Here is a 72,089-nt window from a genome sequence, read left to right as displayed (position 1 = left end):
GCAAGTATACAAGAAAATTGCTATAAAATACACACGCGCTGGTATCTGGTTCCAGAGAGGTTGCATCGGATGTAACCTTCGGTTTCAGACAGGTGTTGGCGCCTTTGCGGGGCCAAGGGAACTTTCTTGCACATCTGGTGGAAATGCCCGGTCATTCAAACTTTCTGAAACCTCACTTTGGCTATAGCTCGTAAAGCAACAGGTATTAAAGTTACTAAGAAGCCAGCTCAGATTTTATTAAACCAACCCATCTCTGATATAAGTAAAGCTGATAACTGCTCAATCGCACACATCTATCAAGCTTTCAAATTACTCATAGCAAGAGCTTGGAAACAACCCACTGCACCATCTAAAGCAGAGCTGCTTAACCGCATTTGGTTTATTTCTTACATGTAACACATTTCTGCCCTGCTGAACGATACTTTACCGAAATATAGGGAAGTATGGACACCCTGGTTTAACTGGCAACAGTCTTCTATCCCGGGAAATTCCTGACTTGTACACCTAACAGATTAAAAAACTACTATTTAAAAAAAAAAACAATCAGACTCTAGCTAACATTTATTTAGTACATTTTACAAAATGATAGCAAGAATCTGATTGGTTGCTATAGGCAACATCTCCACTTTTCAAACTAGCCGGAAAACTCTCAGCTTGATACATTTACCCCCAGGTCTCTTCATACCCGCAAAAATCTTAACTCTATTATTTTCAACAGTTTTCCACCTCTCTCCAACACCTTCTCTTCCCAATCTCTACATTCTCCTCTCCTGATATCGCAGTACCTAATTTTAAAGTACTAATAATTACTGCCCGGTGGCCACCGTTAGTAGTACTGTATATCAAGATTTTATCCACTTGTTGGGTAGAACGTTCAGATCACACAAGATGATATCACTATTTTTTTATTTTCTTTTTCCTGAGCACCCTTTTATACCAGTTGTTTTTTTTTTACCAAAAATTCACAAGTCACTCACTAATCTACCAGGGAGACCCATTATTTCTGGTATTGGTTCCTTAACTTCCAATCTGTCTTTTTATGTTTATCACTTTTTACAACATCATGTTGTAACACATGTACGTGATACTATTTATTTACTTTTACTTTACTATTTTAATTTCTAAAACTTTGAGAACAGTTAAGGTTTTAGAACTAATAACAGAAATAAATGGGTTTCTTTAGGAAGACATTCTTCCACTGGACCATGAAGGTGCCGTTCCTATCAAAAGAAAAATTATTTTGATATCAGTCAGGTCCCAGGTATACTAACAACTATTCACAACCTAAACAAAACTGATTTCATTATGATACAAATCAAGACTTTGAAAGAGAGCATCAATACACCAATTATATGGGATACAAGAGAGCCTATGAATATCATAGACTCACTGCAATTAAGTCTAGATTTAGACAGCGAAAAATAAGTAGAAACTATCAGAGAAATGATTTGCCTGGATTATGTTTTTAGTATCCAGACATCAAAATCAAAAGCAGATACTCTCTCCTGACAAATATGGTGGAAGTAGCCTTAAACTTAAAAATAAAAAGAGAAATCATAGAAGAAGGGGAAATAGGGGAAGAAGAACACCCACCTAAAACAAGAGATACGTTGTGATATTCAATTTAAATACTCTACAAATTTGCAATACACATTAAAAACTCCTGAATAAAGGACTTTCTTTTCCACCATCAAATACAATTATAATAGAATGATGTGACTCTCAGAAACAATAGAATGTAATGGGGTAATACAATACTGAATACAAAGTGAAATAAACATACCACAGTTATACACATAAAATTAAAGAAAAACTCTACTTTTAACCCAACCTTTATGTAGGAAATGTTAATGATTCATTTAAAAAATTGGTCCAGTTTTATTTGGAAGCGATATATGAGAAACCTGAAATGAAAAGGAACACTTTTGAGGAAAAAAATGTAAAGGATCTAATGGAGAACCCTGAGATCCTGATTTAACAAGCTGACAAAGAGGGGCACAGTAATCATGAATATTGCATATTATTTGAAGGAGGCTTATAGACTCTTATCAGATGATCAATGGTATAAGATTTTAAACTTTGATCCCACTGCCCCTTTTAAAAACTAGTATTGAGGGAGGTGAGTCTTGGCAGCCATTGAGGACAGCAGCAAGGTTTGTGACCTCCATTCTCTCATTAAACAGACTCCTCTCTGTTCTAAAAGTGTCCACAGAAGTTGCCTAAATGCACAGGAAGTCAGTAGTATCTGTTGCTTCCCCTACAACACCCATGAACACCTTGTTCCATGAAAAGCTGTGACGAGGCTTGGATCAGCCTTCGGGCTACAAGACAGCTACAGCATCACAGCATTGAGACAGCAGAAGCCTCACACAGAAAGATCCCCTAAAAGCCATGTGTTAAATAAAAGCTCCAGTATCAGTGGGGCTGTCGGACATTGACTGTAGAGTTGCACTAAGCCCAGACATGGCACTAGCACAAAAGGGATTGGTGCGTGTACAATCATCTCAAAACTTTCCCTGTAGCAGCGCTCCCTCGCCTAAGATTTGGTGGCCAAGACCCTTCACTCAATCAGAAGAAGCAGAAATGGAAGCCAAGATAGAACAAAGAAATAAACTAGCTGCGCACAACAGAATGGCAGCCTATGTTAATACCTATAAGGAATCCACCAAATTATCCTCCTATTTCAATACACAAATAACCAAAGGTATTACAAATGGCGCTAATCTGTACTCATAAAAATGAACAGAATCCAAGTAGAAATTAGTCCACGTTAATGATGTACATCATAAAGTTTATTGGAGCTGTAACATTCGTTTTCCCAAGTAATCGGAAGTAGTTATATTGCTTTTGAAGACAGAAATCCCGAATGATCACATATGTCCTAAAATAAAGAGAAACAATAATGAATGATAAATGTTCTATTTAAATGGATACACCCCGTGACAATACCGTAATCACACACAAAATATGGAAAAAGCGCTAATAACACATACGGACCTTAAAGCCCACAGAAGTGTAACCAAAGGGTTAAAAGCATGAATATAGTGAAAGAAGATTCACACTAATAACCCGCTGAGTCTTATGAATGCACTGTTATGTGCGTATTGTCGCTAACCAATAACGATTGTCGAACCTCGATTTGTGTTTCCAACGCACAAAGATTTATTCGCAAATAGTAGAATAATATGTTCAAGCGAAGTGATAATAAATACAGCCGTTACTTATCGCAGGCGCTCTGGATCCAGTGTGCAGTCATTCAATCCTGAAGTCTGGGGACAAGATGTCTGAACACTAGATGTGAAGCTGCTGCTTATATACACACACAGAAATACAGTTAATACAATGAAGATGGTATAGCTTGCATCTATTGGTCCAGGTCTCAGGAAGGTCCAAGGGTTCGTCAATCATTGGCTAGTTCATCCTAAGGAATCCAAAGGAGGGGGTCACCTCTCCAGGGGGTATGCTCGGCTCTTCCCGCCAAGATTCCTTAGTCTTAAGTAGTTCATAATTCCCGATCATTCATAACTTGTGTATGCACTCTGCGATTCCTTCGCAGAGTGAACCAAACAGTTGGAAATGTAAAGAGGTTTATTATGATACCACTCATGATATGATTCCTTCAACCTGTTTTCCGTGTATTTCACTAATATGCATGTAACTTTAATATAACACATAAATACTACTATATTTCGGCATAACTGACTATGTGTTGCAACTACCATTAATGTGTACTATTTTATAAGTATGTGTGTTTGTGCGAATGTATGGTAAAAGACCAATTACTGTTGCTGCCACGTGTAGTGGATGCGTACGCCCTTTCACGCCGTAGCGTGCCCTTGTACGTCGTAGCGTACCGTACGCATCTTTTCAGACAAAGACAACCAAGTTTGCTCGACTTTAATTGAAATGACTTTATCCAATTTGCTGACTTCGACAGCTCCACCCTTTGATAGTGTAATAAACTATCACCCAATCACCGTTTCAAGTTCAGGATTATATAATACTTCTTCACAGACCATGATCTCGGTATCTGGTACCACCCTTTCAGTCTCTTTCTCAGTGTTACTCCTATGAGACCATTTTCCACACTTCAACACAGTAGGAACACATTTGACAACTAAACCAATTGCTAAGATGACACCCAGTATAAGGAGAAGGAGCTTACCTACACTAGCAACCATTTCCTGTACCCACTCCCCCAGACCGGAGAACCATTTCACAGGGTTCAACCACGAGAACCAACCCGCCACCTTTTCCCCGACCTCATATAACGAAGAATTATGGCTCTTTCGAAATTCCCATTTCAGCTGCAAAATTTCATCCATCTTCCGGTCTATAACCTCTTTAGGGTCATCCGTATTATTAGTGATGTACGTGCAACATTTGACACCGAACTGGGTGGCCAGTGTCACACAGTACCCACCAGTAATAGAGGTGAGATAATTTAGTACCAGTCTATGTTGCACCAACTCCTTCTTGTACGCTTGTAGCTCCCTTCCAGTATACCTGAAAGTGTCATCATACATCTCAGTGATATTATCTATTAATTTAGCTAGGTCTTGGATATATTTAAAGTTTAATGTTCCCCGAGCGGTCCTGGTGAGATCTAGAGCAACCATAACTTGGAAACCAGCAGTTTCACTAATCAATTTTGTAGCTATGGGTTCCTCACCAGGAATAATATTTCTCTTGCCACGGCGTTCATACTGTGTGTGTGTGTATGTATGGTGGTGATGTAGTCTTGTGAATACCAACCATTTCTTCATGAGTAATAGTCATGATTTCCAGAACCAGTTTAGCTAAGAAACACAAGCCTTTGGAACTCAGAGTCACCCAGGAATAAGCTTTCCTTCCACAAACAAAATACACATCATCAGGGAGAACATAAGGAACAGTATGCCCATGAATTATATCACACAGAGTTTTGATAAAACTACCCATGCCTAGTGTCTCCATCTGCTCTAGACACGTGTCGGCATTAATGACATTTTTACATTTATCTGTAGAGACTTTTCCAATGGATACCTTCTTATGTTTGGTTATACGCCCTAATTTGTGACTTCCATCAACATTCCTGCCTATTAGTGACCTTGTGAGTCTCCCTCTAAAATGAGTGTGGCGAGCCATTGTCTGATCTGATGAGTCAGCCTCCCAATTCTCCAGGCGCTTTGCATGAGATATGTTTAGGCACAGCAAAGATCTGCCTATGGAATATTGTCGAAGCGTCAGACTAGGGGACCTAGTGTTATTGTACCTCCCGTCTATGGGCCTCCCACCCCTCAATTCGAGTACTTCGGATATGTTTAGAGTCAATGGCACTAGTCCTATATTATGCTGCCCTTGCGGCACGTGAGAGCACACCAAACACTCGGTCTGGTTTAGCACCTTACCCATCAGGGAGTGATAATCCTCCAAAGGATGCCCGCCTATATTCAGAGTACTGGGGGACTGGCATCGTTGGATGCATCTCTCTTCAACTAGGGAGTCGCAGAACTTGCAGATACAATACTCATCAGACAATAGCCCCTCACACTGCCTCCGAGTTCCTGAGCTAGCAGACCTTTTCATAACCCCTGGACCAAGCTTGATAATGAGCTGCTCTGAGTATTCAAATTACTTTTCCTCTGCCTCCAACTCATCCGTATCACTACCAGAACTCTCCTCCGTCCTCCATCCTCCTTCACAAAAATAGAATGTCCTAAAAAGAATAAAAACAAGGAAAATCCTGGAACAAAAGAAAAACAAAAACCGCCACTTTATCGCTGGAAAGATAGTTCTGGGGCAACGTCTCTGGTTCAGGTGTCTCGACTGCAGGCTTTAGGTCTCCCGGAACAGACTCACAAGTGACAGATCTATGTCGTCGGTCTCAGTTTTATCTTGTACTTTCTCCGGATTATGAAATCTCCTGCAGTGGGTGGAATGGACCCAAGTGTCTCTCTCTCTGCAACCTTCAGTGATGTAGTACTGGTCAGCAGCACTTGGTACGGGCCTTCCCAACGGTCTGTTAAACAACCTGAACGTAAGAAATTGCGGATCATAACATAGTCTCCAGGTTTAACATCATGACAGTTCGTTTCTGGCATACCAGGTGACAGCATTTTTAGTTTTTGTTGTTGTTGCTTTAGCTGTCTACTCATTCTTATAAGATATTGTACAGTCACTTTATTATTACACTTCAAGTCGTCTTGTGGACTCACAATCAAATGAGGTTGTCGTCCGAACAGTATCTCAAAGGGGGACAGATTAAGAGGAGGTCTAGGAGTGGTCCGAATGCTATGGAGGACCAATGGCAAAGCCTCTGGCCATGCCAACCCAGTTTCAGCCATTACCTTACCAAGCTTGTTCTTTATAGTACCATTTACTCTCTCCACCTTACCACTGGCTTGTGGTCGGTACGGGGTGTGAAGTCTGCTACTGATTCCCATGAGTTTACACATATTTTGGAAGATATCACCAGTAAAGTGGGTACCCCTATCACTTTCAATGATTCTAGGGATACCGAACCTACATACAAAGTCTTGAACAATTTTCTTTGCAGTGAACACAGCAGTATTAGTGGCTGCCGGATATGCTTCTACCCACCCGGAAAACACATCAATACACACTAACACATACTTTAGATTCCTGCATGGTGGTAATTGGATATAGTCAATTTGTATTACCTGAAAAGGTCCGTCTGTAGGAGGGATGTGGGATGGCTCAGTTGGAATAGTTTTCCCAACATTTTTCCTCAAACAAGTAAGACATGACATTGCTTTCTTACCAGCCTGAGAGGAAAATCCAGGAGCACACCAGTATGCTCTCACCAGTTTGCACATACCTTCCTTACCCAGGTGAGTCAGGCCATGTGCTGCTTCAGCCAGGCTTGGATAGTACGTTCAGGGAGCTACAGGCTTACCATGTCCATCCCTCCAGAGTCCTGAGGACTCTTGGCCACATCCCTTTGCCTTCCAGACCGCCTTTTCCTGCAGGGAACACAAATCTTGCATTTCAATTAATTTCTGCATGTCTAATGTCTGAAAAACCATCATAGTCTCGGTCGATACAGTCATAGGTTGCCCTGCTGCCCATTTAGCAGCTTCGTCTGCCCTGTTGTTGCCCAATGACACTGGGTCTTCTTCAAAGGTATGGCTTTGCACTTTATGACGGCTACCGTTCTGGGTAACTGTATCGCTGTCAGAAGTCCTTTTATGTGTTGTGAGTGTGCCACTGGCGTACCTGCTGCTGTCGTAAAGTTTCTAAGACGCCAAAGGGCCCCAAGATCGTGCACTACCCCGAAGGCGTACCTAGAGTCAGTATATATATATTGGCTGATTTACCCTCTGCCAATTCACACGCTCTCCTTAGTGCTACTAGTTCCGCCACCTGGGCTGAGTGAGGTGGACCAAGGGGTTCAGCTTCTACCACATCCTGATCGTCTACAACAGCGTAACCAGTACATAGCTCTCCTGTCTCTGCCTGTCTATGACAACTTCCGTCTGTATAAAACGTAAAATCTACATTTTCTAAGGGGGTGTCACGTATGTCGGGCTTTGCAGTAAAGGTCTGATTCAGGTGTTCCATACAGTCATGCGTGTCAGTATTCTTGCCTAACTCATCATCAACCAGGGTCTCCTCACCTCCCACCCTTTGTGTCTCTAGAGACACATACGGAAGGTATGTAGCTGGATTTAAGGTGCTACATCGTTTGATGGTGATGTTTGAGGGTGCCATCAGGGCTAGTTCCCACTTTGTGAATCTAGCTGAAGAAACATGTCTGGTTTGGGCTGAATTTAACAGAGCTGATACAGCATGGGGTGTATAGATAGTTGAATTATGTCCTAATACTACGTCCTCGCTCTTACTTACCAGAAGAGCCGTTGCTGCTACACTTCTGAGACATGTTGGGAGTGATCTTGTCACATTGTCTAATTGTGCACTGTAGTATGCTACCGGTCTGCTAGCGTCACCATGTTTCTGTGCGAGGACACCTGCTGCACAACCATCAGCTTCTGTACAAAATAGCTCAAAAGGCTTTTCATAATCAGGTATTCCCAATGCAGGTGCTCTAGTCAGACTATCTTTAAGATTAAAGAACGCTTGCTCTGACTCTTCTGTGTGTACAACACGTTCTGGTTTTGAGGAAGAGACAAGCTCCTGCAATTGTAATGCCAGAATAGAAAAACCTGGGATCCAGGATCTACAGTATCCACACATCCCCAGGAAAGTACGAATCTGCTTCTGGCTCTGCGGCAGAGTCATGTGTTGTATGGCCTCAATCCTGTCGGTTGTCAGGTGTCTTAGCCCCTTAGTGAGGCAGTGTCCTAAGTATTTGACCTTAGTCTGACATGGCTGTAATTTATCCTTTGACACCTTGTGCCCTGTTTGTGAAAGATGAAGCAACAACAATTTAGTATCATGTAAACATGACGTAAAAGAATCAGAGCACAGCAACAAATCGTCCACATATTGAATTAGAACAGACCCATTGTGGGGTTGAAAGGATTGCAAACAGTCATGTAAGGCTTGGGAGAAAATACTGGGGCTGTCAATGAACCCCTGGGGTAGTCTGGTCCATGTGTATTGCACTCCCCTGTAGGAGAATGCAAAAAGGTATTGGCAGTCAGGGTGAAGAGGGACTGAGAAGAAAGCAGAACATAGATCAATGACAGTAAAATGACTGGCAGACGGTGGAATCTGCATGAGGATGACAGCTGGATTCGGCACTACGGGGAATTGGCTCTCAACAACTTTATTAATTCCCCTTAAGTCCTGGACTAATCTATAGCCCCTCCCCCCACTCTTCTTTACAGGGAAAATGGGACTATTTGCTGTACTGGCTGTACGAATTAAAATCCCTTGTTGTAACAGCCTCTCAATAACAGGATATACCCCTAGTTCCACCTCCGGTTTTAATGAATACTGTGGGATTTTTGGAGCTATCCTACCACTTTTTAGATTGACCATGACAGGGGCTACGTTTGCCATCAGTCCAGTGTCCTGTCCATCTCTGGTCCATAGTGAACCTGGTATTTCCAGCAACATCCCCTGTACTTTAGATGGACTTTGTTCTATAACAGGAGAGTGTAACATTAACCTTTGAGGGGTGTCCAATATACCCTGTACCTCATGTGCGACCTTCTCCGGTATATCTAAGAACACACCATCAGAAGTACAGTATATGACACATCCCATTTTACATAAGAAGTCTCTTCCCAGCAAGTTAGTAGGAGCCGCCGCAGCCAAGAGAAATGAATGCTTGGTATGCAGGGGCCCGATAGTAACTTCAGCGGGTTTAGTTAGTGGATAATGCAACACTTTTCCCGTTACCCCGATGGCTGGAATTGTTTTACTGGTCACCTGTAGATTGAAAGGAGAGGTTATTACAGATCGGGCCGCCCCTGTATCTACAAGAAAAGTTTGTTTCCTACCAGCTATGTCAACTATCATTGTTGGTTCTTCTCTCTGACTCTCAGTTAACCTCACTGGCTGTAGACTACAGGTATGACCTGACCCCTAGCGCTGACTATCATTTTCCCATGCAATATTTGTTGTTATAATATGTGCGGGTAGATGTGAGTCTTCGATTCTATGTGAGTTTTTTCTTGGAGGATATCTATGTGTCCCACCTCTAGGGCTGTATCTGTCTTTTTTACAATCCCTCCTAATGTGTCCTTCTTCATTACAATTGAAACATCTGATCACTCTATGTTTCTTATTATGTGGGTTGTATGCTGGTGGTCGTGTATGCATCCCCTCTAGAGCCTTTATACTCACCGTCATTAACCTATCACCTTTCTCCTCCTTCTGTCTAAAAAGGTTTTTGTCATGCTCCACAGCAGATTACCTGAAAGAATCTACTGTGATGCCTCTCCAATTAGGTAATGTGGTTTGTACTCTGGTTTTTAAATTTTCTCTAAGGCCATTCATTAATACTTCTACAGCTACTTCCCTATGATGTGGGTCCTCCCCTATGTTGGATATCCCAGTAAACCGTGTTATCGCTGCTATAGCTCTAATGAAGTAATCTGCTGCTGTTTCACTATCCTTTTGTTTAATGGTGAAAATCTTACTCCAATTTACTACTACTGGAAAATAGATGGCTAAGTGTTTGACAATTTGTTCTATATTTTTTTGGTTAATCTCATCAGTCAAGGTGTCATCTTCCTCCAACAAACAATCTTCAATAAATTTTTGTATGTCAGTATTGGGAGGAAGACACGCCTTCAACACTACACGCCAATCCTTATTGGTTGGTTCATGGGCATTTCCTAAGTCTTTAACAAATTTCTGACATTTAGCTAACTCCTTTCTAGGATCTGGGAATTCAGTCATAATGGAACGTAATTCTGATCTAGTCCAGGGACAATGCATTGTAACATTTCTTAAAGGAACTACACCATCCTTATCCGGTTTCCCATTGGGAACTGATATTGTGCGGACTGGGTACGCACCCACTGGTTCACTGTCTTGAGGGGACACTACAGGATTTGCTGTTTCAAGATTTAGAACGCTTTCACTCCTAGTGATCACGCTACTCTCACCTATCTCAGCCATTTTCTCATACTTACGCTGAGCCTCTAGTACACTAACAGCATGGGCAATGGCCGAAATCACAGTGGGTTCATCTTCATCTTCTGATACACTTGTCTTAAACTGGCTTAAAACAGGATAAAATTTAGCAATTTTTTCTTTCTGCAGTTTTAATAACGGCTGTACTTACCGCTCCCGCCACAGAAGGTGGCGGGGGCGCGCTTGCGCTGAGTTCACCACGCTTCTCAACGGCCACGTCCGTTGTGTGCGCGCTTTTAGCCACGCCTACTTCCGCTGTGCATTCGCTGCTCTGCCACGTGTTACCTTCCATTTGCCACAATTTTAAAACAATCATTATTTTTATTTCTCTTTTTCGTTGACTTGATCAACCATACTTTATCTTTTACAGTATTTAGTACCTCTGCATTAAAACTCCCTATTGTTGGGAAAGGCCTATCACAATCTTTGGTCATCTTGACCCACGTGTCGCAATACGCAGTTGCGTATGCACCATATTTCTTACACATGAGAAATCTCGCTGAACCAATAGGACCTTCCTTAGGCAGTACACTGACCATCTCTAGCGTATGCTTAGCACCCATGTTGAACAACACCAATCTATGCAGAACGCTTTCAACAATTTGCTACAAACACTCTACCGCTAGAGATCTCTTACTGGCCGTGGACGTATTTGCTCAAGCCGCGTCCACTCGCTTCCTCTTGTACTAAACAAGGACCCCTAACACATACAATATCACTGTGGGACCCAAGGGCTATCAGCTCCTCGATACCCTGGCTAAACCACAAAAATCTGTTGAGTTTATTATAACTGGGAGAACAAAGTCGATACAATCAACCAGCCTTTCCAATATAATTCCTCCTAGCTGCTTCACCAGTTCGCACTAACGGTTGTCGTGCGGTTAGATCGCACTGCCTACCAATACTAGTTATTAGCAAACCTTGCGATCTATTGGTAGCGCTTTTGCGAAAAACCCGGTTTTCGCCTTCGGTATACCTGCCCTGTATACCGGCCTTCAGTTGGGCAACCTGCCTCGTCAAACAGCAACTGAGCACAATAATAGTAAACAGTGTATCTACGTTACAAAATCACACACTATACACCTTTTCTGCGCAGAAAATCAAAAGTTCCCAACAACAGTAATAATGTCTCAGAGGCTTTCACAAGTAATTATACTATGCACATATAATAACTATCAAGACGATTGTTTAACCACGTTGCAAATCTACCGGAAGTTCGCGTACTCACAGCTGGAAATACACATACGCTAAGCAATGCAATACAGTTAAAACGCACAATGACAGTAAAAAGAAACAGTTTTCTCTTTTGTCCCTAGGTTCTAGTTAGCGTGCCCTAGACAATGCAAAGCGGACATTCGGTTTCACAACACAGAGTAAAATTCAGGTTTTGAACACATTGCGTTCTTACCCATATATGACGCGTCTCCACCCTTTGTTGCGGAACCGAAATCCGTTGGTGTTGCGTATCATCGACAACGAAACCTCCAAAGCTCATGAGCCCCCAAATTGTTATGTGCGTATTGTCGCTAACCAATAACGATTGTCGAACCTCGATTTGTGTTTCCAACACACAAAGATTTATTCGCAAATAGTAGAATAATATGTTCAAGCGAAGTGATAATAAATACAGCCGTTACTTATCGCAGGCGCTCTGGATCCAGTGTGCAGTCATTCAATCCTGAAGTCTGGGGACAAGATGTCTGAACACTAGATGTGAAGCTGCTGCTTATATACACACAGAAATACAGTTAATACAATGAAGATGGTATAGCTTGCATCTATTGGTCCAGGTCTCAAGAAGGTCCAAGGGTTTGTCAATCATTGGCTAGTTCATCCTAAGGAATCCAAAGGAGGGGGTCACCTTCGCAGAGTGAACCAAACAGTTGGAAATGTAAAGAGGTTTATTATGATATCACTCATAATATGATTCCTTCAACCTGTTCCGTGTATTTCACTAATATGCATGTATCTTTAATATAACACATAAATACTACTATATTTCGACATAACTGGCTATGTGTTGCAACTACCATTAATGTGTACTATTTTATAAGTATGCGTGTTTGTGCGAATGTAAGGTAAAAGACCAATTACTGTTGCTGCCACGTGTAGTGGATGCGTACGCCCTTTCACGCCGTAGCGTGCCCTTGTACGTCGTAGCGTACCGTACGCATCTTTTTAGACAAAGACAACCAAGTTTGCTCGACTTTAATTGAAATTACTTTATCCAATTTGCTGACTTCGACAGCACTTACACAGAAAATGAGGAACTCAATAAGCACTTCACACATCCGCTATCCCTTGATCCGAATAGCATCAATGTTTCACGCGTGCAACCTCCAATATATGCAAATTCCCGAATATCACTCCAACAGGGGAAGACCAGAGAAAACTATAAACTTCTTCTTTCACTATATTCATGCATTATCTTTAATATACAAAAAGATTTTATACCAGAAAGGATATAAAATCATAAAACAAACATAAAAAATGAAAACAAATCAATCCACAACTGCAGCGTATAACTAGTGGCGGGGCCGCCTACCAGAGTCAAGGAGTTTTTCAGTGTGTAGCATGCCAGAAGTAGCTGTCTCCTTCCGTATTGATGTTCAGTGAATAACAACTCCGTAGGTACCGTCCCGTCCCAGAAATGGAAGCCAGCATGTTAAAGGACCATATACAGGCTACGACAGTGGACCCTTGTCTACAACTCCTACCAGCAAAACTCACATACTTATCTGGGAATCTGGGTCATACCCTCCACTCTCCTCGACTCATCTGCAAATGAGTTTTTATAGAATATAAAAGGGTTAACTAAGAGGTAGAAATATAGTAAAAATAATATAAAAGTCATTTTCACAATAAGGGTAAAGAGAAGGAAAAAAAACAAAAAATGTAACCAGACATTGAATCAGTCCTACTGTTATTGGTGCTCCTCTGCCACCTAGTGTACATTTAAGATGTATAAAACCACCCAGTGGGAGGAATCTTGCTCTGTTCCAGGGCAACCCACTACCATCCTGTCATTATTTAAGAACTAAGGATCTTCTTGTTATCCCAGAGATTTATAAGCAGATTTACAAAGTTGACCAAATTCGCTTTTCAATGCTAACAATCTACCTGACCAAAACACAATCAACCATACAATGAGCATCATCCAAGGCCAAGGTAGGTTCCTTATCTTTGATCATATACCTTTTCACCAGGCGGGAAAAGTGGGTCTTGTAACAAGACCTGTCTTCATCACTACACACGGTCTAAACAAGCAGGAGTGACCATCAAGAAACAAACAGTGATAATCTAACCTTTCAAAACTCAAATTCAGAACCTCATCTCTGACCTCAAGTAGTCATTTGAGACTGAACTACAAGAAGCAATATTGTCAATAAAATTGTATATATCATCACAGGGCCATATGAACAAAACCTAGGGACTTAGGGAGAACGAACAACCTGAGATATCAATATCTGTTTCTTAAGCGCCAAAGACGAAGAACACATAACAGAAACCGCAAACTGCAAGTCTTATGTGAAAATACTAAATTGCAGTTTTTCTAGGTTCTATCCCCAGTAACCATAGCTAAGAGAGTTCAGAGATCAAAGCTTTCTGATAAAGTGTAGACTTCTACAGAAGAGGTCATCCTTTTAAACTCATTGTGGACCTGGAAGATAAAACATACTTAAAGACCCTAGATATGCAAAAGACCTGCTGACTCAACTACATGAACCAATACCCATGCTTCAAAACCTTGTCTCTCTCCAACCTTCTACTTTCTTCAACTCTGTAGCAGCATGAAGTCAGGACATTTATTATACTTCTCACACCAACTGTGCTGCTGTTTTGAGAAATCCTGCTATGTGCCTTGAACTGTTTTGTCAAGATAAATTACTATATTCTGTAAGACTCTATAATACTGTGTGTTTTTGCAGTACAGCCATACATTTTTCAGCATATTGCTCAGGTGTGGAGAGGGACCCACAGAACATTTCTCTACTATACAGTTACACGGTAAGCCTGGCATGGATTTCAAAACCAGTTGACTTATTACAATTTACACAGTTCCTCACATAGAGTTTTTAACTTCAGTTAATGCTTATTGCACTTGTGTAACTCCCCCTCATACCACTTTAAAATGAGGTGTTGCTGATATTCTGTGTTTTTAGGACTCCTCACTGCAGTGCCTCCACCTAAGTCTATTAGCAGCTCTCTGGGAGGATGTAGGTACTTGCGTTACCAGGGGATGACTTGGGAGACCCCCTTAAATCCACACAGACCTCTCAGGAACAACATAACACAGCATATAAATAAAAACAACTGAGATGCGTTTATTAAAGTGTAAAGCAATGGAAGGGTAGGTATCAATTTAACCAGTGGTAAATTGTGATATCATTTGAAATATACAACATATAATTTACAGTTTAATCTCCCATCAAGTAATTAATCACAAGAGAATTGTCACACAGACAATGACTCTTAAACCAACACCTTGTTTATCATGTTACTATCTATGAGGCACCTTTCAGTTCACAGATTGTATGTCCCTACAGTACTACTAATCTGACAATCACACAAACCAAACCCGGTTGCCTGTCAGTAAACACTTTTCACTGTGAAAGAATGGTATTAAATTAGATAGAATTAGATAACTGAGGGCAGGAATTGTCCCAAGGGAATATAAGCGCCCATGTTGTAAAAGATAAAGAAAGATTGAGCCTGGCAAGAGGTAATATTACAGGTTTTTTATGTTACAGTTTACCAGCCATTCAGTAACAGTGTTTGGAGATGGCCTCAACTGGGGAGGGATTAAAAGGATAGGAGTAGTTTAGTTTCACCCTCTTGCCAATGGAAAATTCTAGTAGGTGCCTGCTGAATGTCCTGGTGGTGAATTTAATACCTGTTACTATTGTTGACTGCTTCCTTTCTGTTCATCTTGCTTTTTTCTGTCTTCTGCCCTGCTTCCTCTTTTACTTCTCATTTCTGCCTTTATTTCTCAATTTTCCTTTTCTACTTTCTGTTGCCCTCTTCTGTCCTGCCTGTTTTGCTGTTTTTTCCTTTTGCCCCCTCTTTTTTACATTTTTCTCACCCTTTTACCCTTTTTCCGCTGGCTTCTAGGCCCTCCTCCATCTGCTTGCAGGCAACAAGCATGGTGCATGCGGCATACCTGTCGCACTCCACTTGCCAGAACCTAGTCTGGCTCTGCATCCCCTCCCCTCCCACCTGTTCCCTTTGCCCCCCCCCCTCCTCCTGCAGCAGCTTATTTTAGGCCCAGCACCAGGGATTCTCCTGATGTGCCCCCATGCAGAAGTCTGTTGCTGCGGCTGCCATCTTAGCTGCCCCCCCCTTTCCCCATTGTTTGCCCTTCCCTTTAGTGGGCTCCCCCTCACAGCACTGCAGGGCCTTAATTTTGCCATAACCCATCTGATGATTCCCCTCCCCTCATGCTCTCCTTAGTGGTCAGGTTTTTGGTGGTTTACCTACAGCACTGGTCCCATCTCCTTTCTTTATTCTCAGTCCCCCACTTGGGTTTTCCCAGTTTGGCCAGTTCCTAACTTCTTTGCTTCCCCCCCCCCCCCCCCCCCTGGTCCCAATTTGGCTGCTCTTACTCAACCTGTTGTCCCTGTATATGGAGGTATCTGCTGTTCTCACACTCCGTTCAAGGTCAACCCATCTAATTCCCCCCCTGTGCTATCCTCTTCTGGGGCCCGATTCATCAAAGTTCGCAAACACATACGCATCTGCTAAATGACTCTGCGGATGCGCGAAACAACACTTAAGCTGCGCAAAACGCCACAAACGCTACGCAATCACGGCAGATACGGCTCTCAAAAGTCAACTCAATCTCAAACTCCAACGCAAATAGATTTGAGATGACTGCTGACCACTTGAGAACAAATGGGTGGGAATGGGCGGAGAGTAGGCGCGGACTGGGCGGAGATGAGATAGTACTTGAGTAAAGTAGGCGTTATGCTTTTTCACTTGAGAATAGTAGGCGTTCTCTCTGGCCAGATGAGTGAAACTGACGTCACTCCTGTCTCAAATCTTTAACAAGAGTTAAGGAAGGCCAGGGTCATGTTTAACTTTAATACAGCTAGCTAAAACAACTATTAAACGCCTTTAGGAGCATCTTTTGCGTTTAAAACGCAAAACTAAATATGCACAACATACATACATATCAATACAGACTGCTTTTGCCATTTTTTTTTATAAAAAAAAAATATTTATTGGGATTTTAGATATCTTACAAATGTTCCATTAGTATGTTTTCTAATCAATGCAATTCGCAAGTGCAACATGTTTGATGTTATTTTGGCCCTTTGGCCTCAATCCGGAACTGCCGGAATGCCGGAATTAGTTAGCTGAATAGAGCGCCCTCTGCTGCTTACTGCCTCTTCAGTAAAGAGGACTGGCTTTTATAGGCCTGTTCACTGCTAGCCACATATCTTCTCAGCATTATGGGGAGAATCCAGTTCACAGTGCATTCCACTGCCGGAATGGTTGCCTCAGTGCATTCCACATTCATTCCACTGCCGGAATGGTTGCCTCAGTGCATTCCACATTCATTCCACTGCCGGAATGGTTGCCTCAGTGCATTCCACATTCATTCCACTGCCGGAATGGTTGCCTCAGTGCATTCCACATTTATTCCGGCTGCCAGAATGGTTGCCTCAGTGCATTCCACATTCATTCCGGCTGCCGGAATGGTTGCCTCAGTGCATTCCACATTCATTCCGGCTGCCGGAATGGTTGCCTCAGTGCATTCCACATTCATTCCGGCTGCCGGAATGGTTGCCTCAGTGCATTCCACATTCATTCCGGCTGTCGGAATGGTTGCCTCAGTGCATTCCACATTCATTCCGGCTGCCGGAATGGTTGCCTCAGTGCATTCCACATTCATTCCACTGCCGGAATGGTGTGCACACTGCATGGGTAATAATTTCATTTTATTTAAAATGTTGGGCAAACAATAGACTTTGCCATAAATATTTATTATAAATCTCCTACGATTCTCAACAATTACCAATATTATTAGTCTCAATATGTTACATGCCTGATTTGACAGTTGGTGATGGTGCGTTTGCACTAACAAATAATAATAATAGAAATATAATAACTCTAAACTATATTTTAGCGATTTACACGCATGATTTATGCAAATTTCAAACAAGCGTACTATTACCACAGGGACACTTTTAACAGCAACATGAATAGTGTAAGGATATTAATGATCGCTAAGAGCCGAGAGAACTGGTGAGGACTCAAACCCATGTAGAAAGCTTGCAAGGTGGATTGCCTAACTGCTACACCACTGTACAAGTGGTGATGTCAAGGGAATAGAATACAAATGAAAGATGACCAGCAACTTAGAGCATAAGTTAGTTTCCTTAAAACATGGGGAAAAATGCCTATACTTTGAAACATTATACCCAGAAAGATTTGGTGCATGCAGAGTCAAAATGTATGCATATAGAAATATATCCATGTTGATTAATACAAACCAAAAGTAAAACATTTATTGCTCCCATTTCTAATATTTGATTTGGTGGAGCACTTAGCTTTTTCCACTGTTGCCGGTACAGAATTCCTATGTCTTTGAAATCAAGTCTTTGCCAACAACTGCTTTGCTGTGTTGTAGCTGATAACACTGTTCAACATGACATATAGCCACCTTACACACCAAAACATATACTAAGTCACAGAGTGGAATAAACACCCTCAAACTTGTAAATATACCAAGGTTAGCCACATACACGCATCATTCGGGGTTCAAACTCATTACCTTGTTGTTGCAAGCTCATTTCTTTATTCACTGAGGTATACTTCACATTGCAACACCAACACCAAACTGCACATTAACTATTTTGTACAGCTGAATGGCTGTCTTAGCCCTGATAAATCGGTCATGTTGCAATTAATATGAACAGCATAACGGATAACGTGCTATTAAAATATTAACCCTAGATAAACACACACATAAATTAAAAAGACTGTTTTACTAAAGCAGCAGGAGCTGCAAAAACTTCACCAAAAAGCAAAGAATGAGTGCGTTTGCGAATCTTACGCTAAATACAAGCATTTGCATATAGATTTTGACTTTTAGGAGTATGCTTAATAATGTTGTCTACTAACTCACTTGGTACTTAGGGTTGACCTGGGGCCTTGAACTTCTGCACTTAGTATTGGTGGGTGGAATACCCAACCACTACACTATTGTGCCACATATAAATGTGCCACATATAAATTTACCACATGCAAATGATTCGTACGCCATATAATTGTACTTAAAATTATTTTACCCATACTATTGCCACAACACTAACAGCTTAGCTCATTAATGACATCTGTAATAATCGTTAGAATCTCTACTTACCCTACAGAAAATAAACGTTGCTAACATGTCAGGTCACTTTTACACAAAAACACACTTGGTTAATTAGAACGCACCTGGGTGCTCCTAATGACATGTCCTGCATACTCTACGGCCTACTCACCTGCATTTAATTCACTAATTACAGTGCTACTTAAAAATACCTTGCTTGCACTTCTGTGTTGTTGGGAGGTTCACAGTTCTGGGTAAGTAGGCATTAATGGTGAAATGTTTCATAATCTCTGCTGTTTATTGCTGTACCTTCCTCAACACTCATGTTTATTTATTGTCAAGGTATTGGTGAACTAGAGATAGAAAATGATGCTGAAAGGTCTTAATGCTAGTGGATTTTATGTTGAAGGTTAGTGGGAAAGTCTTTCATTAGCTGCAGAGTTTGAATATTGAGGCAACTGTGTAGACTTGGGATGCGCCTCTGCATAGAGACCTCTCAAATGTGGTGACAGAAATAAATATTATCCATCTATATTTATTTGTTACCTGTTTACCCTCCCCCCACAGATCTTGGTCCTAGATTGTGTTTTTTGGGTGTCTAGAGATTGCTTTTTGACATTCCACATTTGTCTGTGTGTGTGTGGTAAGTAGAAACCAGATATTGTTCATTACATACCCCTTGTTAAAACACTTTGCAGTAAGAATGTCCCATGCTGGTTTTGTTTTGTTTTTTTTTTTTTTTTTTTTTGTTTGTTATAATAAATTTGTTTGGAGTGGTGGTTTTTGGACCCTACCTTAACGACACATTAACACTCTGGGCCTGAGTCATTAAGGAGAGCAAAGCATCAAAAAGAAGTAAATGTTCTAGTGGACAAACCATATTACAATGTAAGGGGTGCACATTTGTTAGTTGGTTTTTTTTAGACATACGATAAATACTGCCTGCTTCTTCATGTAGCACACACTTACTTGTTAGCTTCAGTTTTACCCTGACATTTAAAGATGATCTAGAGCATGTCCTACCCCAACTATAAATCTGTCCCCACATTTAACATTTACCTCCCCCTCCAATGCAACATGGTTTTGCCCAGGTGCAGAGTTACTCCTTTATGCTTTGCTCTCGGGCCTTCTGTATTTAGTGTTTCACTACCTTCACATTCTTACGCCACAACAATTGTAATACAAGTAATGTGAATTTTGAAAGGGTATATGGCGATGTTAAGTATGACGTTTGCAAGCACTTTGGTGGTGGTTCTATATGAATAGATGGTGGTTGACCAAAGAGGTTTATTTTACACTTTTTTTTTTTTTTTTTTTTTTCTCTTTATATCCCACCTTTCACATTACTTCCATCTAGTTAAGGACTGTCCTTTTACACCAAAAAGTGTGACTATGAATTACAACTACTTTGTAAGTATTGGTTGTCATTTGTGGCTAAGTCAGACAATGCCAAGTGTCCATGTTTCACCTAAGTGCTGGTTTGTAATCTTTTCCTTTTGAAACACACCTAGTAGCAAAGGGTATGTGTCCTGTGATTAGTGGACGCCGCCTGGTGTGTAATTATTAGTTTGGTGTACATTGACAATCTCCAATGTGGATTGAGCTTTGTTTAGCAGCCATTAATAGATGTGGCTAGTTTGCATTGGATGCTAATTATACAGTATTATGACTTTGTAACCTTACTATTTAGGCTCTAACGTAGTTTCAGCTCATATAATAGAATGTTTCAATTTCATTTCTTGCAGGTATAGTTGTACTCTTAAATGGTGTTGATCTTGCTTTATTTGTCTTTCCTCTCTTCCTACATAGAAGACAATGCGTATCCCTCCTGCCCTTGGCTCCTCACTCCTATATTTAACCCACACACAGAGCGGGAGGAGGCCTATAACTCGGCTCATAGGGCCACCAGATCGGTCATTGAAAGAGCCTTTGGCATTTTGAAGGCTCGTTTTAGATATCTTGACCGGTCTGATGGCGCCCTCATGTAGGAGCCGAGGAAGGTGTGTAAGATCATTGCTCTGTGTGTGGTGTTTCATAATATTGCCATCAGGAGTGGGACACCAGGGGTCCTGGACGAGGTTGCTGGGGTGGAGGAGGAAGATCTTGGAGACCTCCCTCGTGAAGCAGTGCGTGGATCCAACTTCAGAAGCTATGTTGTGGAGATATATTTTTGAGGTAAATATTTGGGGTTGTGTTTTTTTATATCTTCACATTTCAAAGATCTGTGGTAAAATCATGTGCAAGCTTAGTCAAGGGTAGATTATCTAAGGTATGGTAATTCAAAATGGGAATATGAATAGACATGGCCTGGTGTGATAGTGAAATGTGTAATAGGGGAAAAACCATGGCAACCTGTATTTTACCTTTACAATGTGTGTAGAAAGTATAGCTTCATGCCTCTAAGTTTAGCCTTAATGTGTTTTGCTAAATGCACGTTAATGGGGTAGATTTAATCTACAGCCTAATGTGGCAACATAATTGACGTTTGGTTTTCTTCAGTTTAAACAGTCCAGACTTTGCACACTTGATGCTTGTATTAGCTGAGGCACCAAAGGTGTTAATGGTCTAGTATGTATATGTCCCCTAGTGTCAAAATGGCGTGCCGAAATAGTTCTAGCGAAAATGTACCCTAACTCTGCTCATTTAGCCATGTGAGGTTTATAGTTTATTGATCAGCACATATAGTGTTGAGAAGTGCTCATTTCTCACACTTTATTTGTTTTTCTTATATCTACAGCCTTTAGATTACACTTGGCCTGCAGTGCTGGCCTTTCTGCCATTGCACTTTCCTTTGAAGTTGGTGGATGTTGCCATGGTGAAGGGTGTTGACAAATGTAAGTAGTATAGTGCTATCTGCACTAAAATGTGACTGTCCAGTGAGTGTGCTCCATACAATAATATCGTTACTAAGCCTGCAATGTGTGGTTGCGCAAACAAAACATATGGGCAGATGCTAGCGATGTTGCATATGGGTTTGGGGTTTGTAATTAAGTCAAATAGTGCATTCAGAATCCAAGATATAGTCCAAACACACAAGCCATTATTCTACACTATTGTGTAGAATATTACCGGCTTTTTTACACATGCCAATACAGTGGTCAACCTCTTGATTAACAAGTCATCCACTAGATATCAAAATGCAAGTTATGTGTGAACTAATATTGCCATATTAAATTGCTGATTCTCATTAAACAGGGTGTGTTGCCATGGATTTTGGAGTTGTGCAATTCGTGTCTCACTACATGTTGTTGAATTTCTCCAGAGCTCCAAACCTGCTTATGTCTCTCTCAGTCTGGCCAGATTGTCATCTCTTCATCCAAGGAACTTTGACACACACAGACCATTAAATTGTTTGCTTTGTTTTTGTTAGTACGTTTGGGTACATATATGTAATAAATCTAGCCTATGCTGCAAATGTCTCAGCAATCAGTTGTCATGCCATTTTGTACCATTACTATAGTGCAGTGATTCATCTTGTAATACACATAAATCCATGTGTAGTGCTTTTCAAACTATTGTGGAACAGGTGTTTTTTGAAAATATATTAAATCTGTGTGGTTCTTTTGTCCTTTGCCACAGATACACCATAGCCTACAAACACGCTCAATGGTGTTAGTGTTCAGTTTTTGAAAATGTGCATAGTGTGGAGGTTTGTATGTGTTTGGTTGCTTAGTAGTAAATTGTTTGGACACTTTCAGCTTTTAGAGGGAACATGGGATGTGCCTAGCAATATAGGCATCACATTACAGGTAAATGTATAGAAAGAAAGCAAAAATGTTCGCAGTGTCAGGTCAAACACTACCAACTTTTGGCCCTTGCCCAAACAGGATAACAATCTTCTTATCTAGTGCTAGTGGCACTTTGTTTCAAAGTGGTCCAACACCCACATGCCAGACACAAACCCCACACTAACAATCATGGGGAATGCGTTAGGGCACTAAGCTAGTGGAGTCTTGCTACAAGGCCATAATAACAATATGTGTTAGCCACCTTTGGTTTAGCAAATATTACAGTCTCCACCCTTTTCTTGCTGTTTTTACAATGTTTAATTGGTGGGTTATGTAATACCTCACCTAGTTTGCTAATTGGTTGAGCCACCTATATTTGAACTTACAGCCAACACAGATACTCCACATGAGCACTAGTTACATTAGTCTGATTACACACATTGTTAGGCAGCAGTCACTTGACATGTTTGCTGAACCTGACAATGTAGGTCTCCAATGTTATTGTGGTGTATAAATGTGTAACTGTTTCTCAATACCATTTTCAGGAAGATTGCCCTCTGAAAGTGGAAAGTAGTGACAAATTCACATTCCAGCTTGGTTTCTCTTCAAATCCTATGTGTGTGTGGGGGGAGTAAATTGTGTTAGTTTGCGCCCTAATACCACCCGTGTGTTTAAACATGCTAGTCAATGTTAACACTAATTTTCTGCCCTTTCCTTGGCCAAGGGAAGTACAAATCCTTAATGTACGCATCCTCCCTTTAGGATGATGGGTCCATGTTCAAATTCTTTAACAACACCATCTAATCCAAGAGTGTTGGCCTGAGCACACAGTCATTTGAGGGTTTAATGTCTGGTAGATATTGTTGATGTTTACATTGTTAGGTGAGGCATCCACTTTATTTGGCTTATAGATGGTGAACGTGTGCAATGGGTACCTGTGTCTGTATTGCAAAGAAATCACAACATACCAAACTTCAAATTATAATATGTTGGCTGCTATATAGAGTAATTAGAATCAAAGAGTAAGGTACGATATTCTATTTGCAAAAACATCTTACAATGCGTGATGTAGCATTGCTAAAGTGTCAGCTTCCCTTGAATGTGCTTGCAGCCCTTGCCGGTCCCCAAATACATACATTGCCACTTATGGTGTCACATTTTTGGATAAGCCCTACATATTGAGACCATTTGTCTTCAGTGTGTAAAATTAATTTCCTACTATGTGATAGGCAAACACATTGTGCAATTAAAGTTTACCTTCACACACATCCTGAGAGTTGACACTTTTTCTCAGACAGATACAAAGCTTTACAGATATTAAGTAAGCAAACTCATCATGTACCTAGTGGAGCGGCCTCTCCTGTTCGGGGTGGGCTAGAGCCACTGTCTATGTCGCCCACCCCAACAATCTCCACCAGGGCTATTGCAGCCCTTGCCCGCTCCTCGAGGGGTGTTAAAATAGTACGTAGTGGAGGCCCCCCACCAGTGCCTTGAGTATGCCTGTGCATCTCAACCAGCTTCCCTTTCAGGTGTCCTTTATAGTCTGCCCATCTGTGGAATAGACGAACATTATTGCCTCACATAGTAGCTTCCACTCCAAATGACACAATTTTCCAAAAATACATTGCACGTTTGCTAATCACACCAATTTAACCTACACATACGGTAATACAGATTTTGCACTTTTGAAGCGCGGATAATGTGGGAAACATTACGTCAATGTGACCAAGGCCAATGCTGTTAGTTTCAGGAAACAAAGGGCCTGATCAACAAATGCATTGGAGACACAAGGTAGTTTCACCTCACAGGTGACTAATGCTACTATGTCACAATATCCATATTTATCTATATATATATATATATATATATATATATATATATTTTTACAAATAGACAGTCAGACAAGTTAAATAGGGCTATTATTTTAAAATCGGATTAGTACCTTTTCTGCACTTCAACCTTTGTACGCTCATATGGAGATATTGCATTGATGAGCCGTGTGATTTCTTGCCAATGCATTTGGCGCTCGCGTCCGGTTAGTTGCCGGTTGCCACTGTGGAACCTAGCCAGAACCTCTTCGACCAGCACCTCCAGCTTCTCCTCAATGAAATTGTTTTTACGCCTACTTGGCAGCCCTGGTGCCTGCACATTACTTGGCACAGCATCAGACATATTCCTATTTGAAAGATAAGTCGTGTCTTTATAGGCAATGCACACAGTCAGGTGGTCATACAGAATCTAAGCACATCCACCCCCTACATAAGGTACCATTTCACAAACTTCTAACTATGTCTAAAACACATGCCCCTTATTATAATAAACATTGTGGCTTGTCTATTTAACGAGCATTGAGTTTGGCCACTGCATTTTGACAGACATATTCGTCAAATACTATTGCAACATTCTCCTACTACTTGTCACTTTTCAAACCATAACATTGGTTTACAGGTTAGCAACACACCAAAATGAAGGATATCACTCCGTTGCAAACCCTATATTGTGTAATTAATATTAATATTTGGTTACAAATCAGCCAGCAACACACTTAAGTGTGTACTCCAAATGCAATTTGGGAGGTATGGGCCAAAATAAGTGTATACATTTGGACCCATGTGTCCATCAATGCAATGAGCTAGTTATTAGTGTGTTGAACATGGATAAGGTAAAAGAACTTAGCATACTGTAGGCTACTATTGCATTCTTTCCATGTTAAATGTGAGGGCAAGGACCATTTCTATAGCAGTTTAATTACAGTTCGGCCACACATATTTCTTAGCAAACAGTTTGCTACATTAGGAGATACACCCAATTGAAATATCCTGAAATCTCTGAAAAATGTTCACACTTACTTTTTTCCAAAGGTTAGCACAAAAACCAATAACTATTTTGATAGACAACTGGGTAATGCGTGGTATGGGCTGCAATAAAAAAATAAAATAAATATTTAAAACCAAGGAAAGGTAATGTGGTCAACAATGGTAACCTCCACATTTGATTATGAATAAGGTTAAAAAGAACTTGGCATACTGTAGGCTACTATTGCATTCTGTCCATGTTAAATGTGAGGGCAAGGCCCATTTCTATAGCAGTTTAATTACAGTGTGGCCACACATATTTCTTAGCAGTTTGCTACATTAGGAGATAAACAATTTTTCAAAATTACAATATCTGATTTAGTTTAGTACTTACTTTTTTTTAAATGGTTTATTAGGCAAAGCATCCAAATGTAATCCAAACTTTAATGTGTCCTGTCCTGCCAAAAAAAACTCATGAACAGGCAGTAAGGCAAAGCACAGGTGGGTTTAAATGGAGGTTTGGATTAATAAACCAGGTGTACACTCTTCTTCCTAATTGCAACGCACAGAGTACTCGTCTCATCGTAAGGGGCCGCCATGTTCTTGGTGGGAGAGGCACCTATTACACACGCAGGTGTGTGAAAGATCAGCGTGTGACGTGAGTTACGCCCATACGTGCTCTGAGAACCAATCGGAGCTCAGAATACTGCTGAGTTGGTTTCTGTGAGGAAAAATGAGGGCCAGTATTTTCTCGAGGCGTGAGCTCCGTGTCCTCACAGAGGCCATGGACAACGTGCCCTCAGGGCGATATTTGTCCAATGAGGGTAAACTGCGGGCATATCAAAGGGTCTGCAGACATTTCCGCCTGCGGTATGGGATACGCAGGATGGTCGTCCAGCGGCGCTGGAGCGATCTCCGGCGCCGTCAGCCCAGGCTCCTTGATGACCTCTGGCAGGAGATTGTAAGAAGTGAGTTCTGTATTAATCGCAAAAACCATCACATGTGTACATATATATTTGCTATATGTTTGTGTCACGGGCACTAGGAGTCTTTGCCCAGGATATCACCAGATGATGTTCTTACCAGAGTAATATAGCTGGTACTATGGTCCTCTGGTAGCAGGGTGACAACGGAACAGGAGAATCAGCAGATTGTGAGAGAATGCTCAAGGAAAGTCTATGACTAGCAGCAACTGGTAATGGCTTAGATGTATGTACACGAGGAACCAGATGGACAAGTAAATGTGAGGAGAGTCAGTGGTCTGCGTACAGCAAGTTGTACCACTGCTATAGTGAGGAGGAATGTTCAGGAGTAGAGATGAGGTGGTGAAAGTCAGTGGTCTGCGTATAGCAAGTTGTACCACTGTCTATAGTGAAGGAATGGATTCCAGGTGCAAGTAGGTAACGGGGAAGTCAGTGGTCTGCATACAGCAAGTTGTACCACTGCTATATATATGTGAGGAGGGGCACGAGGAGATGAATGTAATGCAGAGGATACATGGGGCACACGGAACTTGATCCCACGATGATATCCACAATACAATAATAACTGACAAGCGCTGCTTGAAGTATACAAAGTCACTATAGAGATCCAGGTAATAGGAAACAAAGTCAATAGTAACAATAGCTTCAGTAGATAGAAGACTCCGGAGATGAACACAACACAGTCCAGACGGATATGCAATACAATAGCAAAGTCAATGGAAAGTATGCATACCGCGGTTCAGGAGAGCAGACTGTCAAGGAGACGTGCAGGAGGAGAGACCACTGGAGGATGGAAGCGGTAATCAGGTTGGTGCAGCGCACGGAAGGTAGCCGATAATCAACGGAGCAATACTCAGGAAGCAGTAGTAAGTAAAACTGGAAACATGATGAACACGGGAGAGTTGAGGCTGTCTGGTATCCGGCGGTAGTAGCGGAGGCAGCGGAGGGAAGGCACGCTGAACACAGGAGAGTAGAGGCGGTCTGGAATCCGGCAGTAGTAGCGAAGGCAGCGGAGGGGAGACACGCTGAACACAGGAGAGTAGAGACCGTCTGGAATCCGGCAGCAGTAGCAGATAGGAATCAGTGGAGAGCTGACACGATGAACACAGGAGAGTTGAAGTGGTCTGGAAACCACAATCGTAGTAGACAGGAATCAGCTGGAGCTGAATACACGAGGAAACACAGGAACACCTTCAGATGCTCATGGGGAATGAGACTCCAAGATCAGGCAACTAGGTAATGATCACAGGTGGTTTAAATAGGGAGGGTTGCCTGATCATCCAATCAATTAAAAGCAACAGGTACTGAAGGTTTCATAAGGGCTGCACATGCGCAGACCCTCAGGATGGCGGACGGCCACGGTTCCTGAACACAGGAGAAATGGCACTCACAGTCCGGTGAGTGACAGTTTGTAAATATGTTCACCCTAATCACCTGACATGGCCTACATAACAATGTGCAAGCACACTCTAAAGGACATGCCCCTTCCAGTGCACCCAAAATGCTTTGCCTCCTGTATCCTACATTTGTCTGCTGACAATTTAATGACCTAAATGTTTTATTGTGAAAAATCTGACCATTAAGGGTGGGTTTTGGAATCAGCTATTGTAACTCTTGACCCTTGTGCTGTAACTTGCTGGTCTAACCTTAAAAACATTTTGTAGTGGCAGATGTGTTGTCATTATTTGGCAAAGATGTAAAAGCCAGGTTTCAAATTCAAAACACCTTAGTATATAGACTAATTTTTAAAAACTCCCATAAGATGCAAACAGATTACAGAGTGTACTAGATATAGCTAATCAATCATTACTTAACTGCCTATTTAGACTATTTTAGACTGTGAGGTAGTCCCAACAAAGGCTGATTTTCAAAGTATACTCAACATTCTAAGATTTGGAGCTCCATCCACTAATTCTGTGGTCATGTAAAGAGAGAACTAATTGACATGATTACCAGGGCCATGGGAGTTTGCAGACTTAAATTCACCAACATGAAAAAACATACTAGGGGCAAATTTGTACAAAACCAAATTAGGCGGCCAGTAGTATGTTTGGGGAGTGTGTTCGACAACACATGCAAATATGGAGCAAGCCTCTAAACTCCACACATATGAAACAATAATCAGGGAGTTTAACTCATGACCCCAGTGCTGTGAGAGCAAAGTGCTGACCACTAGGTCACTGCGATATTCCACATCTCTATGTAAAATACCAAAAATTGTGCCAGGTCATCATCATTTATTTATATAGTGCCACTAATTCTGCAGCACTGTACAGAGAACTCATTCACATCAGTCCCTGCCCCATTGGAGTTTACAGTCTAAATTTCCTAACACACACTAGGGTCAATTTTGATAGCAGCCAATTAATTAATTTTTGGAGTGTGGGAGGAAACTGGAGCACCTGGAGGAAACCCATGCAAACTATACAAACTCCACACAGATAAGGCCATGGTTGGGAATTGAACTCATGACCCCAGTGCTGTAAGGCAGATGTGCTAACCACTAGACCACTGTGCCGGCCCAACAAGTTGTGTGTAATACTTTGTGCCCATCATGTTTAGCTCCTTGCTTTGGGAGTAGCTAATATTTCTGTCTCCTGCCAATGCAAAGTTGATTAAACATGTATGATCATCAGATTTTCCAAATACTATCAGTTTTTTAAGCTGGTGCTTGTGTTAACATGCCCTTTTTTTAAAAAATCCTTTTTTCAAACAGACCGGGCACGCTGGGAACACCGCCAACGGCGCCGGGCAGTGGTGGAGGCGCAGGCAGCAGAGGAGCCAGTGGAGGAGGAGGAGGAGCAAGAGGAGGCAGTGGCGGCGGTGGTGGTGGAGGAGGAGGTGGTGGAGGCGGAGGAGCAGGAGGAGGTGGTGAAGGCGGAGGAGCAGGAGGAGGTGGTGGAGTCGGAGGCAGAGGAGCAGGAGGAGCAGGAGGAGGTGGTGGAGGCGGAGGAGCAGGAGGAGGTGATGGAGGCGGAGGCTGAGGAGCAGGAGGCCGACCAGCTGCGTCTGCCGGTGGTGATGCTGGAGGAGGAGATTCGGCAGGAGGCAGCATCGGCCAGGCAAGAGCCAGAGGCCTTTGGAGATAGTAAGTATTTGCTATAAGTGCTGGACATAATTGGATAACATTGAGATGTCCATTATCCTTCAAAAAAAAAACCTGCTTTCACACATGTGGATCATAAGTTTAAATGGCAATACACATGTAAATGTCTTTAACCACTCAAACCACAGACAGAGCCATCATAACACATGGCCACGCAGGCCAGGGGCCAACACAAATGTGCCCGATAGCCTTGTGAACGTGTCAGTATATGAATGGTTGTTTTTTTCACTTCAAATGTAAACCAAATTACTGTAACTTCCTGTGAGTGGTTGTGTAGATAATGGGCCACTGTAGTGGTTTGCCTTGGGGCCTATAATGCTGTTAAGACCAGCCTGTCCACAGGCCTCTCCCCGGGAAACACCAGAATGTAGAACATGTATCCAAATGCAACACCAAAGCCTTATTAAACGTCTATTGTGCAGCAAAATGCATTTGTACCTAGAGCCCTAACATTTGAAAGTAATGTAACAGTAGGCATCTCTAGTAAATCCTGTCTGTTTGTCAAGATAGGTATACATGTATTGAATGTTTTTTATCTTATTTTTTTTCCAGCACACATGGAGGAAGCTGACAATTGGCCTCCCCCCCCCCCCCCCTCCAACCTTGTCAGAGATGCGGGCCCAAATTGCTGCATCCTTTGCAAAAATAAAACACCACCAAAATGCGCAGGAGATATGCATGCAAGAGCTGGAGCTGAAAATGGCATATTGGGAGACCTTATATGATTAGTTTGTGTTTTGTTTAAAGTTAACATGTAAATAGTTTGATTAATTGATGTAAATATGTTTTTTTTTTATATTATCTCCAAATTTATATAAATTTACGAAAAAACAACCTTGGTGTGTGTGTCTTTATTCATCTAATTCACCTACATGTGGGTGTAAGGACAAAAGAGATTGTATATAATAATCCAAAAATATAAACATTTAAGTAAGATGGTTTGTTTTGAAGTCCATCATGATTTCGCAAGCAGAAAAGATTGTGATTTGCTGTTTGCATGTAATCCTAAAGGAACATGTGCCCTCCACGAGCAAGCCACCCCTATAAGAGGTATTGCATCTGTAGGCCCTGTGTGCAAGATAAAATCCAAAAATGTCAAACGCTCTAGCTAGTTACCAATTCCCCCAAATACATATGTCATTGTAGTGATAGTCCAAGGTCACATTCAAGTATCAGAGCAAAGGCAGTCACACATTGAAGAGAACCTCGAAAGTGTACCCAGAAGTGGTGCAAGGCAGAAGTGCAAGCGTTGCAAAGCTCCATGGTACTGGAGTATGGAGAGCGGCCTGTTTGGATAAAGGTGAGTCCATGACATAACATGCACGCCGTGGATCCAGATGAAAGTCTGTTTGCTGACAATGTTGCATTTAACTCCAAGGAAGCTTTCCCCTACAACTCCCCGCCCCCTCTTAGTCCATTCAGAATAATCAATGTCAGCATGCACCTAATAATAATGTGCATGTGAAGTGTAGGGCATGAGGCTTGTCGGAATTTCCCTCCAAATAAAGTTTTCCATTCAATACAGGATAAATCAGAGGACATATTTTACAATATGGTTGAGCGTGTATAACAAATCCAAAATGAAACCATTGTGTCACATTCCTGCGTTCTTGTTACGATAATTATTCCAGTCCACACATTAGTTATGGGTATGTTTGGTATTTGAAGTCATGTCTGCTGTGTTGTGAGTCCAAAGTGCTAACCAGTGATCTACCTGTGAGATTTGTGTTTTGTGAGTAATTTGAGTGAATAATGAGGAGTAGTATTAAGTGTGAGTTGCCTGTGTAGCATGCATGCTGTATTGTTGGTGTTGTCTGTGTATTTTCATGTCTCAGGATGGGCTAGTGGGTAGCTGTCCCACTTTGCATACAGTCACTCATGAGTTCTAATCCAGACAGAAACCCTTCCTCTATGTGGAGGTTGTATACACTCTTGTGTGTATCTTTTATGGAAGAGTATGCTATGCATTTTGCGTAAAAGGCAAAAAGATGGATTTGGATTTACAGCACATACATTTTGATACATTCGTTGTTCATGTATTTTTAATGTAGCCATGTCCATGCATTTTGCGTACTATACGGCGACTTGAAATCCTCTAAACATAGAAAGATCGTGAAGAATGTGTTTGTTAACAGTATGTGTTACGCTAATTAGGAGCAAAGGAAAAACAACGTGGAGAGTGTTCCACATCATTGTTATTTGTCAGTGATTAATGAGTAAGAGCTATCTCGTTAAAATAAGCCCTAGGCATGTTTGTTGGGTTGTGTGTAAACAAACTGTTGGTCCCTCCCACAGTGGGCGTGGAGGTTTGCATTGCTTGGCTTGCCGTCAATCAGTTGAGAGCCGTCGCTTGTGCTTGTAGCATGTTTAAAGATCCGCAGGTGGGTGTGTTTTCTAACGTTTGCGCTGCTTATTTCCACAAAAGGGTGTGTTTTTGCTGCTTGAGGTGCTTATATCGGTTTGCGTCACTCAAAGTATGCAAGGCAGATGCATATGCGTTTGTGAACTTTGATGAATCGGGCCCCTGGTCATGCTCCAGTGGCCTCTGCATGCCCCATCTCCTATCGACTGCTGCTGTCCCCACCCTTCTTGCCCAGGGCGGCCTATTCTGCTGCCCCTGCCTCGTTCCCCCCCCCACCCTGTCAGGCTGCCCCCATCATGACCATCATAGTAATTTGGTTCTACTGCCTTGGCATTTACTGGCCCTGGCTTGCCGTCTGGTCTTGGTGTATTGCCGGCGGAGGTTCTGTCCCTTGTGGCCTCTGGTTTGGTTCCCGAGATGTCTGTTGCTGGGCTCGATACACCCCACCTTGATGTGAATGCACATCTGTTGCCACAGCCCATGATGTCTTGCAGTGTGACTCCTGGTGGGAGGAGCATGTGTTCAGCTTATTCTTTTGCAGACTCTGACAAATGAGGTTCTTCTTGGGTTCCAGGATGTCTGGTTTGGCGGCTTTGTCCAGCCCGCAGATGCTACCACAGGCTGCTCATCTGATTCTCCAGCCTTGATGGAGACTCCAGCTTTGGGTGACCCTTTCTTGGAGCCTGGGCTCAAATGGCATAGCCACGAGGTTGGTAAGGGTTCTGCCAATTCAAGGGGCAGGAATGAGAGGCTGGTATGTCTCCCAGACTGGAAGCTCAGTGATAGCCACCGTGGGTGTGATCCTGGGAGTAAGTGGTTGGGCCTGTAGGTTGGTGTGGTCTCTATAACTTGTAAGGCCAAGGCTGCGCTGTCAGCTGAAAAGGCGAGGAATGGCATTGGCGGAGAAGCATATAGGATTTATGTGAACTGGTTGGAGGGGATGTTAGTTTTGCTAGTTAGTTTTTGCTACTGCTGGTGTTAAGACTCATCATTTTCTTATGCTTTCTGGCTATTTAGACCACTTAAATATATTTATTTGATCCACATGTGCTCTAAAGACGTTATGTAGAGATGGCATGATGAGGCCTTTTTTGTAAGAACAAGGATGACTTGCATGTGATGACTTGCAAGGATGGCTGCAAGGATGTTAAGGCGTGGGTGGATATTACTCAAACTTGTGCTGGTTTGCCTAGGGGAGGAGCTTCTAGGCAGAAACAGGGGCTGGGGAGGCCTGGCACATCCATTCCGTTCAGGGGTCACTGCTTTGCCTTTAATGGCAGACATTGTAACAGGGGCTCATCCTATTTTTTCATGCATGCTTGTTCCATGTGTGGAGGCGGTCACGCAAGGAGGAATTATACTAGACACCTGGGTCATTCCGGGTCAGGGGGCCCCTCTCGCTAAGACTTTTTCCCTGGTGGTTTTGGGTTAGTTGTCTAAATGGTCGGGCTGGTACCCCCATAGTAATTACACTATTTTTTTCACTATTTTTTTCATGGTTCCAGCTGCCTATTAATGGGATTGTTTTGGGTGGTTCTCACCATAATTTAAAGTTGGCTAGGGAGATGCCCCACATAGTGCAGGAGAATGTGGCCTGGGAAGTAAGTTTGGGAAGAATGTGTGATCTTTCTTGTCCCCTCCCATACCTAGTTTGATTTTGTCACCAGTGGGGGTCATGCCCAAATAGCAGCCGGGTAAGTTCCGTTTAAAACAACATTTGTAACACCTTTCTGGGCTGTCGGTATGTGACATGATTGATGGGGATGTTTGCAAGGTGGTATTTCAGTTATTTGAGGAGGTTTTGACTTTAGTTCAGAGTATGGGTCAGGTACATTGCTGTCCAAGCTAGATGTAGAATGGGCTTTTCTTCACCTCCTCCTGATTCTTTTCAGTATATGAGTTTTAAGTTGTATGAAGGGTTTTATGTGTATAAATGCTTGCTCATGGGTTGTGCTGTGTCATATGCTTTTTTTGGGGTGTTTTAGTTTATTCCTTCACTGTTGTATCGTTGCTGGGACAGGCCACCTTGGTGTGGCGCATAATTTCAATGATTTTTTTTTGCTTGTATGTCCAGTTGAGTCTGCTGGTTGTCAGGAGGTTTTGTTTTTGGCAGAGGCCTTGCTTATGATGTTAGGGGTACTGGTTGCAGGTGACAAAACTGAGGGGCTGGTGGTAAAGTTGTCGTAATTTGGCTGTGAGATTAATACGTTGGTGGATTATTGCAGGTTGCTGGTAGCCAAGTTGGCTAAGTAGAGGGGCAAGATGGGTTTATTTGTTGGAGTTAGCTAGGACAAGGTGAAATAGGTTCAGACTCTACTGATGCTGTTGAATTTTACGTGTCGTGTCATTCCGATGGGGTGGATTTTTTGCAGAAATTTGAAAGGCCTACTACTGGTGTTGTTAAGACTCATAATTTTTTTATGCTTTCTGGCAAGATCAGGGATGATCTGAACAAAAGGAGAAAAAAGCAAAGTTTCTGGTATAAGGTGCACTAAATCTTCTAATTGATAATATCGATAATTACCATCCTATAAAACATAACTTTTATTGAGTAGTAACTTAAAAGCGAAATATACTAAAATATAGCAATTAAAATCCCATGGATATAGATAAAAAGCTGGATACACTCAATATAGTACCTATATAATCCCACTATAAGTTATATGGTACAGAGATATAATAGTGTGATTAATATGAATAAGTCAGATAGTAAATAAAGAAACATACGCCATAAAGTGTGCTGCAGGGTAGTTTACATATCAACTGATTGTTGATTTGCAGGATTTAGTCAGAAGGAATTACATACCAGCGTTTGTGATTTACAAGAGGCAATTGGGATATTTTGTTCCAACCTCTATCTGCTAGCTGGACATTACCAGCCTGTATAGCCTGTTATTTAACAGACATTATATTAGAGACATAATAACTGCTTATTATGGCGTATGTTTCTTGATTTACTATCTGACTTATTCATATTAATCACACTATTATACCTCTGTACCATATAACTTATAGTGGGATTATATAGGTACTATATTGAGTGTATCCAGCTTTTTATCTATATCCATGGGATTTTAATTGCTATATTTTAGTATATTTCGCTTTTAAGTTACTACTTAATAAAAGTTATGTTTTATAGGATGGTAATTATCGATATTATCAATTAGAAGATTTAGTGCACCTTATACCAGAAACTTTGCTTTTTTTCTCCTTTTGTTCAGATTACACCTGGAGTTTCAAGGTTGCACCCCAATTACCAATTAAGAGATCCTATTTAGGAGATATTTATAGGGATATGTGTATTAATATTGGGTAAAATCTTATAGTCAGTGCGGTGATCCAAACTCTACTCTATAAGATCAGGGATGATGTAACATATTTTCTTGCAACATTTCTCCTGGTTAATTTTTGGGTTCCTCTTCCTGCAGCTATCGGGGACATTCAGCTGTTTAACAATGCAACTTAGTACTCCGGCTTTGGAGCTTACCTAATTGGCTAGCAGTGTGCTGCTCCCTGGCCCCTTGATTAGCACTAGAAGGCACTCACAAGTAATTTAGACATTTTCATTTTCACCATTTCGTACCCAACTCTCAGTTCAGTGCAGTTTTTCAGTAATGTTTGTATAGACTAGGTTTGGACTTGGTCGACTATGGCATTCATTCCTTTAGGATAGGTGCCACCACAGTGCCAGCTGACGAGGGCTGCTCTGTTCAAACCATTATGGCAGTGAATAAATGGAAAACTGTGTGTTATAAGAAGGCTGCATGATAAGCGTTGATCCTTGCTTCCATTCCTGTCTGGGCAGACCCATGATGTGTGTTGCTGTTATAGGCAGAGTAGTGCGAGATCAGCAACTTCTAGAACTTTGCGAGATAGCAGCCCGCTTTCTGAGGAACTTGTTATGTTCCACAGTACTCAGTTGCTCGCAGGCTCGAGTAGTAGCAGTTGATAATCTGGCACTTGCCCGGTGGAGAGTACAGAAGGTATTGAGCAACCAGGATATAGCTGATGTGTAGATAGATGAGTGGTGGAAATTAAACAGTACCTACTAGGAGACCCTAGCACGGCGTTTCCCAAACTGTGCGCCGCAGCTCCCTGGGGAGCCGCGGTGAGGTCACAGGGGTGCCGCGGGCCTGCGGCGAGCGGGATTGGCGGAGTGTGCACAGTGGGGGCACGCCAAGCGCTCCCCTCTGCCTGTCACCCTCCCCCCGCTTGTTCGCCGGCTGTCCATTTCAAGAAACAAGAAAAAAAAATCCTCCCTGCACTGCACGTTGGGCATGATGACGTCACGCCCAATATTTTCAATGAAGAGCAGTGCAGCGAGGAGCAACGACAGAAGACAGAAGAAAACAACAGAAGAAGACAGAATTAAACAGGAGCAGAAGAAAGAAGTGCAAGTAAAACGTAAGAAGATAAAGTTGAAAGGAGCAGATGAAAACAAGGAGCAGTGATTCTCCACGGGACACAGAAGGCTATGAATGGGCACAGAGGGCTATAATAGGAATGGGCACAGAGGGCTATAATTGGGCACAGAGGGCTATGAATGGGCACAGAGGGCTATAATAGGAATGGGCACAGAGGGCTATAATAGGAATGGGCACAGAGGGCTATAATTGGGCACAGAGGGCTTTGAATGGGCACAGAGGGCTATAAATGGGCACAGAGGGCTATAATAGGAATGGGCACAGAGGGCTATAATAGGAAAGGGCACAGAGGGCTATAATTGGGCATAGAGGGCTATAATAGGAATGGGCACAGAGGGCTATAATTGAAGGGACACAGAGGGCTATAATTGGGCACAGAGCGCTATAAAAGGAATAGGCACAGAGGGCTATAATTGGGCACAGAGGGCAGTAAATGAATGGGCACAGAGGTCACAGAGGGCTGTAAATAAATGGGCAGAGGTCACAGAGGACTATATATATATATATATATATATATATATATATATATAGGGCACTTGATGACAGTTTAAAGGGGCACATGTGATGATGAAGGGGCACAGTATGATGAACACATTCTGCCACGTAATTATTTGGACTTAGAGGTGCCTTGAAAAATTTATGGAGACTCTAAGGGTGCCTCCAACTGAGAAAGTTTGGGAACCACTGCCCTAGCAGATAAAAGGTCCATCCACCGCAGCTCAGACCCAAACCTCCTCATAAACCATGACCAGCAAAGGTGTTGCTGGTAATAAGAAAAGTGAAATCTCCACCTCAAGAGCATCAGCACTGACTGATGAAAAGTAAAAACACCTACTAAGGAAACAGAATTAAAAGTGAAAAGTATTAATGGCATTAAACAACATCAACATAAATGAGGTAAAGTTAAACAAGATTTATAAATGGACATCTGATATAGTAAACAGAATACAATCTAAACCCGAGGACTGTTCAGCGAAGTCCAGAAGTAAATTGTTCCAACACTTACAAAGTAATCCAGGTAGACAAATGGATATAGTCAGGTAGCGTCTTTTGGGTTCTTGAACTGTTTGCGGGGATTCCGCACTTTCTGCAACTTTTCATGTTGTGGAAGAGGTGGAGGCATCAGAAGAGTAGATTGATCTTGCCATTCCAGAAGAGAAGGTTTTGAAAGTTCCAGGGTACTACAGAATTGGTCAGGGTCAGAAGGATCTTTTAGAAATGGTTGTTTACCATTGAGTGATGCCTGCAGTGGAAACCACCACCGATACTTGATGTTATGCTTCCTTAATTCTTCTGGAAGCAGCTTCAGATGTCGCCACTGTGGCAAGGTGATGTAGAGCTCTGTGGGCCCTATCGAATATCATCATCATCAGCTGTTTATATAACGCCACTATTTCCGCATCTTTGTACAGAAAACTCACTCACATCAGTCCTTATCATTTGAGCATTAGGATCTTACTCCAGGCCCTCATTAAAAATTTTTATGAGGACGTCTACAATCCTGAAGAGGAATGTCCTCAGGTATTACTCGCATTCGGAGATTATTATGCCTACCTCGATTGTCCAGGTCATCAACTCTTGCCTGTAACTTTTTCAATTCTACGGCATGGCGTACAATAGAGTCTTGGATGTTTGCAACACAATCTGTCTCTCTTCTCTTCTAAGGCAGTAATTCTGTCAGCCAATGAGGAAATGTCAGTATAGACAGAAAAAACGCTGATGATACACTTTCCTGTAGATTTTGTTCAGAATGTCTTGTTTAGCAAGGCACTTATGTGAACTAGAATTTCTCTGAGCCTCACATTTTTACCAAGCCGAGCAGACATGTCCATAGAGTTCAAGGGGGGATCATTCCCCAGTAGAGAATGATATGGAGAGTATCCAGAAGATGAGGAGGAATCATTGGCGAGAGAGATTTTGAGATATTGACACATATCCGTTTGCGGGGGGTGGGGAGGGATATTTTTCTCTTGTAGATTCCCTCCTATGAGATAACTTTTTATTCTTCCCCATGTTTGGAAAGAAAAACTTGGCAGTAACAAGTGGGCTCCAGGTCCCCATTAGTTATCCAGGTAGGTAGAAATATAGGAGAGCCGCTGGACACTGCTCCACAGAAGACATCAAGCCATAGTTATGGCGGGGGGAATTACATAGTGAAAATAAGCGGGATGTGTCTTTCAAAATTGAAAGCATATTGTTGGAAGCAACACTGTAAAAGGCAAGCTTTACAGGAATGGCCTCTGGTGGGTAGCTAAGGCATCATATGACCAAGGTCACACAAAGAAGGGAAAAGATGTATATGTAGTACACAAAAAGAGCCACAAGATGGCAGCAGCAGCTCTTATGAGTGAAAAAAATGGGTCTTGCAGATAGATAAATAGAAATTTATGCTGCCAGTATTAATCAAATAGTCACTGAGTTGCTTAATGCAATCAACTGTCTTTGCAAATGTTACATGAAGCCCAATAGCCACTGTCACGAACAGCACTCACCTGAGCCTGTGTGACGCGTGCGTGACACAGGGTTCATCAAAAAACAACCACCTAGGGGTAAATGTATCATAGTACGGGTTGTACAAGTCGCCGGAAATCGGCGAGATGACAGCTTAAATTTAAAGCGGCGATGCCTTGTAAAGGGAATTTACAAGGCATCGCCGCTTTAAATTTAAGCTGTCATCTCGCCGATTTCCGGCGACTTGTACAACCCGCACTATGATACATTTACCCCCTAGTCTGTATAAAATAATTAAATCCTTCCCTATCTATGCCACACACTAGCTTTGCGGTACCAACTATGCCACCACCAAGGTTTTTTATGAAGAGCTGACACTCTTATTTAGGAAGCTTTCGGTTCTCCCTAGAATTAATCTAGCACAATTTACTTTAATCAGACTTAATATAAAACACAAATGTTCTCCTCGTTTCAATTATGAAGCGTCTTGACCAAACTGTCGCGTGAATTCGTAAGAACACAGAGACTTGAACTTATTAAGTGTAATTTAATATGGAAAATACATCCACAATGCTTAAGATAAAACAGTTAATAAAAGGCATACAAATATAATGTAATTGTTTCTTATAAAATAAAAAGGATATACACAGAATTGATAACTCACTTATAATCAAGTTTCTGGTGCTGGGAGAAGCAGGAAAAATAGGACACTCTTCAATCAGATTGACTCCCCAAAAGTGAACAAAAACATATATTACCAATACAGTTTTAAAACCAAGCTGCAGGGCCCACAGCCCTCCTTCCTGTGAGCTCAGAACCAGCAGGTCTGTAGAATGCAAATTAGGGTTTTATGACTGCTGGAGAAAACACGTTTAAGTCAGGTTTTGTTATGCTGTCCTCACTTTTCACCAGTATGACTTACAAACATGATTTTACCTCCACACAACAGGTCATAAGTTCCTCTTTATCTGCATACCACACATGCCTTGACAAATAGTCTTGTACTTTTTGTTATTTAATTGTAATATATTGGGATGTTTGCCTGTGCAACCTCTGAACCTCCTGACCATGTCTGCATGTATTGAGTTGCTGCCACATGATTGGCTGATTAGATATTTGCATTAACAAGCAGTTGAACATACACATATACCGTATACACACATGCCTGTATACACATATACAAGCAGTGTCTTAGTGGCAATATGGAAAAGACATAATTTTGTGTCCAAAATTTTGTTCTGAGTATTATGGCTGGAATTCCCAACACATGCTATGCGCATGTTTTGCAAATGGTCTGAGCCTTGGTGCACGAGGGGTTAATGTCTGGTGCTGTGGTAGTCAAAGACTAAATTTCCGGTGATATGCGCCTAATGTAAATTATATTAAATGTTTACATTTAATTTGTGGTGTTGCATCGCAGGGAACATTTATGACTGGTACTGTAGTGCCTAACTGCAACATGTAGCCAATGCGCTTTAGCACTGCTGGCAGCTGCAGTACAGTGACATCAGAGGGAGTTGCAAAGGTGCTTCCCGGATTAAAATAAATCCAGGATATGCATAGCCTCCTGGGAGTGCCAAGAGGCTAAGTTCTACACTGGGGCCCAGAGGGCTCCAGCAGTGATAGCAAGGAGACTACTGACACCCTTCAGCGTTGCACCCTGGATGGTCGCCCCTCTCAAACAGCCCTAGTTATGGCCCTCGATTTAAATGCTAAAACTCCTGGTCCAGACTTGGTGGCACCAAGGTGGAGAGGGGGCTGAGACCCTATGCCTTCCTCACCCTGGCAGTGCAGTGACAGAGGGGAAGAACACACCTTTGTGTCAATGAGAATAATTCACATGCAAGAAAAGTGATTTGACCTGGATTGATTAAAGGAGCAGGTGGCTGGATTACACCCTGCTGACATGTGTGTAGAAATTGTATAAAAGAGCAGTAAACTGTAAACCATGTACCATCTTGTATTTCTGAGTGATCATCATTACCATGGTGTAACACATACTTGCCAACTCTCCCGGAATGTCCGGGAGACTCCCGCATTTTGTGAGAGTCTCCCGGACTCCCGGGCGAGTGTGGCAATCTCCCGAATTCTGCCCACTTCACTAGGAAGTGCCCCACTTCCTAGTGAAGTGGGCAGAATTAGATCCCAAACGCCGCGATTCCCGGTGAATCGCGGCGTTTGGCCCCGCCCCCGCTGTCAAATGACGCAATTTGCGTCATGACGTCACAGGGGGCGGGGCCGAAATGACGCGATTTCGGCCACCCCGCCCCTTCACGCCCCCCTCCACTGGCTGGCTCCCGGAAGGGAGCTGAAGAAAGTAGGTAAGTATGGTGTAACAGCCCTTGCAAGTGCTAACTATAAGCATTCTGCTTACAAGATCCTGTATGACGCCTACTATATGCTGCAATCCTGTGATCTACAGGCAGGGGCGGGCTGGGCCGAGCACAGGAGGAAATATGTCCCCTGGGATGATCAGAAAAAAAGACTATTTTGGACCGGTCTCTGCACCATTGCTTGGTGGCTGCCCCCTCCAATGAGACCAACCACCTTATATCCTTGGCTGCAGATCCTTACAATCCATCTTTCCTCCCTCATTTCCCCTATTTGTAGCCTGCTATCGGTGTCACATGGGATGCGCACCATGTGACAGGTGCTATCTGATGTATGAAGAGAAACAAGTAGCACACACATACTTGACATCTGCATTTTTACACTGAAATTTAGAGTTGATCTAGGACATGCCCTACCTAACTATAAATCTGACCCACACTTTAAATCTATGTTCCCCTCCAAAGCAACATGATTTTGATAAGGTGCAAAGTCACTCCTTTTTTTGCTTTCCTTTCCTTAATGAAGCACACCAATGCGTGTGCAGGAAGGGGGGGGGGGGGTATTAATATAATGTGTGTGTGAGAGGGGGGGTATGTTAATATAATGTTTGTGTGTGTAGGGGGAGTAGTATGTTAATAAAATGTATGGGTGATGGGGTAGTATGTAATATAATGTGTGTGTGAGGGGGAAGTAGTATGTTAATATAATGTGTGTGTGAGGGGGGTAGTATTTTAATATATAATGTGTGTGTGTGTGTGGGGGGGGAGTAGTATGTTAATATAATGTCTGTGTGAGGGGGGAATATATTAATATAATGTGTGTAGGGGGTAGTATGTTAATATAATGTGTGAGGGAAGGGGGGGTCTTAATATAATGTGGGAGATAGGCTACTAATTTAATGATGGAGTGTATGTGTGTGCAAATTTTTTAATGGTATTTTATTTGTGGGGTGATGGTGGGACAATTTAATTTAATAGTGGAGCCTATAAAATTCAAATGGGGCCATAGATTGCACCTTTAATTTAATGCTTGGGTAGTTTGGGAGCTAATAATTCAATGTGGGGCTGTTTGGGGAAAATATTTATTAAATGTGAATATGAATTATTTAAGGCCTGAGATGGTTGTGGGAAGTGGTTACATTATGTAAATGCAAATGTTATTTAATTTATTTCTGGGGTTGTTTGGAGGGAGAAATATAAGTTTATAAGTGTATTAGTTTTTATTATTATGTATTTATTACATGGGGAATATTAATTTAATGTCAGGACTGGTTGGAGGGAAATAAATCTATTTTATCAAATGTGAATACTATTATTTTAATGTTGGTGCTGGAGGGAGGCCTAATTATATAACATGGGTGTTATATTGATTTAACACTGAAGCTGATTGGAGTTTTATAAATCTCATGTACCCATTTTTTTTTAAAATAGGACACCCAACATTCCAGAATCCAGACAAGCAGCAAATGAGCTAAAGACACCAGCAGCCACAAGTGGTGAAAGTGACAAGAACAGGTAGAAGAGAGCAGGACAGTCTGCCAACTTCCCTGAATGTGGTGGGGTAGTCCCGGATTTGGGTGCCTGTCTCCCTTAGGGGCACATTTATCAATCTTATCATAAAGTGAAAAATAGTTTTCAATCCTTATCGCATTGATAAGGATTGAACTATTTCTCACACTTATGAAAAACGCATCACAGAAACAGCAATTCCGATAAACTGCTGTTTCTGTTGGAAAAAAAAATCACACTTACCCCGCCTCTTCGGAACGCGATGTCTACGGATCTTCTTCTGGTCCTCTTCATTTTTCTTTACACTGGAATTGCGAATGTGCAGTTCGAAGAACTGCACATGCACAGAGACATCTCCGCTCTGTCTCTGCAACTATAGTTGCAGAGAGCGAGCGGTGAGTGACTGGGAGGGATCATGTGATCCCTCCACACATGCGCTGTCCAGCTCTGCTCTTCGGAGCAGAGTTGACAGCACTGATATCTTTCAAAAATGATAATGTACGCCACACATTATCATGACAAGTTACCGAAAAAACTTTTTTTCGGAACTTGTTAGATTGCGGTTGGGAGCAGTCACCATACTGTAGACTGCTCCCAAAAACGAAAATGAATGCAAAGCAGCAGATATCCACAATATCAGCTGCGATGCACCCTTCTTAAATATGCGGAACACACAGAGGGACCTTAATTTCACAGTAGGTGCACGATAGTGCACTATCATTATTTGTTAAATATGCCCCTTAGTCAGGATTTGGTCCAACTGCAAGGACAGTTGGGAGGTATGTCCCGCGTCACACTACTGCTTGTGAAGGCAGAGCTGCGTGCTCCTAACAGTAGTGCAGACAGTATTGCCTGTGCATTTGTCTAAAATGATAACCATGTTACATCATAGGGGTCCCCCAGAGCCTTATTCCAGCTCTGGGCCAGGGTGTCAGATTGACACCTAGTGCTCTGCTCCTCCTCCCATTAGCCCTAATATTATTTGTTTTAGGTTAACCCTTAAAGAAATAATAACCCTATTAGTAAATAGGGCGAAACAAAAACAAGCCCTTTTGCAGGCAAAAGTATAAGGTTTTTAAAGAAAAAGGGCTTTTTGCATTTTGATAAATCAGCCCTGTGTTCAGTACTGTAATAGAACATTATTATATAATCTAATGCTATATTATGATTTATACCCCATTATAATCAGCCAGGTATGTAAAACATAAAAAATAAAATAAAAAGTGCAGTAGGGAGAAGGAACATATAAATTTGAACGCAATTTAAAGTGAGGTTTGTTTTCTGTTGCATTATTTCTTTAAGATATATCACTTATGATAATGAAGTATAATAATAAAATATCGCACTAAACACTTACAATAAAATAGGCTCTCTTTATATTGATAAATATATACTGTACCATAAACCACCCTTTAAGGATGGGCCACTACTTATGGGGCACTGCTGTGTGCATGCTAAAGTCTCCCAGCCAGTCCCTGCCTACAGGCAAGAACCAACACTCTAATATGTCCCTAACTGTTCTTTGCTGTACACAGCAAAAAGGTATTGCAGCAGCTATAAACACTCAGAAGTAAGCACATACTTCAATACTTTTAAGAACGTCCCTCCGAGAGGGAAGATCTCAGTGACAAGCTCTGGAGGCATGGCCACCAGAATTGCATCATCGTGCCCCACCTTATCTGCAAAATGACATGATTTTCAACCTATTGCAGCAGAGTGCGGGGCCAGGATGACGCAATTCTCGGTGAATCGTGTCCCTAAGGCCCGCTCATGCCCAGAAGAACTCCCAGACATTCGGGAGTCTCCCTGACATTCTGGGAGAGTAAGCAACTATGAGTAAGCAGTTCCAGGTGCCAATGAAAGAGACTAGTGGAGGCAACGTTTATTCTCCTACAACTAGTGTGCAAATGACACTTGCAGTCAGTGAGTGTCTGGTGGCTGAGTAACACCAGTAGATGTGGTCAGTAACAGTGGCGGATCCAGGGGGGGGGGGGCGATCGGGGCTTGCTGCCGGCGGCTGCACACTATGTGCAGATCCGTTCAGCAGAGAGAGTTAGGAAGAGAGTCCTGCCCAACTGCTCTGATTGACACAATCAGAGCAGCCAGGCAGGACTCTCTCCCTAACTCTCTCTGCTGAACGGATCTGCACATAGTGTGCAGCCGTCAGCAGCCTTAGGTGTCAAAAAGGGGGCGAGGCTAAATCGCCCCCGGTACATTTAACTTCTGGATCCGCCCCTGGTCAGTAATGGTTGGCTTCTGACGGTACAAAAAAAGAGGCTCAAGATGAACTGGTGAATCAACAGATAAACAAAACAAAAGAGACAGGGTGGCAGAATAAGTTCATCCTGTCACATGCATTTATTGCTACAGATAATGTACACTAACGGATGTCAGGTACAACTATTGTACATGACTGTTAATGCAGTTGCTAAAGAATCTAGAGCATTTTTAACAGGTTAGTGATCACATCAAAACATATTTATACTAATTACCTTTACTAAATCTTAAAATATATCTACAAGCAGGGACAGGCTGGGCTGGGTCACTGGGCCACCTGCATTTTTTCACTTTAAAATAGGCTGCTGAGTTGAGCCATCCCTCCCCTGTCTACAAGATAAGGATATAAATATGTCTTGATATAATCACTTTCATTAATAAAGCATATTGCATACTTTTATTAGGTTGAAGTATGGTCAGTTATAGTTGTGCTATAGTATGGTTAAAGATTTTCTTATGCCTGTTACACTACTACAGCTGTGGTTGTGCAGAACGCTGCTTAAAGTCCTGGAATGTAATAAATCGAGTTACTAGTAAGAATGCTCTCGGTTGCTTAGCAACGGCGTTAGGTTTACCAAAGCTGGACATTGGTTAAACTAGTCACATGACTCCAATAGCAGCAGTTGCTTTCAGTATCTAATAATCACCTGTGATAGGCTCCGAGAGGCCATGTGACCAGAGTAAATAAACTTCTATTTTTCTGCCTACACTCGAATAGAGTCATGGGAGGATTTATTATGCATTGAATAGACCAACAACTGTAAGTACATTACCATCCCACAATAAGCTCTGATGTTATACGGTTCTTGTAAAAACCGACACATTAAAATAGAGCTGAAGTGTTGTTTGCACTAGATCACATGGTCGGGTTTTTATGTCTGAACAGACTGTATCCTTAATGTTTATATGTGTTGTTGTGAATAAGAATGTGACATATGACTTTCTCCCAAGTTTTTATTTTGATTATTTGTTAGTTTATTGTTTTTGTTTTTAAAAAAATGATTCTGGTTCTATGTTTGTGAAGGGTGGTTACAGGATGCAGGTGTTGAATCTTAGCTTTCATTTTTTTGGCTAAATATGCACTGATTTTTCTTATAGCGTTTGCCTGGTTTTGATATTCTAATGTTGTTTGAAAATACACATATATATATTTTGCAGCAGCTTAAGACTCACAGCTGTGTTGCTGTATTAAGTAATTGAGCACCTATAGGGTGGGTCAAATTGTATTGGTTGTACTTCTAACTGACTTTGATAGCTGACAAGAGAGCATATTGTAGCACAGGCAACATATGCTATTTAGCATCATAATTTCCAAAATTAAATATATACTGCCCTCCTGATGACATATTCGCTTCAATAGTCACCTGGTCAAATTTGTATGTTGTGAAGAAACCAGAGTACTATATGTGGTGAGGACCTGTCCACTAAGACAGGGGTCAGCAATTTCTTCAAGCCTGTGTGTGTGTGTGTGTGTGTGTGTGTGTGTATATATATATATATATATATATATATATATATATATACACATTTATGTATGTCATAGTTGCCTATTGTCCTGGAATATCAGGAAGACTGGGATTTCTGGAAATCCTCCCAGGAGAGCAGGACAACCTTCTGGATTCTGGCCCTTCGTTAGTTAAGTTTAGTTAAGGGATGGGTGCTGGATTTATAACGTGATTCACTCATCATCGTGGCCCCGCCCCCTGCCATAATAGGCAAGAATTATTGTCTAAGTGATGCAATTCACAAAACCCCGCCCCCCACGCCCACTTCCCCCTGAATCTTCCGGATTCAATATTGCCAAACTTGGCAGATATGCTATATATATTTAATTATTTCTTAATATGCCACACAATAGTGTCCCCAGTTCATATTATGCTTCACATTGTGCCCCCCCCCCCCCCAGTTTTATGCCACATAGTTGTTCCCCTATTTCATATTATCTCTGTCTCCTGTATTTGAGGTTCCAGTTCATGTTATCCCTCATAATTGTGTCCTTAGTTCATGTTATACTAGTAAGTTAATTGGTTGCTATGAAATTGACCTTCGTCTCTCCCTCTGTCTGTGTGTGTGTGTATATTAGGGAATTTAGACTGTAAGCTCCAATGAGGCAGGGACTGGTGTGAGTGAATTCTTTGTACAGTGCTGCAGAACTAGTGGCGCTATATAAATCGCTGCTGATTATGACGATCCCTCATAGTTGTGCCCCCAGTTCATGTAGTTCTTTACATTTGTGCCCCCCAGCTAATGTTATGCCTCATACTTACCTGGAGTCAGCATTTTTCATTCTGCAATGGAATCTGGGAGCTGCTTCACTAAAGCAGCCAAAGAGGATCTTTGGCTGCTTTACTGAGACAGCTCCAGAGCTCGACATGCCAGACATGAGTGGTCTGACCCCTACACTAAGATATATTATGTTTAATCATGTTCTACCTGGTGGTTTCAACTCCATCAATAGTGTGCCAAGTACCAGCAGCTCAGAGCCATGGGACAAGATGTAAAGCACTTATTCCTGCTTTTCTTCTATGACCTAGATCTTCTGTACTTTGACAACTTGTTTTTTTTAACACTGGGGCACATGTGAATGGTGGCACTTTTATTGCCACAAGTGTGCCCCCATCATGAAATAATAATTGTTGCACTGTCATAATTAATTATACACCCTATAGCCCCTTTAATTTCATCATCATATAATATTGGCCCATTAATCAATGAATAATGCTTGCTCCATAATTCAAAAGGTAATGGTGCCTCTTCTTATGTTATGAATCAGTCAGTGGCGCTGGACCCTTTGCACCCAACTGTCAACATCCTGGACCTTGTATCAGAGCTGCATAAACTTCCTACTCTATTACTTTACTGCTCTCTGACTGGGGTTATCCTTCACCTCCTTCACTGCACTGCACAATCAATTGTTCTGTATTGCCCTGCTCTAATCAGGCTGCTTCTTTCTACAACAAAACACTCACTTCAGCCCTAGACAATGCAGCTTCAGCTACCACAAACAGTCTCTGACGATCCAAACCTCAACCATAGAACACCAAACTGACCCACTACCTGCAAAAGTTTTCCCGCACTTCAGATCGCCACTGGAGGAAATCTCATTCCTATCCCGATTTCCTTCACTATAAATTCATACTTTCATCTTACAGCTTTGCCCTTTCAATTCACAAACAAGCTACTTCAAATCTCTAATATCCACCAGTCTTCTAACCCACATCGCCTCTATGCCATTTTCAACTCACTTCTCTGCTAATCTGCACCTCCTCCCCCTTCCTCCCTTACAGCCCATATTTTTCCCACCTACTTCAAAGACAAAATTGACACCACAATGCTCTGTTGTTGGCTATTTAGTTTTTCACGGTACACCTCTTCTCTTGGGGAACTAATTTGATAATTCGGCCTCCAGTACCACCTCTACACTGCTAACAACCAAATCTATATCGCTTCCCCTGACCTCTCCCCTTCTGTCTCGTGTAACCAATTGTCTTGCTGATATCTTCACATGGATGTCCCAACCATACCTAACTAAAGCTTAACATGTCCAAAACAGATCTTATTATTTTCCCAGAGTCACTACTTCCCTTCAAATCTCTCTCACTTTCAATATCACCATAATTTCCTCAGTCTCCCAAGCCCACTGTCTTGGTGTCGCACTTAATCCATCTGACTTTATTCCTCTCGTCCAGACTCTCTCCCAATCCTGTCGACTCCAACTTAGAAACATTGCTAGAATATGCCTTTTTCTTAACCAACATGCTACCAAAACTCTTATCCATACTCTCATAAACTCCTGTTTAGACAACTGCAACCTTCTGCTCTCTGACATTCCCGACACCTATGTAGATCCACTTTAATCTATCCTAAATGCTGCTGCAAGACTGATCTACCTCTCGCACAAGTCCACATCTGCTGCACCACTTTGCAAATCCCTACAACTGTCCTAATTTCCACTCTGAACCACACCCGCTCCTCTTGTTTTAGCCCTTTTCCACTGTAGGCTCTCTAATGAGCTTATTCTTTGTTTTCATGTCCCTATTTATTTTGTCTACCATGTATGTCCTGTTTTCCCTACTGTATGATGCTGCGGAACACTGTGGCACCTTACAAATCTACGATAGTAATAATAATATGAAATCAGGATAGCTCTGTCAGAAGGAGGTCTAAAAAACCTGCCTTGTTACTGGCAATTTTGACTAAGTTGTCAATAGTTTTGACTAGACTTCTGGCAGTTTCAGTGTTTTCAGACTGCCACACATTGCCGACTATTTCAGTGTTGACCTTTCAAGCCATTTAATTAAACATCGGGTGGTTTTAAAGTTAAAATTGCTGGCGAGGACCAGCAGGTTCGAAACCACCAGAATGCAGCTTTATATATTTTCCCCTGTGACTAAATTCCACAATAGCTTAAATTGATGATCCCATCTTAACATGTAAATATTGATAGTTTAATCCCTCCCATCTTTCAATTTAGCAATACAAATCCAGTCATTCCAAGAAAAAGTATATGAAGAGTCATTGCCAAAAAATGCCTGGTCACTTATAGATCCATAACAAGACTGCGTGTTTTACATTTACTTTCGCTTGGTGTTTACTATTTTGTTCAGCAATATGTTAGATAGGTTTTCAATTTGTCAGTATAAATCTTGATACACACTATTGAAAATTATTTCAGATGCGATTTCTGTAAGGATTTTACCAACGATTGAAAGTCCAGATGAGCATAAATATTTATGTGTAGACACCTGTAGCATTTACCTACAGATCTGCGATCTTCATCTCTCATAACCATCTGCTGAAAAGATTATAGGCTAGATTTACTAAATTACAGATCTGAAAAAGTGGATATGTTGTCTATAGCAACCAATCAGATTCTAGTTATTTATTTAGTTCATTCTACACAATGACATCTAGAATTTGATTGGTTGCTATAGGCAACATCTCCACTTTATCAAATACGCAATTTAGTAAATATACCATAGTTGCCTACTCTCCTGGAATGTCTGGGAGACTCCTGAATTTTTGGGAGTTCTCCCGGACTCCCGAGAGAGCAGGCAAAAATCCCAGATCCAGCTGTCGCTGTTCTTTAAGATGGTGGGGGGCAGGGCTAAATGCGGCATCATGGCCCCGCCCCCTGCCACAATTGGCTAAAATTGCCTAAGATTGACAGGGGGTGGAGCCTAATGGCGCACCGTGCATGGCCACGCCCCACTCGACGGACCCCCCCTCCCGGACAGCTGCCTCCAAAAGTAGGAAAGTATGAAATCTAAGCTCATGACTCGGTACGCTCTATAGATATCTGCCTACACTGCTGGCCGTGAGTGCATACACACTTCCACATATGCCCAACATTGTTTCCATTATTGATCGTGATGTTTATAACACCAAATCAAATGATACAATGTGATTTGATACGATAAAACATGATCGTGGGAGCGTACACACTTACAATATCTGACAGTCGTTTATCATGTGATGTGCACAATAACTGCATAAGTGTGTACCCAGCTTAACTTAGCTGACATCCTTTAGCCTGGGTGGATAGTCCAACCAAGTGGTCCAGTTTGTGCCACCACTAGAGGAATAATAACAAAGCTTTGGATGGGGGTGTCTAGCCCTAGACCAACCTCCTCCTTCTCTATTCAAACACCCTAGAAATAATGGTGAAGAGAGGAGGAAATAATATCACATCAGGTTATTCAGTGGAGAAAAGTAGATTTGTCTGTTGAATAACCACTTAATTGGCAGTGCAGCATGAAGCGAGAAATTGGGTCTGTCACAACAGAATCAGTATAGTTGTCAGAGAGCACTACTCTCCCCTACCTGTTCTTGCAGGTTTGACTACCTGCTTCTGCTGGTATCTTAAACTTAGTTGTTGTTTGGCCAGATCCTGGAATGTTGGGAATAGATATAAATACTATTCACCTCCTGGAGAACAGAGTAATTAATGAGTGAACACTGTTACATGAGCAGTACAGAATTCTCACAGGCAAGCAGTTAATGTCAAATGATGCAACTTCAGGTGTATCCTATAGGGCAATGTATTATAAATATTACACATTTCAACTTTCACTTATTTATATTAGCAACATGTCCCACAGCATAGTTTATAAAGATTAATAAAAGAAGAACTATCTTACTGAAATCCATGGGACAGGGGGCACTGTCTAGAGCTGACATCTGTCATGGTAACCACTATAAAATAATGAAAATGCATCTGGTGCTAAACTAGTTATTGTTGTTGAGGAACTGACAACTCCATAAGAGTATTGGCAAACAACTTGATACTGATTGCTGAGCAGCAATGTAAACAGGACAGATGTGTTCTCACAGCTGCCAATGGACTTAATATATGAGTGGCACAGTCTGCAGTTATTACAGTGCCATCTAGACTTCGTTCAGTAAATGGAATTGAGAATATAGGCTGAGGCAGCATATAGCCCCACTGCCATCCTGGCAACATTTAATAAAAAGCCCAAGCAATACTTGGATAAACTGATAAACCACAAAGCAGTCTTGGAACTACATAACAACACCAAAAAATAGTTTTATGGATGATCCTCCAGTTTTGTTGAAACACAACATTTCAAATACTTTAATAAAACAAATGATGAATACAATGTGTAAAGCAGTGGCTTATTGCATCTACAAATAGAATGCTATATTATTAATCATGTGCTAAATGATATTTTTATGGAGACTATCTTTACTTAAATTGCGTATATCTACAACTTTTCACCTACTGTGCTAAGGTTCAGAAAACCTCCAAATAGATTAATTCATATTTGCAGTCTTTGGTTTTATACATCACCCTCCGTTATTAAGGATTCTACAGCAGTCATTAAGGTTTTTGAGAATATCATACAGGAATCTAATTACACTCTAGTTATACATGACATTATGGGGTGGGATTTTGGCTCATCACAGCTTAGTAAATATTAGTAAATAGACCCATAAGTCCCTTTCCACTATCATTGATTATGGACAAAATATTTAAGCTCTTCTTTGCATTTCGAACACACAGATTTACTGTAATTTCATATATAGCTGTTGGTGGAATGCGTACATTTTTACTTTTTTTTTTTTTTTAAAGATTTTATTTTTGCAAGGGTCAACAGAAAGTAACATTCTGTACAGCAGTGTGTTACAAACAGCTGAAGAATATACATGCATTAAAACATACAGTGACGTATTAGAAAAGAACATGGGTAAGGGTGTTGACCCGATTTTTCAATAAAGAAAGAAGAAGCTTCAAAGAGAGAAGTTAGACAAAAGAGATTGAAGAGGGGAGGCGGTGTGGCGGGCCGTCTGAGAATAAAAGAAAGGTAGGAGTGGAATATAATCTGGAGAAGAGATGGGACGAATGAAATAGAGAAAGGAAGGATCCAGATGGTGCGATGCTGTAGAACCACGTGACGAAAGGAGTTTGGATTTGGAAGTATGAGGTCCATGACAACCCACACCTTGCAAAATGATTTAGAGGTTTTGGGGATGATACATGTCATGTATTCCATTTGATAAGTATACCATACAAGTTAACCCGTGCATGATACTCATGCATTCTAGTCAAATCAAGCTACTTGAGGTCTTAAAAAGGTTCTTGTCATGCATTTGGACCTAGCCCAGGCCTCCTCAGGGGAAGAGCGTTAGTTCCCGACGCAAGCGGCCTTTTTAATGTGTGTTCATGAGGTAAAATTACCTCACGAAAATGAGTTTGAGCCCTACCAAATTTCAGCCCTTTTTGAATTTTTTTTCCCACACACACTAAGAATTTAGTAGGTCAGTGTATAACTCTGCCCAGCAGGTGGCGCTACAACTTGGGTTGTTTTTTTTTCACACACAGACGCCACTAAGCATTTATATATTAGATTCTGACAATAATCGTCTGCAGTGTTGGGTCAATGGGTTGCTTCAAGTCCATGGCAATAGGCATAGGGCAACAGAGACTATGCGGCAAAACATCTTCATTTGATGTTTGGTAGCTGATGGAATCCCAAGAGGGAGGAGGAAAAACCTGGGAGAATAGGGGATGTCAAGTTGCAGTAGCTGTGAAGCAAAGTCCCGATGTTCCATCCAGAAAAGGGTAAGTTTGGTACATTACCACCAGATATGGAGGAAGGACCCTTCTGTCCTACAACCCCTCCAACATGTGGTAGATGAACCTGGGAAGATTTTTTTGTAGTTTGGCTGGAACCAAGTACCAACAATAAAGAAGTTTATAAGCATTTTCTTTCAATTTAACACAGATTGAACCAGTATAATAAGGAAATTAGATCTTTGCTAGAAGACCGCCAGAGAGAAAAAGATTTGAAAAAGGTCAACAGTCTACTACCTAAAGTTAATTTAGTGGTAGAATAAAATTTTCTTAATTGTAGGTATTGGGGAAAAAGTATGCTTTTGGAGTATTAAGCTTTGTTTTTAAGTCATCAGATGAGGGAAATGAAGTGTCTTTGGTGATATTGTTGAGGTACCTTTATATCTTTCCGCTTCCAATGTTCAAAGGATGGAATTATAAATCCTGGTGGAAATTTGGGGTTGTCAAAAAGTGGGATGATCGGGCTGGGAGCAGGGCGAGCTTAAATTTTGTGTGTCCTCGGTCCCAAAGAGTTATTGAGTGTGTGCTATAATTGGGTGATGAGAAGCGGACTGTGAACGACTAGTGCAAGGGAGCCAAAAGAGAGAGGAGGCGGAAGATTACCCAAGCTTTCTGCTGTGATCGAGACCCAAAATCTGGAGGTGCTAGGAGAGTTCCATAACACACATTGGGCAAGTTGCGCCGCTAAAAAAATGTTTAAAATTTGTTACCCTTAAGCCACCATCCTGCACCGATCTCTGCAGGATGAGAAGCTGGAGTTTTGGGCGCTTTTTGCTCCATGTGAATTGTGATGTGTAGTGTTGCAAAAATGTGAAAACATATGGCGGGATGCGTATGAGTAGGGCTTGAAAAAGATATAGCAATCTAGGTAAGATGTTCATTTTGATTGAATTAATGCGGCCTATTAATGAAATAAGATGTTGACTTCAAACTTCAAGGTCAGATTTAATCTGGGAGAGTAGTTTGGGTAATTAGCCTGAAAAAATCGACTGTATTGTTTAGTGATGTGTTTGCCTAAATATTTAATCTTTTTTTTATGCCATTTGAAGGGGAATTGCTGAATGAGGGATGTTCTCATTTTATCTGTTAGGTATAAATCAAGAATTTCTGTTTTTAGGGGTTTATTTTGTATCCTGAGATGGCGCTGCAAGTGTTGATATCTGCAAGGAGGGGGGTAGAGAAACTGCGGGGTCCGAGAGAGTCAGGAGAACATCGTCAGCATAGAGTGATATTTTATGTTCGGATTTCCCTACTTTAATTCCATGAATGGCCTCATTAGATCGTATCTTTGCAGTTAATGGTTTGATTAATTGGGAAATGATTAAAGGTGAGAGGGGGCAACCTTGTTTTGTCCCTTTGGAAATTGAAAAGGGGGAGGATGTGACTCCATTGGCCATCACCGTTGCCCTAGGTGATTGATATAGAGCTAGCAGGCCATCTAAAAGTTAACCGGAGAAGCCCATTGACTTCAGGACTCTAGACATAAAGGTCCATGAAATTCAATCGAATGCTTTTTCAGTGTCAAGCGCCATAATCAATTATGGTTGTTTTCTGGCATTAATAGAATGTACGAGGTCAATAGCGCATCTGGTGTTTATCTATGGCTTGGCGGTCTGGTATAAACCAGACCAGATCCGGTGGATCATGGAGGGGAGGAAGACATTCAACCAATTAGCTAAAATTTTGCCATTATAACTTAAGATCTACATTCAGTAGCTTTATAGGTCTATAACTGGAACAGGATGTAGGGTCTTTCTCCGGCTTTGGTATGATAATGATGGCCAAGGTCGTCGCCTCGTTAAAAGGGGAACCCGTTAAGATTTTATTGAAAACGTCTGCCATGTGAGGGGCAAAGTCCTTAGTGAATTTTCTGTAATATTATGGGGTGAGTCCGTCGGGTTTGGGGTAGAGGATCATATTAACTTTATCGCCGAGATTGTCTCTGTCTGAGTGATATCAGCATTTAAGAAGGTGAGGTCATTATCTGAGAGATGTGGCAATGAAAGAGATGACAAAAAGGATGTGATGTTCTTGTCAAGAGAGTCGGCAGAAGCTGGGGTCTCGGGGAGATTCTATAGCACTGTGTAATAGTCGTAAAATTCTTGGGCAATTTGCATCGGGTCGTACACTGGCTAACAGTTGGATATTTTTTTAAGTTTAGTGATTAGTCCTCGAGTTTTCCTCTGTCGTAGTTTGTTAGCGAGTATAGAGGCGACTTTGTCAGTCTGATCATAGCATTGCTGATTTAATTTTTTCAGGGTATTTGTAGCCCTGTAGGAGAGGATTGTGTTCAGTTGGCCGCTCACTGCGGAAATTTGTGTTAGAAGAGTCGCAGATGGGTGTAGTTTATGTTGGGTAAGCAGTAAGGTTAATTTGGTCATTTTGCCTCGAATGGTTGCCTTATGAGCCTCCCAGAGAATTCCTGGTGCGATCTCTTCTGAGGTATTCAAATCAAAATATTCTTTAATTGCATCCTTAATCTCTTGATGGGCCGAATGGGGCAACAGAAGAGAGTCGTCCAGGTGCCATCGATGAGATCGTGGAGCTAGTTTTATCAAGTCAAAAGTGATATCTACACCTGCGTGATCTGTCCAGCTGAGAGGGGTAATTCCTGTGTCTATTATCGTTTGAGTGAGAGAGTGGGAAACAAAAATCATGTATGTGCCAGAATAACTGCCATGAGGGGCTGAATAATGTGTGAAGTCTTTCGCATACACATTTTTAAGACGCCAGGTATCGTGTAGCGCTAATTTGTGTAGACATGTCAGCAGAGATCGGGTGCAGGAGGAAGCGTAAGTCCTACATAATATTGGTGAAAAAAATTACATGAATGAATAAAAATAAAAAGGAAAAATGATCATCAGTCAATTTGGAACCTTGGCAGAAGGATGGGGAGAATGATGGGGTGTCACAGGTAAGCGAAAGATTGAGAGAAGAAAGAGAAGAAGGCCTGATTAGGTCAATACCCTCGGAGAGGAGAGCCGCAGTTAGGGCCATCAATGAAATTATCAAACAATGAAGAAAAAAATTGTAATACAAGTAAGGGTGCTTGTGGGGGGTGGTTAGTTTAGTGAGACACTGGCGGGTAACAAAAGGGGCCATGTATAACTGTCCAGCATAATAGTTTTGAGTAACCTGAACAAAGTTGAAGTGGCTAAGTGACCAAAGGGAGGGGTGGTGGGAAAAGGAGGGAGAGGGAAGTAGAGAGGAGGGAGTGGGGGGGGGGGGGGAAGAGAACAAGGGGAAAAATGTGGTGAGGGGTGGGGAGAAATGATGGGAGAGAGGTTGAGGAGGAAAGGGAGGGGTGGATGGGAAAATAAGGGAGGTAGAGTTGGTGGGGGGGAGGGAGAGGAGAGAATAAACTAAACAATATGAACATTTATGCAATGTTAAATTTGTGACATCAACATAATTAACAGGTAACATCAGTCCAAGTTCCTAATAAGATTGTCAGGTATCCCGAGATTTGTTTATGTTCAAATAGAAGAATACTAGGACTACATAGTGGAAGGCAGTTTGGTTATTAGGTGTCCATAGGGTCTACAAGGCGAACAGGAACCGGGCAAAAGAATTTCTCTGAAATTGGAGGGGACACAGTGTCCATCGTGTGTAAACCTAAGACCAAGAAAAAGTATGGAAACTGTAATGAACTTTTGAAGGTTACCAATCAGTCTGGATTCATGGGAGGTCTTGTAGATCGACGTTCCACCTTTGTCCAGTCAGGAGACTGTACCAAATCTCTTGCAGGTCTCGATGAATTATTGCGTGCTGTGGATGAGGTAGGTTACGGAAGAATATCGAGCTTGGAGAGGATGTCTTGACCTTGGTCTAGTGATTTCGCATATAAGACAGAATTCCCAGCAAACACTTGTAGTTGGAATGGAAATTCCCAACGATATCGGAAATTGTGTTGACGGAGTATTCTCATAAATGGTTGAAGGTCTCTACATTTCTGGATAGAAGGGGCCAAATCTTGTGATATCTGAAGTTGCATTTCTTGAAAATCAATTGAATATATGAGTATAGTTGCATTAAGCAATTTTTCTTTTGTTTGATAATAATGAAGGCGGACTATGATGTCTCGCGGTCTTTGATCGGCAGCTGGTTTGGCTCTAAGAGCTTGGTGTGCGCGATCCATCAGAATTTCTCTATCTGTTAGGTCTGGAAGTAGGTGTTTGAAGAGGCTGGAGAGGAAGTCAGGCAAGGAGGAGTTTGTTACGGACTCTGGTACATACCGAATCCTCAGATTATTTTGCCGTGATCTGTTATCTTGGTCTTCTTATTTCTCTTTCACATAATCCATCTCAGTACGAAGCAAGGCTAGTTCACATTCAAAGTCTCCTGACCACAACAAATGTCATCGGTTTTTGATTCAAGAGTATCAGTTCTAGTACCGAGGGCTGCTATTTCTGATTTGAATTCGACAATCGCTGTCTTGAGTTCTTGCTGGAAAGTAAGTTTTATATCATGTGCTAGGTTAGTAATAGCTGCTTGAACTGTGGGATCTGTGTCCAAGTCTGATGGAAAGCGAAAACTTGAAGAGCGAGATTGGTCTGCTAGTGGCGAGGAAGTAAAAATGGGAGCTGTCCCTCCTTTGGCATGTATCCTGTTTTTAGTAGACATCTTGAGTGCGACTATTTTTTGTTGTTGTTTTTTTTTTATTATTGTATTTTGTTTTTATTTATTTATTTTTGGTTTTTTTTTATCTCTCCTGAGTTTCCTCCGTCAGAGTGGTGGAATAGTTGAGAGAGGGAAAGGGGAAGATATAGAAGGGGGACTGGTCACATAGATAGAGATTATCAGGTCATCCTGGCCCCTCAGGCGCCCGAGTCTGCTTGGTTTTTACATTCACTTGTCCGCTTTGAAGTTATAGGAATGTGGTTCAACACATCAGTGTGCCACAAGGAATAATTATTTAATCAACAGAAGAGGTAATATTAGAAAGAAGCAATTTCAATTCCTGAGTAGAGTTCTGGGGGGATCCAGGCCCCTCAATCCGTGCCCCAGAGCAGTCGCAACGGGTCAGGTGTACCCGTCAGCTGCACAGTCAGCGTCCCTACTTTCCCAGCGAGTGGAGACTTGTTTATTGGAGCAGGCAGGCTGAATTAAATATTTTAAAGTTATATACCAGGTCTCAATTGGTATATCAGACGGCCTGAGATCTATGTCCTGTCGTAGTTCGTTTGGCAGGAAAATAGGCTGGGATGCTGATCCAGAGGGTAGGTCTTCAGAGCAGAGCTCCATAGTATCAGAATCAGCACAAAGGTATACTGCGGATGGTTTGCTCAAAGACTGTAGTTTGGAAGAGCACAAAGCCGGAGCTAGTGCAAGACATGTCCTGCAGCTATGGCGTCCAGACCACGCTCCACATTTTTAAAGTCATAATTTAAGCATGATAATGCTTTTTATTTACGACATATTTGGATACTTCAGAAGCCTTCTGAATTTGTCTAATCTAGTAATGTTTTTTTTACAAACATTTATTATTTGGTCAAATATCCTTACTTTGTACACACATGGAAACGTTATATAGATGACCTGCTTTTTAAATGGACAGAGGATCTGTCAAACTATAGTTACTAACTATACTTACTACTACTAATAATAATTTTAAACTAGTATTTATGTACTGTATACAGCCAACCAGGTTTACAATAAAGACTGATCTATATCAAATATTCATCTGAGGTTGACTCCGATACCTACATGAATACAAATAATGGCCACAAATTAACCTGACTGAATTCTACACCATTTCCGTTCTGAGAGACCCAAATTTATAATTACCAGAGTTGTAATTTGAAAAACAAATTAGCTCTATCTTCCCTGGGTTAAAAGTCGGCACGATTGCGGTACATTTGTCCATTTGTTGTAAATACAAGATGTACAGATATGGAGTAAAAATGTGTCTCCTTTTATATCTCATAACAATTTAAGTAATCTTAAGGTTATATGTTCCATTTCCTGCCAATCTTTCTATACCATCTTTACTGCACTTATACCAGCATATTGTATAAAAGGATGTATATACAGGTATAGAGTTTTTATTGACATTTGTCAATTTACAGACAATTTTTGGATATTTTTTATGATCTTTGATTTGAGGGTTAATTACTGGTTGTTTAAATAAGGAGTACCTCTCCCACATGGTATAATGTTTCATTATTACTTTTTGAAGGGACTGTTCCCTAAATGCATAGTGTGTCAGGATGGACCACCTATGCCAACCTGTCTGTTGTTGCTGGGAATCGGCTGGGCTTACTTTACCACTGTTCCCTTTTGTTATCCCAAATGCACCTTCTTACTGCAGTAGCACGGGCTTACAAATGCTGCCACCACTGGCAGCATTTGTAGGCCCTTCACTACATCCAGAACCGCGTTCCTTTTGGGTAACTGTCGCTCCTAGGTTACCCCCTTGCTGGTGTACCTGGGCTGGTACCCCTGACCTCTTCCTATGGATCAGGGTTGTTGTGGATGGATTCACACTGGCCAGAGTTTCTGGGTAGCGGGCAGAGCAGTGGTATCGGACAGCTGGATCCAAAACTCAGTACTACTTTCAAAATAGAATACACACAAGCTTAAATATGACTGCCAAATATGGGGGAACTAGAGGGCTAGAAAAAGTATATTTTTTTATAGTCCGTAGTCACCTCCTTCCCTCACACCCCCTCTCTCCTTATGTCATGCTGTTACTACTGTGCACAATTACTTATGGTGAATTAATAGGGGATAGCACAGGGGGTGGGCAGACAAAGGTTGAGAAGCTAAGACTTTTTTGTGGCTATGTTATTGCATTCAATAATATGTTCATAAGGCAAGTGTACAATATGCTAGTGTTATGTAAATTTGGTTAAATGGTTCTGTTGTACTGGGGGAAGGAATTGAATTTCAATTTCAATTGTTATTTTATTTGCTATTTTTCATCATTGGTGCATTTAGAAACATGTCTCCCCCACACATCAGAAGTGTTACTTGATTTGTATTAGTGCTCTCATGCATGAGATTAGTGGTAATGCTATTCTTTTTTTTTTTAATAAATTCAATTTTTGTTGATGTTGTACAGATGACTTAGAAAAAATTGAAGCCACAATGGCAGAAGAAACTGTGCCGACTGAGATGTCAGATGTGCTTCAACTTAACGTGGGAGGGTGTTTGTTTACTGCAAGACGAGAATCTCTGTGCCGCTTCAAGGATTCAATGCTCGCGTCTATGTTCAGTGGTCGCTTTCCTTTAAAACTTGATGAATCTGGTAAATATTTTGATTTGGTTTTGTTTTAACTGTTCCAGTGCAATAAATCTGTGAAATTCTGTGACAGCATTGCTCCTTATGAAGCTTCCAGTTGTGTTGGGAAACAATATATTCAATTTATGAATATATTTTTTTTCTAGAAATGGTATTTTAGTGTAACGCCCACTACAGATTGGAGCTCTTCTTTTATGGGCCACTACCATTGATTTTAGAGTTTACTATGGGACAGATAATATTCAGATGGAGCACAGTACTTGCATCAATCACCTCTAACCATGCTGCACTTTGCACAATTACACTACGTAGTGGGTGGGGTTAGGATTTGGTGCGAGACCTCCATATGAGAGGTACCGTTTGTGCTATATGTCTCATTTTGTGTTTGGGTAGCTGCATTTTTGCAAATTGTGACTTTTCATAATAAACATACAGTTTTACATCAAACCAGCTACATCTAAAACGCATTGAAAACCTTATGATTGATTATATTACATAATTTATACTAGGTGCTTGCATAGAATGGGCAAAACTAATAATATTTGTATTTCTGATATTACATATTTGTTCTCATGTAGAGTTGAACTTAAGTCCATTTTATTTGTGTAAAATACGCATTCCTCTACTGCTCATGAAAAATGCATAAGCATATGTTCCTATGTAGTCTCCGACGCATTGTACACTTACTACTCTCTACACTTGCTTCACTGTAGGCCATGTACAGTAAGGACATTTTATGTAACTTGCCTATCGTTCAGAGGTGGAAGCACCGCCAGATATGCCGGTCCGGGGGCATACCTGTTGCCGGTGCTTGATCTCTGGTGCAATATACGTATTGATAACAGAAGCCTAGACTGGTAGTTGCAAAATTGGGGAGCAAACTGCCTGGGTTCCCCCAGAAAAAGTCACTTTCAAGGCTAAGCTATGACAGGCTGGGCTTGTGACTCTATAGCAGGGAAACACACAGAATGGAATCCCTCTATCATAAAGCAAAATAATGGGGAACTACAAGCGGTAGCATACCCATGGCTGCCAGAGCATCCTGGCATTTGTAGAACTACATGCATGAGCATGCTTTGCTGTCCAGGGTCCACTGGAACCTTTAGTTAACCTGTGAAAAAATCCTGTAAAATAAAGACACCCACACTAAGACTTAAACACTCCCTGACACATACACTCTTTATCCCCTTTATTGCTCTTCTAGACCTTAAAGTTCTTATCTTTTTCAGACTTGCAATCCAAAGGTTTTAAAATAAAAAAAAAAAAACAAGCAAAAAAAACAAATTAACGGCCCACAAATGACTGTCTTAGAGCCAATCATTCTAACTAATGGCTGGTCCGCGCATGGGAAGAACCGCTCTGATTGTTTAGAAGAGGATAAGCTCACATGGGTTTTAATGAAGTACACTTCATTCATAAATGACGATGACTGCCATCTGTACCTCATGATGATACACTTAAAACATTTTATGTCACAAGCGTCTCAAAATACACTAGTAAATGTGTTTTTTTTTTTGGGATGCGTAAATTGTTTCGAACTCTACACCAGTATCCATATGCATAAGGTTACGGAAAAAAAAGGAATCTTCTTTAATTGCAGGTTTTTGCCTGATTGAAAGAAATGGTGAGCTATTTAGATATATATTAGAATATCTACATGGAGAAGTACGAATCCCAGAGGATGAACAAATGAGAATTGCTCTACAAGATGAGGCTGATTACTTTGGAATTCCTTACCCTTACAATCTTACGGATCACTTGGCAAATGAAATGGAGACATATTCTTTAAAGTCAAACGTAGAGCTGAAAAAGGTCTGAAACATTGTCCTTCTACAATTGTTTATTATTCCTGTTTTGTGTTACTGACATCATCATCATCATCATTTATTTATATAGTGCCAACATATTCCATGGTGCTTTACAATTGGGGACAAACATAGTAAACTAATAAACAAACTGGGTAAAACAGACAAAGAGGTGAGAAGACCCTGCTCGCAAGCTTACAATCTATGGGACAATGGGAGTTTGACACATGAGGCTAAGTCTACATTTTGCATTTTGGCCCAGCCAGGCTGTAAAGGTAAAAGTGACTCAAGCTAAATGATCCTGTCACACAACAATGTTGGTCAGGGGGTAGTTGTCTTGTGTGAAATTGTGTAATGGGTAATAGGGTAAGGTAGTGAGGTTAAGAGGGTGGTTGAGGAATATTATAAGCTTGTCTGAAGAGGTTGGTTTTCAGAGAACGCTTGAAAGTTTGTAGACCAGAGGAGAGTCTTATTGTGCGAGGGAGAGTATTCCATAGAGTGGGTGCAGCCCGAAAAAAGTCCTGGAACCGGGAATGGGAGGATGTAATGATGGTGGATGAGAGACTCATTTCTTGTGCAGAATATTGTTGGAGCTACTGTTTATATATTATGCCTAGCCTGAGCTGTTTGGTCCAGTGTGGTCCTTGGTCTCTCAAGAGGTTTGCACATTTATACTGAAGCTTTGGATTTTTAGAATTAATCTATAACTGCTACAACTGTGTACACTATTGTAATTACTGCCAGACCTGTTCATGCAATGCACTTGTGGCCTCACTGAAACATGAGGTACTAGTAATGCCCTATTGTGAGTTTTTTTCTTGTTAATACCTTGATCATCACCCACTGTATACATACTGCCTGTCAGACAATATATGACTCCAATGCCCAATAATGATCTGGTTTGAAATTCATAGTATTTTTATTGGGCATTGCGACAAATGCAGTTGAAAGAACAACAACTGTGTGTGTGTTCTGTGCAATCAGTGTGGGTCTGCAGTGGAGCCAGAAGTGATCTTGATACCAGGCCATATGAGCTGAACAGTGGGATCTCACCTTATTTAGGCATCTAATATGTTTGTATGATAAATTGAACCATAACCTCGAGTGTCGAGCAGCTTGATCAGCCTTGGTATGGCCTGCTCTAGCCAGTGACTAATGGGGTTGTTGGCCAAAATGCTTTTATTGATGTCATATAGGTGTGAGGAAGAACGATAATTGCTGTGATCCAAAGCTATGAAATATTTTATTACACCAATATTTTTATTTCAGTGTATAGTACATTTTCAGCACTTCATGAATGTTTTTCAAAATATGTCTTTCAGGTTTTGTTTGATTTCTGTGATTCCTATGGTGTCATATGCACAAAGCCTACGGTGTGGGTATTGCATTACTTGCACACAAGTGGCTCTAGTTGTGAAAGTAAGGTAATTGGCATCTATGCCACCAAGGACGATGGAAATATTGCTCTTCGGAATCAACTGGGAAATAGAATTAATCATAAACACATGTATAAAAGGTGAGACTGTTTGAAAACAACACTTCAATTTTATCATTTTAGCAATGTGCATTAATATCTGTAGATAAAGTAAACGGGGTGGGATATATTAGGCAGCAAGTGAACAGTCAGTTCTTGAAGTGCGACTTTGACAAGGTGCAAATTGTGATGGTTAGATGACTGGGTCAGAGCATCTCCAAACTGGCAGGTCTTTTGGTGTTTCCTGGTAAGTAGTGGTTAGTACCTACCAAAAGTGGTCCAAGGAAGTACAATCAGTGAACCGGCAACAGGGTCAAGGGTGCCCTTGTCTCATTGATGCACATGGGGAGTGAGGGCTAGCCTGTCTGGTCCAGTCCCACAGAAGAGCTACTGTAGCACAAATGGTTGGGGTTTGGGGATCATTTTGGGGGTCCGCTTGGACGTCTGTGCTTGTTGATTGGTGGTGGTTGCTGCCATAGCAGAGTAAACAGGTGTTCCGAGTCTGTCGGTGCTGTTAGTGGTGAGGTGTTTTCGTGGCGCAACTCTTACCTTTAGTGTTCTTTGTGGTGTTGTGTCATTGGGGTTTGTTCTTGGTCCTCCCGTTCAGTTAATGTAGTGTTTGTTTACCTGGGGAAGAGAGAGGAAGGACGGGGGGGGGGGGGGGGGGGGAATAGGGTGCTTGTGAGGACACATGGGTGTGTAGGCAGGCGGATTACAGACAATATACTTCCCTGGATCCTGGATGGAGTGGTCTTTGCGTTTAGTGTTTGCAGCTCTTATGCTCTGTATATATTGTTATTTTGCTGCTACAGTGATTATAGCTCTGGTGTTTAAGGCTCTTATGATTAGAAGATAGTGTCTGTTGTTGTTCTGCTGTTGCTGTGACTATGGCTCTTGTATCCAAGAATCTCAGGAGCAAGTGATAACAGCTCTTGGTGTGTGCATAGGCACAGTGGTGAATTTAGATTCAGGTGGTTATAGCTCTGGTTTCAACTGTTATGTTAGAGTATTGTTTGTGTGGTGTATTGGTGTGTATGTGTTTATGTGGTGTGTTGTGTGGGTGGTTCCACCACATTCCAAAGCCACTCTATTGAATTGAGATCTGGTGACTGCGGAGCCCATTGGAGTAGACTGAAATTTTTGTAATTTTCGTGACACCAGCTTGAGATGAAGTGTACTTTGTGACATGGCATGTTATCCTGCTGGAAGTAATCATTAGAATATGGGTAGACCGTGACCATAAAGGGAAGCACATGGTCTGTAACAATACAATACAATACTCAGGTAGATTGTAGTATTTAAACAATGCTCAATATGTAATAAGTATGCCAAAAAAAACATACCTCACACCATTACGCCACAACTACCAGCCTGTAACGTTGACACAAAGCAAAGTGGATGCATGGATCATGTTGATTACACCAAATTCTGATGCTAAGATCAAAATTCGCTATGCCAGGTGACATTTTTCCAATCTTCAGCTGTCCAGTTTAGGTGAGCCTATGGACGCTGTAGCCTCAGTTTTCTGTTCTTGACTGACAGGATTTGAACCTGGCATGGTCTTCTGCTGCTGTAGCCCATCCAGTTGAAGGTTTGACATGTTGTGTGTTGAGAGATGCTCTTCTGCATACCACTGTTGCAACGCATGGTTATTTGAGTATTTGTCACCTTCCTGTTACCTTGAAAACCAGTCTGGGCATTCCCCTCGGACATCTCTCATTAACAAGCCATTTTAATCCACAGAACTGCCACTCACTATATTGCAAACTCTATAGACTGTTGTTAGTGAAAATCCCAGGATTTTATATATAATAAAAAAAAATAATAATAATAAAAAAATATATATATATATATATATATATATATATATATATATATATACACAGAGAGAGAGAGATATAGAGCTATAATATATTGTATGTGTATAGAACAGGAGCACTATATTACCAATATTTCTGCATGGGTGCTTATTATGCTGTGATAGCCTTCAGTGCAGGAATGGAAAAGAAAATATTGTTCAAAGGAGATTGAAGTATTGGTGTTGTGTACTTTTTTTTATTATCTTGAGCTTTCTTCAATTTTACACACAAAACATCAGATGCCAAATATGACATTTTTTAGGAGAGGACATTTAATTTCACTTAATAATTCCCAGAAGAGTAGTGAGCCCAGCAGCTACCTTATAGATGCTAATAATGGAACAGGATATAGCTGTGCTTTTATATTTTTTGAGATACGGAATGTGATGATTCTATGGTATTCTTTTTCTTGCTGTGCCAGGGAAGCTGGTGGTAACATCCAGTACATATTAAGCTACTACAGTATATCTGAGCTGAGAGCCTTCATGGATGCGTTTGAGACCTGGGAAGGAAGAGGTAAGAATATTTGCATTCTATGTCTTCACTACCCCCATACTTGGTCCAGTTCATGCATATTACATGTTTAGTTAGCTTTTTAAATGATTCGTTCTTTATAAGTAAATACTAAGCCTTAATTGTGATAGGAAGGTTCATTTGTATTTTTCACAAAAATGGCTATTTTAAATGTTGTAAATACTTACATAGAAACTAAACATGGCTCTGATTGAAGTTGTTTTTGTTTCATGAGGTAATTTACATGTTTCTGTTTCCAGATGACATAATAAAAACCCTTTTTGTTGTACAGGATTCAGCTACTGGAGGGTTCCTCAGGAACTAATTGAGTGTTGGACCCTTGAAGAACGCCCAATACAAGGAGATCCAGATAATATAGCCCCAGTGAGGAGAAGGTACAGGAAATACTATATCAAAGTCATTTAACATTAGACCAGGAGAAGTGTATAGAAATCGGACGCTAAAAGCAGTGTGGCTGAAAGTATAGTTTTGTTGTTAATGGCACTCACTTAAAAATTATCAAAAACAGCTTGGTTGCCATCCTCAAATGTCTTCCATCCAACAGAAAGTAAAACATCTAGTCACTTTCTGAGGCGGCACTCCAGGAATTGGAATCGATGTCAAGGTTGTAAATGATGTGACTTTTATTATCCATGTACTATCCGACGTTTCAGTTATATAACATACCTTTCATTAGGGATATAACATCCAGAATTAAGAAAAAATAGTAAGTTTAAATAGAGAAAGCCCTCTTACCTGGAGTGCAAGTGTGTGACGTGCTATCTTTCCCCTTCCGCGACCAAGTAAAGTGTTGCCTAGGAAACCAGACGCCACCTGTGTGTCCAATCCGAAAGGCTCAATCTCACTTCCGTAATAAGCGAGGCGTTAGTATCGGGGCTAACCATGGATTCCTGAGGATAACCACTGAACCATTAGAAAACAAAGTTATTAAAAAAAGATACCACCTAATCAAAAAAGGGGAGCGGCAGTGCTGTATTGTAGTATAATACAGCACTGCCGCGGATGCTGCTTGACAGCGCCGCGGCTTCTGTAGAATTCAGACTCGCCGAAATGGAGCTGCTGCGCATGCGCAGCAGCTCCCTCTCGCAATATTTTTTTTTTTTACGGGGGGTCGGAAACCCCCCCTTCTAAATCCTGCGTTCGCCCCTGGATGTAGTCTACTGCAGAGATGTTTATGGTACTTCCATTGAGTTGTTATTTATACCCAATCAGAAAAGGTGCAATATGTGATCCTTGCATACACCGACAGATGGCACCAGCATCACACAGCAAAAGGCTATTCCAGAATTTATCTCATTGAAGGGCACAGCCCATCTTGAAATGAGTCTTGTCCAATCATCTACTATGTGTAATCACTACCATATTGCAATACATGTTTTTGTGAACTGTCTTCAGGAATTTGGAAACTCCAATATTGACAAAAGAGAAAGAATACAATATGTAATAAGGACAGAATATGATAAGTGTATGGGGATATACAGTATGTATATTTGTATGTGTGTGTGTGTGTGTGTGTGTGTGTGTGTGTGTGTATGTATGTATCTCAAACATGCTTCTGTTTCTTTGTAGGAGGTTCATAGACTTCACCGAAGAGAAAGAGGATTTCAGTGTGGCACCCAAGGCCGGCCCAAAGCCCATTCGATTTTCTGGCCCATCTACAAATACACATATTCGAATTAAGAACTCAACCTCAGTAAAAGGCTCTATTATGGACTCCAAACCAAAGGCTGCAACGACTACCACACTAAAGAGGTCAAGTGTCAGTGAGCTTATATCCGAAAAAACTGATACAAAATGTAAACTCTTGCCTTCTGACCCTCAGTTGTCTCTTGCAGCCCACAAAGCAGACCTGCACAATAGTAAAAATGGAAGCCAATGTAATTCTAAAGCTTCAGCTTCAGAAAAGCCAGGGACCAGTCGTGTGATACGTCTGAAGAGACCATCTCTGAACCTGTAAATGAACTTCCATTATTGGAACCTACGTCCACTACAGCTTTTCCTACATAACAACATAGTGGAGCCTGCTTCAAACTAATGTCAGTTATCACAGGAATTAACTTTTTAATTGAAAAAAATATACAATATTACTTTAATACGTGTTATTTATGTACAATACCTACATCACATGTATGGATAACTGCTTGTTTGGTGGATGGTGCCCTCTATAAGATAAACTTTTTTTTAGTGGATTGTAAGTAAAAAAAAAAAATATGGACATAAGCCATTACATATCGAGGACCTTATCTATTTCTTTACTTGCGTCTTGTACCTGACACTGACTCACAGTTGAGGGGACTTTGTGTGCCGCTTTCATAACATAAATGACAGCCTATAGACTATATAGACCTGTAAAAACAAAGTACAGGGCTGAAACATACCTTCATTATTGCTCAGAAGAGCAGAGCAGGGACCGCAAGCAGACATACTGTGTTATCAGGCACTTCTTTCCATATTTTTCTATGGGGCCTGATAATATAAGGTTGATATATGTAGATAACATTAAGCAGCTGAAGCAGGGTCTATTTAAATGACACACCTAACTAAATTATAGAAGTTTATACAGTTTCTGCCTCCCAACAAATGCCATCTTCTCCACCCCTCAGTGCAAAACTGCAGTGTTGGTGACTACATTGGGCGGCGTGCGTCTTCCCTAAGAATATGGGCCCATAGCTCTCATAGCACTGTGCGCAGGGGATTTCTACCTGTGACTTACAAACATTATACACCACTAATTCAACATGCTGAAATGGATACTTGCAAAGCAAGTAAATGAAAGTTGAACACGTGAAGAGTTCTATTGTATTAGTCCTAGTATAATATTAATGGGGGTACAGAGGCGCATGTGGTATTTTTGCTTGTTGAAGTCAGCTGTGACCATGTGATGATGCTATTGGTTGTATGAGAGGCTAGAAGTATTTGTGGTAGTTTATCATTTTGATTGGATTCAGGATAGAACCTGGTGGAGTGAATTAGGTTTGTGATTGCTGTGGAGAGAGCTTAGTGCGGTGTAAATATGAATAGCCTGTTCTCTTAGTGGTCCTTAGGACACTTGTTTGCTGTTGTGCTGAAAAATAGCTAGGGAGTAAAAAAATGGTAAATTCAAAAAGTTATTTTTGAACTTACCTTTTGCAGGGTTGGTGAAGTACTATACCTACTTGGGTACTTGTATGAATTATCCTAGAATTTCTTAAAATTACAAAATCTCATGCTTTCTGTTCTCTTATGTGATCCTTTCTTCTCTCAGTGCAGCTTAGAGATGCTGCCAGGTAAAATTGTTGTCATCTTCTGTGGGGTCTGTTTTAACCACTTGAGGTGAAGTGTTCTGTGCTAGCCATTGCGAGCGACTGTGTTCTACTTTCATTTACTTGCTTTGCAAGTATCCGTTTCAGCATGTTAAATTAGTGATGTATAATGTTTGTAAGCCACAAGTAGAAATCCCCTGGGCGCAGTGCTATGAGAGCAATGGGCCCAATGTATTTATTTCTCCCTATAGGGGACATTTTTTTTATTTATTTTTTTTGCCAGACAAATTGGGAGAACAGTTTTGTACACTTATGGCTGTCAATCTTAGTTAATCAATTGGTAATATTTGAATGGGGTATGATCATTTAGGAAACTATGCATTTAATAACAGCATTCCGAGCCACTATGTAAGGATAACTTGAATTAACATATAATTATCCGGGACCGTGGAATATTCTCTGTGCCTGGCAAGAGCATTACTTCAGATTTATTCATGTTTATTTTATATCCGCAAAAAAGCTAAAGATGATGATAGTGTCTAGAGTACCCTTAATTTAATTGGATCCGATAGCGTTAGTAGCATGTGGTGTGGGAAAAATGGCAGTTTACTTTGGCACTTTCCCAGTCGAGTGCCACTATACTTTTTGTTACTTCTCAGGGCAGATGCCAAGAGCTCTATGGACATCCCTGTCGGGGCCAGATTAATAATGGGCCTTATGGGACTGCAGCCCCAGGCCTCCACATTGAAACAGGCCCATGAAGATCAGTGTCAATTTTTTTTTAAAATTTGATATGCTGTTCTTTTACATCCCAGCATGGGCCAGGACCGGGAAAGCCTTTTTTGGGCAGGCCCTTTAGTTATGAGTAATAGCTTATGCACCACATGCCTGGCTGTCTGCTTTCACTTGTAGTGAATAACCAGCCCCGGTGGCACTCTGGTGACATCATGCATTTACCTTTATTCCTTCTGATTTTCTGGGAGAGTGTTCTGCCCGGACTCTTTGGGGCTGGCCCCAGCCTACAGGAGGTGGCCGCAGCAGTCATTAGATAATTATAAAAGTTCTACCTGGAGTGCCCTGACTTATACACACTTTATTTTCTCTTTGTATGTGCAAAGGATAAACCATGCAGGAAAGTAAATGCTTAGTGTGCTCAGTACAGCAAATATTAAATATTTCCAGACCAAATTTATACAGCATATTATACAATCCAAATCTCACCACATACATTAATAAAGCCCAGCCTATACATGCCTACGATCACCATACATATTTTCAATAGCCAGCATATATACATTTATAATCACCATACAAATTCCTAATGGCCAGTATATACACATCTATACTCACCATACTTATTGTTAATGCCCAGCACAATCATATCTATCACCATACTCCCACCATACACAGTCACTTGAATGGTCAGACTATTCAACGTGTACCCACTGGATATACAGTTCAGTCACCAAGTCCAGCCATAGAACCCTGTTCTGGCATTTATCACAGTGCTACACTTTTTTCATAAACTGAACTCCAGTTAGCTGGAATTCAGTATAGAAAATGCTATTTAACTTAATGACTCCTCAGGTTGCCTGATATTCATTTATACCAGTGAACCTGGCACATTGAGCAAATGTAATTATGGTTTTTATCTCTATGAACATGGTTCATCACTAGGTGAATGTTTGACAAATCTTAAAGCATTTGGGTCATGGTGGTACCGTGTGAGTTGGCAATTCTGGTAATGGGGAAATGTGGTATGGATGGCTTAGCACTTTATAGACATTAAAACTTTTGGTTTGATGAAATGATGCTCCTCAATTTCACATTTCTTGGGCTTGTTTTCAGTTAACCTTATGTCAAATAGTGTAGTCTACATCTGTCTCTGATGCCAGCGTGGTACCCGCATACCGGAGCTACCTGAGTGAGTAGCTCCTCACTGCCAGGCAATTGCTTAGCACATATATCGCCACTTGATTGCAAGTTGCTCTCACTACTACCTCCTCCTTACCTGGTGCTTTGCTGAGACCAGCATCCCCCAGCCGACAGTTCAGTCTGTCACGTCAGTCGATCACAGGACATATTACCCCCTGCTCCTGTTCCCATACATTGTGTAGTCTTGTGGAGCCTCTATGGGACACTTGCACACGATAGATGTCTCTATATGCTATATTGGTCAACAGGTGTCCATTTGCTGTCCTGTGTCTTCCAGTAGGCTAATCGACTTCACGCTGCTCCAGGACCTTTATTGCCCTCTTGTGGATCTCTACAGTATTGCAGCCTATTAGTTAATTTCCAGCTGAGTAAGAATTTTCAGTCAGCCAACACACCTGAACCCACTTCCATTTTTGCTAGATCTAGGGGGAAGTCTAACAATCGGCCTTCCGCTACATCGTCGACGCACCTCTCTGATTCTGATCCTGATATAGTGGGTCAAACTGACCGGGCTTCTCTATTTTCGACACCAAGAGGCATTAAATTAACAACTCAATTTTGGCAACAGGATTGCTGCTTTGGAACAAAAGGTTGACTATGCCTGTCACTTTCAATAATCTGCCCGCTGAACTGACTGAGATTCGCATGGACCTCAAATTGTTTAAAGACCACTTGGAAGATATTGAATACAGGACTCGCACTCCTAGGGATCTGAGGACTAAACCACCACCAAACCTTCCCCCACTGTATATTGTAATTTGTTTTTGTTACTATTAATATAAGGAACATAAGATCTCTGTGGTTCGTAATTCACCTTTGGTTGTCTCTGATGGTTCAGATCTCCAGATCTTCCAAGACCTTTTCACACTTCAGAAATGTAGAGACCTTGCTGCCACTACGATATCTCTTTGATGATCGCTCACAGTCAGTGTTGCATCACAGCCACACTGCCTGTGAGAGCTGTAAACTACAATCCCTGCTCTCCCAGAATAATTTGTATCCTTCCTGGCGGGTTCTGTACTTAAACAGGACTTACACTCACTACTCGGAGGCCTACAGGACATATTCC

The 72,089-nt window shown here is 41.4% G+C and overlaps 1 protein-coding gene across 2 annotated transcripts; it reads left to right on the top strand.

The window, feature by feature from the left end:
* The first annotated feature begins 45,482 nt into the window (after positions 1-45,482).
* Positions 45,483-67,936, top strand: KCTD18 (potassium channel tetramerization domain containing 18). Of its 2 annotated transcripts, XM_075180101.1 has the most exons (7): positions 45,483-45,593; positions 59,992-60,177; positions 61,772-61,983; positions 63,299-63,492; positions 65,731-65,825; positions 66,115-66,217; positions 67,413-67,936. In XM_075180101.1, exons 2-7 carry the CDS (start codon positions 60,018-60,020, stop codon positions 67,798-67,800), a joined length of 1,152 nt encoding a protein of 383 aa, XP_075036202.1. In that variant the 5' UTR covers positions 45,483-45,593; positions 59,992-60,017; the 3' UTR covers positions 67,801-67,936. The 2 variants fall into 2 exon arrangements, with proteins under 2 accessions (XP_075036202.1, XP_075036203.1); XM_075180102.1 differs by lacking the exon at positions 59,992-60,177 and having other exon boundaries at positions 45,484-45,593.
* The last annotated feature ends 4,153 nt before the right edge of the window (positions 67,937-72,089 follow it).

The sequence above is a fragment of the Mixophyes fleayi genome, chromosome 7 (assembly GCF_038048845.1).
Source record: "Mixophyes fleayi isolate aMixFle1 chromosome 7, aMixFle1.hap1, whole genome shotgun sequence".
Taxonomy (NCBI): Eukaryota; Metazoa; Chordata; class Amphibia; order Anura; family Limnodynastidae; genus Mixophyes; species Mixophyes fleayi.
The sequence above is the reverse complement of the archived record's forward strand: the minus strand, read 5'-3'. Positions and strand labels throughout refer to the sequence as shown.

Bases quoted from the DNA above. Each gene is read 5' to 3' on its own strand.
- KCTD18 (XM_075180101.1), top strand. From the start codon at position 60,018: ATGGCAGAAGAAACTGTGCCGACTGAGATGTCAGATGTGCTTCAACTT. The intron at 61,984-63,298 runs GTCTGAAACATT...TATGTCTTTCAG, and splicing joins CAAACGTAGAGCTGAAAAAG to GTTTTGTTTGATTTCTGTGA. The intron at 63,493-65,730 runs GTGAGACTGTTT...TTGCTGTGCCAG, and splicing joins CATAAACACATGTATAAAAG to GGAAGCTGGTGGTAACATCC.